Below are 72,089 nucleotides of genomic sequence, written 5' to 3' on the forward strand. Positions count from 1 at the left end.
GATATGAAGACAGAATCCATCCTTCTGCTGCATACAAGAAACACATCTAAGCTTCAAAGATAGATATTACCTCAGGGTAAAGGGCTGGGAAAAATCTTCCAATCAAATGGACCCAAGAAGCAAGCAGGTGTGGCTATCCTAATATCTAACAAGTTAGACTTCAAACCAAGATCAATTAAAGAGATGAAGAAGGTCATTTCATCTTCACCACAGGAGAAATCCATCAGCACAAAGTCTCAATTCGGAAAATCTGTGCCCCAAATACAAAGGCAACCGCATTCGTAAAAGAAACGCTACTAAAGCTCAAAGCTCACATAAAACCTCACACGCTCATAGGTGGAGACTTCAACTCTCTACTTTCACCACTAGACGGGACCACTAGTCAGAAACTTAACAAATAAACAAAAGAACTAACAGAAGTTATGTCTCAACTGGGTTTAACAGACATCTATAGAACATTCCATCCAAACACAAAAGAATATGCCTTCTTCTCTGCTCCATATGGAGCCTTCTCTAAAATGACCACATATAAGGCAACATAACAAACCTCCACAGATACCAAAAAAAAAATTGGAATAGTCCCCTGTATTTTATCAGACCTCCATGGTTTAAAGTTGGAAATCAACAGCAACACAAATAGCAGAAACCCTACAAACTCATGGAAATTGAACAATGTGGAATTGCAACATACCTGGGTCAAAGAAAAAATAAAAAAATTAAGGACCTCCTAAAATTCAACAACACAACATAACCAAACTTATGGGACACCTTGAAAGCAGTGCTACGAGGGACGTTCATTGCACAAAGTGCCAATATGAAGAAAATGGAGGATAATCACATTAGAGAATTAACAGCACTACTGAAAGCCTTAGAACAAAAAGAAGCAAACTCATCCTGGAGGAGTAGATGCCAGGAAATAATCAATTGAGGGCTGAAATCAATAAAGTAGAAACCAGGAAAAGAATAAAAAAAATCAATGCAACAAAGAGTTGGTTTTTTGAGAAAATCAACAAGATAGACAAATTTTTATCCAAATTAACGAACAAGCAGAGAGAGAACATGCAAATTAAAATCAGAAACAAAAAGGGGAACATAACAAGGGACACAGGGGAAATTCAGACAACTTTCAGGTCATACTTCGAAAACCTGTATTCCACAAAAATTGAAAATTCAAAGTAAATGGACAAATTTCTGGATAACTATCACAAAAATTAAATCAAGAACAGACAAACAACTTAAATAGACCTATAACCCCTAACGAAATAGAAGCCATCATCAAAAGCCTTCCAACCAAAAAAGCCCAGGGACAGATGGCTTCAGTGCAGAATTCTTCCAGAAATTCAAGGAAGAGCTAATACCAATACTCCTCAAATTGAATAGAAACAGAAGGTTCATTACCAAACTCTTTTTATGAGGCCACAATGACCTTAGTACCCAAGCCACACAAAGAAAGCAAACTACAGGCCAATATTCTTCATGAACATTGATGCAAAAATACTCAATAAAATACTGACAAATCAAATCCAAGAACACATCAGAGAAACCATCCACCATGACCAAGTAGGTTTCATCCCTGGGTTGCAGGGATGGTTCAACATATGAAAATTTATCAACGTGACCCACCATATAAATAAACTGAAAAAGAAAAAACACATAATCATCTCCCTAGATGCTGAAAGAGCCTTCAACAAAATTCAATACCCAGAAACACATAGAGACAGCTGACCTGAACAAGATGGAGCTAATAGGACCCCAGACTGATAACTGGGAATCCAGCATGACTCAGAGCCCCTGAACATGGGTCTCAGTTAGAAGGCCTGGGCAGTCTAAGGGATCTTGGACATTGGAACCAGGATGTATCATTGGTGCACAAAAGGACTTTGGGAGCACATCCCTTAGCCTAGAGGCAGGATAGAATGCTTAGTCCCTACTCCAAATGACTTGACAGATTTAAATGATCCCTCCTGGAAGGCATCACCCCACATTTAAAGTAGGGGTCATGGGAAGGTGGGAGATAGGGAAAGAGGGAGAGAAAGAGGGGGCGAGGGAGGGAGAGAGGGGGAATTGGGTTCGATATGTAAAGTAAAAATAAAAAAGAAAAGGAGAAAAAAGGAAAAAAACGTCGTCATCTTACTCAGGCCTGTACATTTTCTTTCATTCTTTACTGCAGGAAGCATGTTTCTATTTTCAATGTCTAGTGAGCCATTTTCTCAGAAGTATATCATCCCATAATTTCTTTAAACATTTTAATGCATTTAATTTGCAAGCAAAATATCATGCTAAACCAAAACGACTATGAAGTGTGTTTGGGAGTTGATGTATTTCCTGCTTGTCCAGGATTACTTTCTTTCTCCTTCACTTGTCTCTACTTTGAGTGACAGGGAGCTTTTCACCAAACACAGGATGAGCATCCACTTTATGTTTCCCAAAGTACATAGCGGCAGAAAAGGTTGTTAATGGTTCCTATCCATCCATTTTCTACCCTGATAGACAGTTTTGTTAGATTCCATGTGACCTAGTTTCAGATCAGCATACGAACATTTTTCCAGTGGGTTTCTGTGAGGCAAGACTGGAGACGGTCCCTCACCTGCCGAAGACCAGTGTACCTCAAGATAGTGCAGAATACTGCTGAGCCCATTCAGTCTGCATGATATCTTCTTTCTCATAATATTGATGATTCACTTGGAGGTTTATAGTTTCACTTTGTTGGTCATGCATGGGGCATGTGTGATTATTTCCAGAAACCCTTTATTTTTTCTTCAATATTTTCCCCTAAATTTCATTGTTAGCTGATGCTTCTCGGGTTTCTTATATAAAAAGGCCTGCCTATAGGACCATTTTGTAGCACATGTATCATAGAAATACAAGCTAACTTTATGCAAGCTGTTTATGACAAATCACACCTATTTTTGTAAAAATGCTTTGTTGTTTTGAATGTTATTGTTCTTGATAATGTGTGCCTATGTTTATCACCTTTTAGCTTTGCAAAGACAGGGTGTGCTTGGCTCAATATTTACCCAAGCTAATTTTTTTTTCCTTTAAATGTTGATTTGATATAAAAGTAAAACATATTTGGTTTTTTTCTTGAGATTAATTCTAGAAGGTGGGGAAACATGTTGTTCTTGAAGTATAAATAAAGACAGCTCAAGCTATTCAGGTCAGCTACTTGTATGAAACTGGTGGTCAAATGCCCCTTTCCTGTCTCAGGACCTGAACCCAGCACAGTCCTAAGTCCCTTTCATATTCCTATTGGAATTAGGAAGCTGGATCCAAATACAGTGAAGCATAGATGTATAGTATCTCCTTGTAGGAGGAGCTGGATACTGGTTACATTATATATGTAACACACACACACACACACACACACACACACACACACACACACAACTACCCACGGTTGTCCTAAGTGGGCCAAATTTGTCATATGAAATTTTGAAGTTGTCATGACTTGGTATCTTAACCTTGATGCCTATACCATACCAATTATAACTTAGAAAGAATATTACATAATGATTTAAAAGATAGGTTTAAAGTTTGGAAATAGGAGACTCAAATAGGAGACTCAAAATACACTTACCAGGTAAGTAATAATCCAAATGAGCTAGCTAATAAAGTTATTTTGATTAGACAAAGCAGAGGACAGGAGAAATAATAATGTGTCTGAAATTTATATTTTTACAAACTCAAAGAATTCTTGTAAGTTCTAGGCAGTTGACTTGGATTCACCTGGAAGAGCCAGGTCCTAAACAGCCTAACAGTCTTACCTTTAGCTGGTCCTGATACCATTCCCATCAATTACCAGGACCTAAGAAAAAAATCTCCCTAAACTTAACCTTGTCCTCTGATATGCCAACATCTTGCCAGGTCCAAAATGTGCCAGACAGTTCCATAGAGCCTAGACAGCAGATTACAACCAGCTATCCCAGGATATGGCCAAAATCCTAGCTATCTCAGAACCCCCAAAGATGGTCGATATCCCCAGGTCAGCAGGAAGTGGTTTTGAGAACTCGATACCCTCATTCTCCTACCTATGATGCCTAACTCCTCGCCATTTTTTTTAAATAAAGAAGTGTTATCATCCAAGCAAACCTGGCCCCACCCCTTGGCTACTTGCCAGAGTGTGCCACCCCTGCACACATGGCAGACAGTACCCCGGCTCTGTATTTGGGTGCAAAGTTCCCTTTAAGAGACAAGCTCTACCCACTCCTGCTCTCTCTTTCTGCCGTTTCTGAAGAGGCAGACAGATCTCTGTCTGTCTCTTCTCTCTTCTCTCGCCCTGTTCTTTCCCTTCCCCCACTCCCTTCTCTTCCCCCAATAAAACTTCCTTTCCAAATAAGTTTTATCTGCATTGAGTATTCATCCTTTAGCTGCCATAGAATCTGCCAAAACCCACCTCATGTCACAAATCATAACAGGTAGTAATAGCAGTGAGTGACATCAGCATCAATGGGTTTGGTAATAATACTCTTGGAATATCTACTTCTGGTTAGGTACTAGATAATTTTTTAATGCATTAACTAATTGAATTCTCAAAGTAACTTGAGTGCTAATATTGATATTTCCCCCTATGCTATAATGAAGTGGGCACAATAAGTGATAAATTTAAATATTTTTATAAGGGAGGATGGAGTATTGAACAAGAACTTACTCTGTGTTCAGCCTGGTCTAGAACTCACTACTGTGAAGTGCAACCTGGCCTTAACCTCGTGGGGATCTTTCTACACTATCCTTTCAAATACAGGGATTACAGGGATGAGCCACTTCACCTGGCTACAATTAAGTAACATACTCAAGATTATGCAGCTAGGGCCTGGTAAGATGTCTCAGTGGTAAAGAATACTTATTTATTTTATAGAGGACTGGAATTCAGTTCCAATCATCAATGCAGCTTCTCAAAACTCTTTATGTAATGTCAGTTACAGGGTATCAAAATACCCACCTCTGGCTTCTTCAAGCAGGGCACATACACGTTACCCTTATATACATATAGGCAAAACACTCATACACATTATGTAAAAATGAATAAGTCTTTTCTACAAAGTGGTTACATAACTGGATGAGAGCCTTGAAAGAAGAACCACTTCACTTCATTCTGTTTTTTTGTTTGTTTGTTTGCTTGCTTGCTTGCTTGTTTATTTTTTGTATTTGTTGATTTTTTTGTATGTATGTAATAAAAAGTTGGATATTGTATATAATTGCAATAGGTAATCTTGATTATCAAGTTATGGGATCAAGAATTTACTTGAGAATCAAGAACAGAATATGTTTCTGAGAGATTGCCTGGATAGGGTAAATCGAGGTGAGAAGATCCTTCCATTGTGACAGGCACCATACCACAGGCTGGGGTCCTGGGCAGAATAAAAAGAAGCAAGTAGGCTGAGTGATAAGGATCTCTGCTTCCTGAGTATGGATGTAGTGTAACTCTGGGTCTCCTGATGTCATGTCTTCATAACATGACAGAATGGACTCTTCATATTAAAGCTAAAATAAACCATTCCTTCTTAAAACACTTCTTGTAATGTATTTTTTTTTTTTTGTCTCCGAAACACAAAATTTAGCTAATGCAACAATGTAAGGTTGAACATTCTAATTATAAACTGTCTGGTTTTTTAACTACTAGAAACATCAGGTGCACAAAGGGAATATAGAGATGTTGAAAAGTGCACCTACTTGCCTAACGTGTGCATTTAAACACATGTAAAAAATTGGTGCAGACCATTAACTGGTACCAAAAAATAACAATCACACTCTCAAACTGAAATGTGACTGGTTAAGGAATAAATCAAACAAAAAAAGCATAAAAATAAATCCAAAAAAATACTCTGAAAAACAGTTGTAAATATTTCCTCAGAATAAAAACAAAATCATAAAGTCATTGAAAAATTCCCAGACTGGGCCATATGAAAACTATCAAAAAAAACTATCAAAAACCATAGTTTGCTGCAGAAGCACCAGTTAGAGGACGTTTGACCTCAAACATTCATATACAAAAGAAAAAGCTAGAAAGATGATGAGTTAAACATTCAGAAGACATTGGGAGAACTGATGTGTGAACTCAAAAATGTAGAGAATAGGAAATAATAAAAAGCAGAAATCAATAAAGTATTTAGTACAAAGAGAAAATGGAAAATTCAAACATGAAGAAAAAATTGTCTAAAATTGTGTACACCAAAGCAATAATTGCAGTTATCCCCACTGGGTGAGGGGAATGAAAATTGAGTCTGTAAGAATGGATATAAAGTGAGAAAAATATTGAATGATACGTATGTATGCCATTTAATATTTACACGATGGGTATTTATTTGTCTGAAGCAAACATACAAAGAGTAAAATATAAGGTACTGGCCAAAGATGAAAAGAGAGAAGAGTGGAGGAGTAATGGAGAAGAGGAAAGTTAAGCTCCTGTGATGGTGTAGGCATAGCTTGGGGAAAGCCTGGCTAACCTTCTGCTCTTCATTTCTCTTCCCACTCTAGTCCAGAGATCTGTCTTCATCTGTGCTGTCCTCCCGCAGTTAGTTATCTTCTATTTCCTCTGTGTCCTGCTGTCACTTGTGTAATCATAAACATTTAGAAGGAAACAATGATTGGATCCAGTGACAAGAGAGCAGTGAAGGGATCTACCCATCCTCTTGCTGTATTGAAGTCACATTCCATTAGCCATTTGAGCCTCTGAGTAGCATGATGTCATACAAGAGAAATGAAGTGGAAATAGCAGTGTCAGTCATCCAGCAGATAACCACTGACTGCCTGCTGTGTCTCTTGCATGGTCCTTGGTTTTATGGAAATGAAAAAAAAATAGAATAGGATTTATGAGATAGCTATTGCTTGCTATAAGCCTTTCAACCCAAGTTTGATTCTGAAACCCTTGTAAAGTGTAAAGAGAGAACCAATTACACAAATCTGTCCTCTTACCTTTACACACATGCTGAAATATGGGCATATACACATATGTACACAAAATTAATATTTTGGGGGTGTTTTGTTTTGTTTTGTTTTTCAAGACAGGGTTTCCCTATATTGCTTTGGAGCCTGTCCTGGAACTAGCTCTGTAGACCAGGCTGGCCTCAAACTCACAGAGATCCACCTGCTTCTGCCTCCTGAATGGTGGGATTAAAGGTGTGTGCAAACAAAGCCCAGCTAAAACCAATAAAAATTAAAATTTCTCCCTTAAGATTACATTTTTGTTGGGTTGTTTGCTTGTTTGTTTTTTAAAGGTAGTTGAGACAAGAACCAGCTACTCATGAGGTTGAAGTAGGAGGCTGGCTTGGGCCTAGCTATTTTGAAGCCAGCTTGTGTAATAGAGGGAAAGCACTATTTCAGAGAGAATAAGGGATAGAGAGATGTAGAGAGACAGGAGGAAGGGGTGTGGAAGGGGGAAGGAAGGAAACGGGAAGGAAGAGGAGGGGAAGAGCTTAAAAAAAAAAAGGATATAAAATAATTGTGAACTGTGTTATATTGTCATCAAAATATGAAAGTATAAAGGATAAAAGAAAAGCACTCCTTAGAAAATAATATTTATGTGAAGTTTTCAAGAGTAAAAAACTACTCACTGTCAATGAGTAAGGGTAAAGATGCTGAATTGACATCAATCAAAGCAGGTAGGACAGACTTTACTGTAGCTGTTTAATACAGTGAAGGCTGTTGTGGCTGCAGCATAGGGTATGGGACACAGGACACTGAGAATGTGAGAAAAAACAGCTGCTCCATCCTTGAGCTTTGGAACTAGAGCTCAATGTTAGGACTTCTTTCTTATTTAGCACAGAGAATGTATTCTTGTAACAGGGCACTTTCTTTGAGTTTTAAATTTAAACATCTTTTTTTTTTTTATAGGTATCATCTTGATTACTATCTGAGTTGTGAATTCCCCTTCCCAGGCAACAGTACTGCCATTGCTTCTCTGATATTTACTCCATCATGCTGGACACCTGTCTGGCTGTTTAATTTTTACATTCAAGGACCAGAAAGTGTGGTGTGCTGCTGTCTCTCTTCTTCACTTGGAAATACACAGGAATGCCATTATATCAAGCTCTGACTCTGTTCATACAAGGACCACTGGGAGGCTGTATGATGCTCTGCTTTATTGCTCCTGACATGTTATGTCCATTACACTTAAGAACGCATTGCTTGCTGCTACGTTTTGTCCTCATTGAACCATGTGAGGGAACCTACAGGACACACAAGATTACCTCCAATTTGAGACCTTTACAAAAGCCAGAATTGGTTGGAACAAGGAAAGAAAAATCCAGAGGTCCAAAGTTCATGGGATGGAACCTTCCAGTTAAGCTAACTAACCATTGAATATGTTAACTAATTGAATATGTAAAACATGGGTCCAGCTGGGTGACTATAGGAATAATCAACAGAGGCAGAGGGAGCGCCTCTGGACTCATCTATCCATCACCCCACGATGACACTTGAAATCAATGTCTCCCCTTATGAACCAGGAAGCTACAAGATTGACAAGTTGAGGACACATATTACCTCTCATTTCTATCATGAATACCATGGTTGAGCAAGAAAATTACATATTTGATTAAGTGTTGCTTTAACTTAGTTCCACCCACCTCCCCAGTTTAACAATAGCCCAGGCAGCTACTATTTTTTATTAGACAATACTGTAGTTGTAGTGATATAAACTAACCAAGGCAAATTAACTCAGGTCAGAAAAAAAAATTTGCCCAAGCCCTGTACCTTTCTAAGAGTTTTAAATCCCAGATCACTGATTCATCTCTTCTAACTCAATCACAATTGAGGAGTATTAGGCCAATTTGGAAGTCAGACTCCCAGCAATGGAGTAGCCTTGAACACAGCCATCAACTTGAATGCAAATGACACAATCCTCCAGGAAAGAAAGGCTTGCCACAAAAAAATGTTACCTTCTCCCTGTGGAGGAAAAACTGACATCCGAGTTTTAGATGTACTTAATTAGAACTGCCCATTCAGTAAGGCAGAAAATTAGCATCAGAGGACATTGACAGTGGGAAGAGGAACGGCTAAAACAGACCTGCCAGGAGCTGCACAAACTAAATGAGAGAATAAGGGAGGCCAACAGGTCTGCAGCTGTGGAGCACAGGTCCTTGACTTCACAGGGACAAGAATACAGACTTAACCTAAAGCTATCATCTATGTGGTTTAATCAGTCCTCCCTCATCATGCAAAAGCCCATTTACATTTGTCTCTATCATCTTAAATGAGCTTTTTTGCACTATTGTTTTTCATTGTGTGATTGTAATAAGATAAACCATGGGTTTGAGAAATGACTGGGTCAGTAATATATTTACTACCAAAGCAATGTAGTAGATCCACTTGAAATTCCAGCACTGGGGAGGTATAGATAGGCAGATTCATGGGGCTCACCGAACAAGAAGTTTAGCTCAAATGATGATCACAGTTTCAATGAAAGACTGTCTCAAAACCAAAGATAGGGTAAAGAGCAAAAAAGAAGATACCCAAAGTCAACCTCTGGATTTCATACACACACACACACACACACACACATACACACACACACACACTCACTTCAGAAAACATTGAATGTATCCAAATTATTTACATATTAGCCTTTGTGTGTATGTCTCTCTGTCTGCGTGAGTATATGTGTGTGTTGTGTACTGATGTACAAGTGCTTGCAACTTGTCTCTCTGTATATGCTGTGTGTATGTTTTATTACCATTGGTTAATAAGGAATCTGATTTGGCCAATAGCCAGGCAGAATAGATCTAGGTGGGAAATACAAGCAGACATACGGGGGGGGGGGGCAGGGGAAGAAGGCAGAGTCAGGGAGACACCAGCAACCTATAGGGAAACAAGATGTGAGGTAATAAGCCATGAGTTTCATGGTAAAATATAGAAAAAATAGACATGAGTTAAATTAAGTTGTAAGAGCTAGTTAATAATGGGCTAAGCTAATAGGTCAAAAAGTTCATAATTAATACTAAGCCTCAGGTGGTTATTCAGAACTGACAGGCAGGAGAGAAACCTCCAGTTACATGCATGGAGGTCAGAGACAGAGATCGAGTGTTCTCCTCAGTTGTGCTCTGCCTTATTTTTGAGAGTGAGCTTACATTAAACCCGAAACTCTTTGACAGAGCTAGAAGGACTGACCAACAAGCCCTAGGAATCCTGCTGTCTTTGCTTTCCCAGTGCTAAGATTATAGCTGATGCACTTCTATCAAGTTTTAACATTGAGTCTAGAATTCAAACTCAGATTCTCTTGCTTTTACAGCAGACAATTTAGGGGATAATTCATCACCCCAGACCCTGAGTCATAGTTTAATTTCCAGTTGCTGTGCTACAATACCCAGACAAGCCAAGTATTGGTGGAGCACACCTTTATTCCCAGCACTAGGGATGCAGAGACAGCCTGGTCTGTAGAACTGGTTCCAGGACACGCTCCAAAACAATAGTTAGTTGTAGTATCCATGGTGGATTTATTGAGAGAGTAATTATTTCTAACAGAAAATAAGTTGAACCTCAAACTTACTTCTGAGGGTAATGCCACAGGTCATGGAATCACAATCAATACTACTAACAGATTATACAGTTCCAGATCCCTGTGTTCCATCTGTGATCTAAAGATTTCCAAGACTGTAACTTGAAATGATAGAAGAAAATACAAACAAACAGAAAAAATATATTCTGATTCTGGTGGCCCAGAACCATTAATCAAAACTACTCTAGAGCTGAGACAGAAAAAATACAGTCAAAACCATGCCTCGCCTTGTAGAGCCACTCAACTGCAGGCTGTGACACTTAGAGCTAGTCTCAAAGAACAGAAGGGGGTTGGGAATATAGATTAGTGGTGACTTTCGATTACACACACACACACACACACACACACACACACACAATTTGTAAATGGCCACTGAAACAGGGGTTACAGGTAAACTGTGTCAGAGAATACATTCTGAAAAACATCTCCAGATTGGAGTGAAGTGATGAGAGGGCCTTTCCAAGTTCCCTGTGACTCTGAGGACCCCTTCTATGACAAGGAGCTTATAAGCATCACCTTGTAGCACCAAGCCTGCGAGGTCACTCTTAACACATAACTTTTATTTCTCTCCTGTGCTTTGTATCCTTTGTCCTTCCTGATTCCTATTATAAATAACCATCCCTGCGGGTGAGTCTACAGCCCCTAGAAGCCACCTGGTCCTTGCAGGCCTGGTAGGGCCCCTTTCCTGACCTGTCGCCCGCCCCCCCCCACACACACACACACATCGCCCCTGATCACACAAGCACATTATTCCAGCCTGGCAACCATTTCCTACACAGAAGCAGAATTTATATAAAAAGTCTTTGCTCAGCTTTCATGCAATCGAGGTTGCAGACCTATTTCGTAACATTAATTCTCTCCCTTAGCCACGGCCACATCAATTCAGCACTTTACAAACTATTTCAGGGATCCGATTTATCAGGGCTGACAGTGCTGCAAGCTGAAATAAACAGCGCTGCCTCAGCCTAGCACACTCCGTGGCTCCTATTTATCATTATTTAATTCAAGGGCCTAAAATTCTCTGACATTATTAATAGTAAGATGAATCACTGGAAAACTACAGAATCTGTGACCAACGAGGCTGAAATAATCCATTTTAGTGAAAGGTCTATGTGGAATTACAGTGTCTGATGGCCGAGCTGGCTGTCGTTAGTGGATACGCATGCATGGTTGGTGGAGGACGCAAGCCTGGGGCCTCTGCAGACTGGGACTTCACTGCCAATACTTCTGCAAGCAGTTAGACCAACAGCACCCTGGGAGGCAGATGTGAAAACAGGAGAGCATCAGCCACCAGATCATTTGCCTGCACCTGTCATTTCCTTTTAAATGTATTTTGCACTTTGTGAACTTAGGAGTTTGAACTTGGGTTGGAACTGGATCTAGAAACCTATTGCTTAATAAGAAAACGACTACTTAGCTTCTCCCTAGAGCCATATTACTAAGTACTCAAATATACTACAGTGCCTGAATTCTCCTGAAAGCCTCATGTCTTATTGTTGTTTATTTAGAGTAAATGATTTTTTTCTCTTCTAAATATAATTTTATTTTTTCCTGTTTTTTATTTGTTTGGTTTTCTTTTTGTTGTTGTTGTTGTTGTTTTTCTAGCACACTAAGAAGGAATTTTCTCCTCTCTTACTCTCAGGTTAAGAGGAAATAGAATATTACAAATGGGGTTACCTCTAACAGAAGCTAATGGTGTTGAACAAAGCCAGAGAGCAGACATAACACTCGAACTAGCCCTCAAATAATGTGTTTCTTTTTTAAGCCTATCAGGATAATCTTCATAAAAGCAAAACCTTTTTGAAGTGATTTTTAAATGTTACAATTTGCAAGTTGACCTGAGCTTATCAAGCAGGATTAAAATTAAGTCTTCCGATCTTAAATATTTGATGGGAAAGAAAGCACTTGACTTTTCCCAGAAAACCTCCCAAAAGGTGATTTCTTATAATTAGCTTTAACTAAATCTACAAATGTGAGCCCATATCCTCAAGTTATATTTTCTGGAGAGAAGAAACACTAATTGGTAGTCAGTATACCTCATATAATACATACCACTCTTTTATTTTTCCTTTAGCAAACCCAATATATGCAAGGGGTTGCTAAAGAATGAGAGCAGGCTAAATATTTGCTAACATCCCTGGTATTTCTTAGGGACTATTTACACCAGATATAGCACTGTGTTGTTTGAAGTGAATATTTAGAGTTTCTTTGAGGATGGCATTTGGTAATCTTCCAGACTAAATAACCTCAGCATTCTTTATTGTGTCTGCATGTTTGGTAATGGTCATATTGTATTTATTATAATTAATAAGTATTATGTATGTTTACGTATAATCTATGTAGCACAATGTGATGTTTTAATTTATGTAAGCAATATAGAACAATTAAACTAGTGAGTATGTCCATTGTTTTACCAACCTACTTTTGTGTGTGTGATGAGAGCATTAAAAATCTATTCTTTTAGTAATTTGAAGAATAGTCTATTATCACTATGGTCATTATGCCTTGCCCTGAAGGTGATCAGCTAAACTCATTCCTCCAGTCTAAGTGAATCTTTGTACATGTTCAGTATCACCTCCAATTCCTTGGGGTTCTTACCCCACTGCTTCCGTCATCTTCTTTCCACTCTGCTTGGATGAGATGGAGATTTTCAGCTTAGTCTATAAGTCAGTGATGCCATCTGTACCTGTCTGTGCCAGAAAGACAACCCATTGCAGAGTTCTATCTATGTTTGTCTCGTCTTCTTCAGTGTTCTTCTTGAGGACTACAGAGCAAAACTAAAAGAAGGAGCTTTGAATTGTTCAAAGTAAATTACAACCACATCATTTCTTCCCCTAGCAGCCACCTAATTCTATATTTTAACCAGAAGCTTTATTTGGAAAGACTGATAAAATTAATCAGTCCATGCATTTATAGGCATGCTACTAACCTCATGCCTTTACTAACCTCTATTTAGGAAGTAAGACTGAGTAGAGAATGAACATATTGACTTTAGGATCTGAAGTTACAAGGCAAATTGTTGAAAGTCATCGCTCTACCCTAATTGTATGTCTTAGTTTGGGTTTTTATTGCTGTGAAGAAACATCATGACCATGGCAACTCTTATAATAAAACATTTCATTGGGGTGGCTCATTTACAGTTTCAGAGGTTCAGTCCATTATCATCATGATGAGGAGCTTTGTGATATGCAGGCAGACATGGTGTGGAGCTGAGAGTGCAACATCTTGCAGGCAACAGGAAGTGGACTGACTGTCACACTGAGGGAAGCTTGAACAAAAGAGACTTCAAAGCCTGCCCCATGTGACAAGCTTCCTCCTATAAAACCACACCTCCTAATAATACCATGGTCTCTTTGGAGACCAATTTTCTTTCAAACCAACACACAGTGGGATCCGAAATCTAAAAATTGAAAACACAAGATTTTTGCTAGAATCTAAGAGACTTGATGTCACAGGGTAATCTGTTTCCTCCAAAGCTAGAGGGGAAAACTGGTGAATTTTACCAGTTACAGCCTATACAGAGCAGCAATCTACTCGGAGCAGAACCATGGGTCAAATATGTCAGAGAAACTGATGTCCTCAATCCAGGAACTTGGAAACAACTGTGACTAATATGCTAATGGCTCCACAGGGCAAGGTACATACCCTGAAAGAACAGCCAGGAATTGTAAGCAGAGAGTTGGAAATGATTAAAAGGAATCAAAAGAAAATTAAACTTTTAAAACTCCATCTGAGCAATGATGTTTAGATGGACTCACTAAAAGTGGATTACACTGAAAATCTGTAGCCCTCTTGACTTGCAACTGACCAGCAGTGCCTGAGGTTTCTTACTGATCTGCCTCTGGCCTATACACTCTCATTCTCTTAAGGAGGGTTGAGCTAACATTGTCCTCTACATTCAAATTCACTAGGAAGGGCTGAGTTAGCATAGACACTGTCCATATGACTCCTAGCTTGCTTTCTATTCCTGTGACCAACACCATGTGTGTGTGTGTGTGTGTGTGAGAGAGAGAGAGAGAGAGAGAGAGAGAGAGAGAGAGAGAGAGAGAGAGATTTGAAGACCAAAATGATTATTTTTACCTTATAGCTTACAGTCAATTGCTGTGAGAAGTCAAAGCAGGAACTCAAGGCAGGGACCTAGGTATAGGATTCAGAAGTTATGAATGAATGCTGTTTACTGAATTGCTTCATTGGGTTCTCTTAATTTGCTTTCCTGTAGGAACAAGGACCATCCGTCCACTGTTCACAATGGCCTCAGCCATCCCACACCAATCATTAATAAAGAAAATACCCCACAGAATTGCCCACAAAATCGATTTGATGAAGCCATCTACTCAAAAGAACTTTTCTCTTCCCAAATGACTCTAACTTATGTTGTTCTAACCAGCAATATGACTAAATATGTCACTGTATCAAGACAAGGGAAGAAACTCCTCAAGTATGACCATTGCTATGGCTTTAGCTGTTATTTAGTATCAAATAGTTCTTTTTATTTTTCTATCTTGTTACATAAGTCAACTCACACATCAGTATTAGAAGTGACCCACTTGATCCAGTAAAACAAAAGTACATATATAAATAACTACAAGAAATTTGAGCAGATGTGATGGCTCACATTTGAAGTCTGAGAATACAAGATCACCATGATATTGAGGCCATTTTGGGCTACAGGGTGTGACCTACTACAGCTAGGGTAACAGGGTGAAATGCTTTCTCAAAAGAACAAACATTACTATCCTAAGAGCTTCATAGAATTTCCTCTGTAAGTATCAAATACATATCAAGGACTAAGAACTTTAGTTACATGTACGGGAGTGTAACTCGATGTACCTAATGGACATGAAAGTCAGGAGAATGCGTTGGAGGATAGAAAGTATGAAAGGGCAGCTGTATAGAGGATAATGAGTATGGAGGAGCATTTGTGTAGAGGGTAGTGACTATAAAGGGGTAGTTGTATAAAGGATAGTGACTATCAGTAACAGTTGTGTAGAGGGGTGGTCATGTAAATGATAGTGACTTTTGAGGAGGGGTTGTGTAGGAAATAGTGACTATGGAGGGTTGGTTGTATAAGCAGTGGTAATCATGGGACACAGAAGAACCAGCATCTTGTCATCCTGTGTCATGTCAGGCTGCAAATGCTTTCATAAAAGTAAGGAGAGAACAGGTACTAAGAATTAACTGCATCTGTTGCCATGGAAAAGCAGAATTTACAGTGACATCATGTACAGGAAAATCACTGTTATATTTAAAACATGCTTTCTTTAGTGAGGACAGAAGGGTTGTTTCTAGACATGAAATGACAAAGTTTATGTTCCTCCATCATTCTCCCATTGTTATTGGCTTATTTACTACTATATCTATCAAGATTTTTCTTTTCCCCATCAAATCTTAAACCAATGTTAAATTGTGTCAAAATCAAAACAGTCATTTCATGTATTATTCATTCTTATATAGCTTTCTCCACAAAAAAGGGAAAAATAACTATTAGTGAGTTAAATGTTTTTGTGTGTGTCCTAAGTGACAATCTATGAATTTGTGTACTCATGTAATAATCAAATTTCTAGTAGTTAATACTGCTTCAGGATTGAATCTTAATTGATGATAGTAATTACTTAAGACTATTTTAAAAATTAGTATCATGATAATATACTATTTTGTAAAGTGAAAATATCTCAGTTAATATAATTCATGTATAATTTTTCTAATAGAGGCCATGTGACTCTCTTTAAGACTGTCATTTAGAATGATCATAAAAAGAGGAAAAAACTATAATTCTCTACTATGTCATTGGGGATCTAAAGTAGTTGAACAGCTCACAAGCATTTAAATTAAAATAGGACTTCATATGCATATGTGATGCATATGTGATATATATATATATATATATATATATATATCACATACATGTTTCAAGATAATATATAGCCAAATTTTTACCTTTTAATATGTAATATTAACTGTTAATTTTGAAATAAACATACATTTGATAAATTTATTTTTTAGTTAATATTTTTTCTTATTTTATATATTGATTCCAATTCCCTCTCTCTCCCATCCTCTCATTCCTGCCACAAACCCCCTCATCCCATCTTTCATCCACTCCCCAGGCAGGGTGAGGCCTTCGATGAGGGATCATGAAAAATTGTCAAGTCATTTGGAATATAAACTAGAAGGGAGTATACCTCCATGGAGAAAGGGCTTCCTAAGTCACTTCATGCACAGAGAATACATCTTGGATTCCTTGTCAGAGGTTCCATACACTACCCAGACCTACTAACTGAGACCCATATTCAGGGGGTCTGGGTAGATTTTATGCTGGTTTCCCAGCTATTAGTCTGGGGTCCATGAGCTCCCCCTTGTTCAGACCAGCTATTCCTGTGGGTTTCTCTGACATGGTCTTGACCCATTTGCTCATCACTTCTCCTTCTCTGTAACTGGATTCCAGGAGTTCAGCTCACTGTTTAGCTGTGAATGTCTGCTTCTGCTTCCATTAACTACTGAATTAAGGCTCTAGGATGTCATATAAGTTAATCATCAGCTTCATTACCAGGAAAAGGCATTTGAGGTAGCCTCTCCACTATTTCTTAGATTGTTAGTTGGGGTCATCCTTGTAGGTTGCTGGACATTGCCCTAGTGCCAGATTTTTCTTAAAGTCTGTAATGGCTCCCTGTATTGTGGTATCTCTTTCCTTATCTCCTCTATTCTTCCCCTGACTCAATCTTCCAGCTCCTTCATGTTCTACTCTCCCACACTCTTCTCTCCTTCTATTTCTCCTAATTCCCTCTCCCTTTTCCCGGGCTCCCAAATTGTTCAGAAGATCTGGTTCCTTTTTCCTACTGTTGGGGAAAATGTAAGTCTCTCTTAGGGTACTCCTTGTTTCCTAACTTCTCTGTTGGTGTGGATTGCAGGCTGATGATCCTTTGCTGTATGTCTAAAATCCATATATGGGTGAGTCTACCATGTTCATCTTTTTGTGACTGAGATATCTCATCAGGATGGTTTCTTTTAGTTCCATCCATTTGCCTGCAAATTTCAAGATTCCATTCTTCAGTAGGGGCATCTAAGTTGTTTTCAGGTTCTAGCTATTACAAATAATGCTGCTATGAACAAGTTGAACAGATGTCTTTGATGCATGAATGTGCATATTTTTGGATATATACCCAAGAGTGGAATGATTTTTGTATGTTGAACTGTCCCTGCATCCCTGGGATGAAGTCTACTTGGTCCTGGTGGATGAATTCTCTGATGTGTTCTTGGATTCGATTTGCCAGTATTTTATTGCATATTTTTGCATCAATTTTCATGGGGGACATTGGTCTGTAGTTCTCTTTTTTAGTTATGTCTTTGTGTGGTTTGGGTACCAAGGCAACTGTAGCCTCATAAAGAGTTTGGTAATGAACCTTCTGTTTCTATTGTGTGGAATAATTTGAGGAGTATTGGTTTTAGTTCTTCTTTGACTTCTAGTAGAGTTCTGCATGAAGCCATCTGACCCTGAGCGGGATTTTTTGTTTGTTTGTTTGTTTAGAGGCTTTTTATGACTGCCTCTATTTCATTGGGGGGTTATATGTCTACTAAGTTGCTTATCTGATCTTGGTTTAATTTTGGCAAGTGATAGTTATCCAGAAATTTGTCCATTTCCTTTGAATGTTCAAATTTTGTGGAGTACAGGTTTTCAAAGTATGACCTGAGAATTCTCTGGATTCCCTCACTGTCTGTTGTTATGTCCCCTTTTGATTTCTGATTTTGTTAATTTGTATGTTCTCTCTATGCTTTTTGGATGGTTTGGATAAAGGTTTGTCTCTCTGAATCCTCCTTGTCTCCTAGTCCCACATATTTTGCTTTCCTCTTGGCCAACAGTGCTTTATTCACTAACCAATACACGAAACATATTTAAAGAATGACATCTCCCATCATTTCCTCTTTTCTGTCTAAAACAAAAAGAAGGGTTTTAACCATAGTATAGAAAAATATATAACAAAACAGTTATCAAATAAGAATCACAGTTAACAATATTTAGTCCATAACATTCAGAAAGATTTAAAAAATATATTCCATCATCTATACTAATTTTGTGAATCTAAATTCCTATATGTAAATTATCTTCCTCCTAACTAAGGAAAACTGGAACCATAACTATCTGTCTTCAACTCCCTCAAAGACCACAGGAGGATAATATATAAACTCTAGAAATGAACGATATATCTTGCTACCTGGTCAGTCACCTAAAGTTCTTCTGTAATGTTCCATCTTCAGCCTATAGGCCATAGTATGTCTCAAGGATTCCTCAGCAAAGCAGGAAACTAAGCTGTCCACCAGTATTGGCAGTGTGTCCATCACTTTTCTCTGTGTCCTGCAGATTGTCTGACAGACTCTTCCATGAAGCAGGAACCCTGTAACAATGCCCATCTTGTATCAGCAGTCACTTTCCTGTGGGTCTTGCATGTCCAGTTTATACAGCATAAAGTCAGACAGTCCAGACAAGAGTACTTTCTTGCCCAAATGGCTAGTTTTGCCATATTGGAAGTGAACTCCATAAAGAGTTTCTTCGGTGTCCATCTTTCTTTCTGATGCAGATGGTATTGCCAGGAGCAGTTGTGCTTCACTGTTAAGAAAAACCCCACACCATTTTAAATGTCATATTCTGTAGGTCTTTCAAAAGTTTGAAGAATGTCTATTCATCTCAAATGCATCTCTGTGTGAATAGAAAACCTAACTAACTTAACTCTAAGTTTTTGCTATTATAGGTAACTATAATCTCAACAAAAATTATACATTACATTTTTAAATGAGCTATGTAAACACAATAGCAAAACAAGAAAAGAAATATACATATCACAAAATTGACCTTAAGTTTGTATCAATAAATGAAAATCCATTCCAAAACAAAGTATTCATATCTAGACCATAATCCCATTTTTTACCTTTTAAAAGAGATTGGTTGTGGTCAGTAACCATCTATAACCAACCCCATATAAATGAAAACAAACATTTATAAACAATATTTGGGAAATTGGGCATCGTTCTTTCCTAACTGCTTCCTGATAGAGAGGGGTGCTGTCTTAGGGATCCTTAGAAGATGCAGAAATCCTGGCTGTAGTGGTGTGCAAGGCTACCTTGTCCCATCTGTTTTGAATGTTGGATCACCTGGAACACTGCTTCAGGGTGTTTTGCTTGATCAAACCATGTTACTCTGGAGAATCCATAGCTTTTTATTTTCTGTGGACACAAAAATAGCAATCCATTTCCCCAGTAAGCTGTCCTTGAACTTAAATATTGAAGTCAAAACATTTTTAAAATATATAAATTGGATTAATCCAGCAGCATTTCTTTTAACAGTTGTTGCTATTTCCTCAGCAGTCAAACAATACAAACACAACACATTAGCATACAGTATGCAAACTCTCTTTGTGCTTTCCATTTTTACTTGGCTTCTTTATTATTTCTCTATTTCTTGTACTCCTATTTATTTATTATTTTATTAAGACAGGGTTTCTCTGTGTAACTTTTGCTTGTCCTGGAATTAACTTTGTACACCAGGTTCACTTTGAAATCACAGAGATCTGCTTGCCTCTGCCTCCTGAGTGCTAGAATTAAGGCTTGTGCCACCACATCCAGCTACTCTCTTTTTCTTAATTTTTTTTTAAACCACTTTATCCTGTTTTGTTCTCTCTCAAGCCTATGTATATTTTAAAACATGCTGTAAACCTTTAAAGGTTTTTCTTTATCTGAATCCGTCTTTACTGTAAATCTTTATCTTTTTCTGGCCATGAGTCTTTTATCTGCTAAACAACATTGATAAAGTTAAAGCCATAGCTGTTTTAGCCATGGTCTATCCAAAATGGCAGGGGTACAATTACTACCAGAACTGAGAGCTGTGCTCACTGCTTTGGTCTATGCAACCATACAGCAGCATGCTGCTGACTTGGAGATATGGTCATTGCAATTCCCAGCTCTCATACACACCATTAAGTTGTTAGCAGAGCACTTTAAAAGCTTTGCAGCTTTTTTGCCACTATGCTGAGTCAGGAAACCTCTCTTAAAGAAGCTGCGCAAATCTCTGCTTGTCTGTAGCAAAACAGAGCCTAACCGAGAAAAACTTTGTTACTAAGAAGCCTTGCTTGTCTGTGCTTTTTTTTTTTTATTTGTAAAACCCTTTTTTAAGGTTTTGTTAAGTTTTAAGTGGAAGTTATTAATATCCACATTGAAGGCGCCATTTTGTTATGATTAATTTTCCCTCCAGCTTGGTCCCACAGCTGCGCCAGTGCAAAATAATGCACAGAGACACTTTATTAGATATAAAGCTGTTGGACTTTTAATAGTGTTATTTATTGGCTAGCTCTGTCTTAAATATTAACTTATTTCCATTAGTCTAAGTATTTCCACATGGTCTTGGCTTATCTGAGAGAGGGTCTGGAGTTCTACTCTCTTGGTACTACATGTTGACTGTCCCCTTACCGCTCGCTCCTTGAACCCTCTTAGGCATATACCCAAAGGATTCACATCCATGCAACAAAGACATCTGTTCAACTATGTTCATAGCAGCACTATTTGTAATAGCAAGAACCAGCCTATAATTCACACCACAAGAGGAACTAGGATACAAGGTGTATTCTAAGAGATTCATATAAAGTCCCTCTCAGAACTGGTAAGGGACAAGTCCCCCAGAGCACAGGGGAAGTGGGGAAAATAAAATGCTTTGACTCCAAAATTTAAGTTGAAGGACAAGTTACTGGGGAAAAGGATTTCTATTTTTGTTTCCACAGATAATGAAAAGATGTGGATTCCTTCCAGACTAATGTGGTTTGATCAAGCCAGACCGCCTGAAACAGAGTACAAGGTGATCCTACATTCAAAACAGCTGGACAAAGCAGCCTTGCAGACTACAGCCAGGATTTCTGAGTCTTCTTGGAATCCCCCATGACAGATCCCCTGACCAGCAGGAAGTAGTTTGGAAAGAACCACGCCCAAATTCCCAAATATTATGTATAAATGTTGGTTTTCATTTAATTGGACTTTGTTATATAAAATAAAATAAAATAAAATAATAAAAAAGGAAAAAAAACATTCCTATACATTCAATTTTCTTTATTTTAAATGTTTTTTACTCTGCAAATGTTTCATACATATATATACTGTATTTTTGTCCTTTTCACCCCTCTCTATGCCCTCTCACTTTCCATGTCTATTTCACTGAAGCCCACCCTTAGTAGCCCCTCCTACTTTGACACCTTTTTCCCTCCTCATTGAATTTAATTAGGGTCACTTGCATGAAAGAGTTACTGGTGGCCACTCCAATGAAGAAAATCACACAGAAACACACACACACACACACACACACACACACACACACACACACACACACACACACAACACCTACTAACTGTCCAGAATGTCTTAGCATGGACTGTTTTAAAGCCCTTCCCTAACATGTGATGAATGGCTATGTTGTACCTTGAAGGCACTTGTTCTTGGTGCTGCTGTCTAACCTCTGCTTCTGGTGTTCTTTCAGCTCCTTCTTCTTTGATCTTCCCTGAGTCTCATAGGAGTGAGCAGATGTCTAGTTTAGGACTAAACACTCCACAGTTATTCTCCATATTTTGAGCAGTTGTGAGTTTCTGAACTAACTGCTTCCCACTGCCAAATAACTTCTTTGGTGACAGCTGAGCCCTGCATTAATCTATGAGTATAAATCTGAATATTTTAAAGGAATTTTGGCATCATTGCATAGTTATTGATAAAGTAAAAAATATTCAAAAATTAAAATAATTTATCTTTTGTGTGTGTGTATATAATTTTATTTTTGCCATGTAAAGGTATCCATACATGCTCCTGGATTTCTATTATACTTTATACATACCTCTTAGCCCCTCAGAGCCCAGATATCCCAACATCTACATGCTGGTCTTCTGCAGACTCATACCAGTCTTCAATTACTTCATTTAACAGTAGCAACATTCCCAAGGGAGGTCCTGGAAAAAGACAAGAGGAACAGCTCAAATCAACCAGTTTGTTTCTCATTAACTTCTCTAATAAAAAAAATCCCATGGAAAGGGAAGTTGCAACTATTAATTTGGGTGAGAATTAAACAGGGTCTGTTCATCTCATTCATCTGTGCTCTGCATGCTCCAGGCCAATGGGGGAAACTATAATTAGTTTTATTAATATTCTACAATTTATGCTTTCCTATCTCACATTCAGTGATAAGTAAACAATTCTCAGTTTTAAAATCACCTTCATATAATTTTTAAAGGTTTTGCTAGAAGCAAGAAAAGTGAAACAAAACAAAACAAAAAAAAAAATTGTGAAGATTTTAAGTCGTCGTTATTGCAGAGTTCAATAGTGACAAGCAAATGCATTAGCCACAGTTCATCACTGGAGAAAGAGTTCAGAGACAGATAGCATGGCCTCTTTTCTAAAATTTCACAAATTTGAACTCTGAAATTTATCCTCTTACCACATTTCGCAGAAATACTAGATTGAAATAAATTAATGGTAAAGCCCATCTTAAACCAATATGATACAAAATTTTTACTTATTTGATCATGTGATCACACACACTTTCCTTAGCACAAAGCTCCATGTGCCCTTGTTGCTGGTGACTCCAGGTATAATATACTCTAGGTCCTGTGGCTAGGGAACCACTAGATGGATATTGAACTTTTGTTCCTACGAAGGCCTGCTAGGGTCTCAAAAGCCCCTGTTCACAACCTTATTTGATACATGTTTCTGTATAGACATGATGTTAAGTATTTGGGGGGGGGTCCTCTGATTTGAATGCAATAGTCAGGAGCACTCTCACACCTGAGCAAAGCTTATCTAGCACAGGTGTTGCCTTCATAGGGCATGTCACAAATTTGTACCTAAGGATAGCACTTTAGCCTGTGTCTGAGGCAGCAAAATCACCACAAAGATAACAAATAAGCAAAACCTGGAACTGTAACAGCATAGAAGCCATTGCTCATAATGTGAAATGATAGAAAGAACCACTTAGTTTCTATCTAAAATCTTTTTTCTTACTGTTCTGTACATGACCACAAAAGAATTTTCAAGGCACCATGAGCACAGATGTTTTATTCACAAATGCATTTATCAAACAGGTAAACTGAAAATAAAAACGATTCATGCATTACACTTGATGCGACCTCAAATATTTTCCACATGGCTTCACATACACACAGAAACAGCTCTGAGTTCCCCGAATCTGATAATTTAGAATATCAATGTTTACTTGGATCTGAAAATGTTAGCTAGGGGATTTCAAGACTTTTTTTTTTACCTTCATGGTTTTGACAAATAATGTGAATACTGTGTCTCTTGTAATTTTGTTGGCCTTCTTGCCACTTGCCCAAATTAACATGAATATTCATACTTCATGTTAATAAAAGATGAGAGAAAAATGTAACATGGATAAAATCCATGTAACTCACCAATTCTTAAAAATAATGCAGGTGACAGAGATATCTGGAAGGGGCTCCAGAGCCATGCAGTATCATTGTTTCTCAATTGCTAAAGAACAGAGTTTTCTCTATTTAGACTTATTTTAAACATTTGGAAAAATAGTGAATCACCCCATGTATCTTCTAATATCCTCTGGACATATGAAATCCTTTCGTACATAAAGGCTCTACCTCAGCATTTACAGCTCAGACTCTGAAATCCCACAGGGCATAACAATAGATTGTATTAGAGCATCCTCAATTCTGCAAATAATCAAGTGAGAAATTAAGTATTGCCAGTCAGAAAACATAATTTATCTGGTTTAATAGTATTAGCTATGAAACTCATGGTTAGTATTAATAGTGGCATCACTTCCCCAGCCCTGATTCCAGGAAGTTTGAAACTGTTTATAGAACTCTTTATGTGTTCACACACAATAGAGGCTTGGAAGCTGAGGTCTTTCATGAGTCAGTATTAATTAATGTTCCTATAGCTACAGCTGTTATTTGGTATTCCAGATAAGCTTGGGGGAGAAATATCGTTAATGGGCAATTCATTTTCAAATTACGCTATTTTTTACCCATCAATTTGCTTGACAGCTGTATTCTGCTATTGTCAAGAATCTACCCCCATGAGGTGACAATCTCCACCACCCTATGCAAAAAAGATGTAAAGTGCAAGCTAATTGTAAAGCAGTTTCATCCTCAGTGATGTGAAGAATTGAGAACTGAACACCGCTCTGTTCCTGTTGAGGATACACTGTTACAGGAGATGCTCAGGCTCTTCAGAAATCAGTTCTGCTAATTCTTTCATTAACACTTTCCTGGGACTTAATCCCAGCCCTTGCAGGCTGCTTGACAGTGTTGGTAACAGTGAGAGAGAATGAGGGACTTTCAAAAAGATTTGGAATGGTGTATCAAGAATCAGTGTAAGAACAGTCCCTCAGACCTAAAAAATAAAGGGACATTGTCTTTGGATATCTTAAAACCAATTACACAATTGACAAAAAGTTCATCTCTATTATATTACCCCTTCCTGGAAGCTTTAAAGAATTTCATAATATAAAGTTTCTTCTGAAAAAAATAAATGTCTATTATATTTAGTAGTACATATCCACATGTGTATAAACTTAAAATTGGTAACATTCTTTATGACATTTTTATTTGTTCTTTGAGGACTGAGGACATAAATACACCATATCTTGATCACATTCATTCCCCAACTCTTCCCTCCAACTCCTCTCAAATTAATCCCTGGTCCCACAAAAGTTTGTGTCCTCCTTTTTAGAAAAAAAAGTAACCCGTTAATTTCAATTAGCACTGCTCATATTTGCATGGGTGTAGGGTCATCACCTACAACATACCATGCCCCTAAAAATAACTTTGCCTGCTTTCCCTATCCACCAACAATTAGGAATAGCTCCTGAGCTAGGAGCTGGGAGTTACTTTACCACTACCCATCCATATTGGAATGTTGACTGGCTTGATCTTGTGAGGGTCTTGAGTCCATGAGTGCAGGAATACTGTCACTTCTGGAAGACACTATTTCATTCATCAACACTAACCTCCAGTGTGTACAAACTTTCCACACTCTGATCTGGAAATTTCCTGGAGACGTTTGGAAACAGGCTATGGGACAAATGTCTAATTTATGACTGAGAAGTTGCACACACTTATTCTCTCCACTTTCATCATTTGTGAGTATCTATTAACAACCATCCACAGAGTAAATAGCCTTCTCTGATAATGTCTAGAAGCCACACTAATCTACTGGCAAAGGCAATACATGTTTAGAAGTGAGTTTGATACTAAGTCCATTTAGCAAAATAAAGCTAGCGAATTCCCTGCTAGGTCCTAGGAGTTGACCAGCCCTGGGTTCTTGGGCAGATTAACAATAAAATTGAAAGTTTCAATTGCTATTCTTTATTGCTGCACTGTCTTTTTCCATGTCATTTGCTCCAACCCCAATGCTTGAATTCAGCCACACATTCTGGATCAGGAGCCCCAGGGATCTGAATGTTCCATCATCCTGGGTTATCCTGAGCATAATAGAATATTGCAGCTTTCCATTTATAAACCCTGAGGTCTTGCATATTCATAGATATAGAGGCTGTTTTTTCAAGCAAATGGTGATTTCATAATGATTCTGAAGAAAAAATAAAATAAAATGAGTTAGTTCAACTCTGCCACTCTATAGAAACATGAAATTCTACTTTTTAAACTTAAAACAGTGGAACTGGGGTGATAGATGAGTGACCTTATTTCCTAAGCTCTGAGTTCAATCCCTAGCAACAAGTAAATTTGTTTACCAGTTCATAATAAACAATGTTGTGGAGGTAACATTTTTTCCTAACAAAAGTTTAGTTCTGACATAATCTATTTTACTAAATAAAAATACCAGTCTAAAATTGAAATAAATCACAGTAAAATTAATTGCTTTGATGAAACTGCAACACTGAAGTAGCAAATCTGAATTAGAGGTATGATTTAACTGCCTAAAGTTTGCCCTTAGCAATGTTTGCATTTTATTAAAATATAATTTATTCCCTACCACCCATCTAGCCACCTTATTATTGTATCAGAATATCATCCAAGCATTGACATCCAAGCTTTTATAAACAGCTGAGTATTTCTTTGTTTCTATTTTCTTGTAATATTTCTTTTCAACTTTATTTGTATTAACATGATATTAAATACGGAAAGTCGAATAAAAGATGTTCACTCTATGATATTTTCTATTCAGTACTATTTCATATAATGATTTTCTTATTTTAAATATATTTTATTATTTTTAATTGATGTGGATATGTCTGTGTGTATGCCAAGGTTGTGCAGGTAGGTACATGCAAAGTCCAGAAGAGCACAAAAGATCCCTCCCTGGACATCGAGTTACAGGCAGTTGTGAGTTGACCACCAAACCATCTCATCACCTTCATAGGAAATCTTTTATTTCATTTAGTTTACTTTTGAGATAAAGGATAAAGTAGACTTTGTTAATTCAGCATCTTCTGTTTATAAATTTTAGTTCCTCACCTCCCCCCAGATTCTCCCTACTTTCCACATACCCAAATCCACACTGATTCTTTCTCTCAATAGAATGCAAACCAAATCTAAAATTAATAATACAATTAGATAAAATCAAAACAGATAAACAACAAGAGTACAAAACAAACAAACAAACAAAGAAAAAGGTTCAAGAAACATATAAAAACTTAAAGACGCATACAGTGCCACAGAGAAATCCCATAAAAACACAAAACTAGAAACCATAATATATGTACAATGGACCTGGAATGTTTAGGGAAAACAAAAACAGAGCCCTGATGAAGCATTATAAGACAAAGAATTTCCAAAAATTCTATTGAATTCATTTTGGGTTGCCTTTCTACTGCTGGGCATGGGGCATGTTTTTAAGAGTGATATGTAGCCATTCAGTGATGGATCATGCCTTTAACTTCAGCACTCAGAAGGCAGAGGCAGTGGGATATCTATGAGTTCAAGGCCAGCTTGGTCTACAGAACAAGTTACAGGACAGGCTCCAAAGCTTCACAGAGAAATGCTGTCTCAAAAAACCATAAAAACAAAAACAAAAGTAGTTTGTATATTCAGTGAGACTCCATTAGAGAAAACTAATTGTTTGTTTGCAAGCAATTATCAATAAGAGACAGCTTTGACTTAGGGATGTGGGCTTGTGTCCAGTTCTTTCAGCTCTGAGACACCATCAGATGCAGACTAATACAAGCCCTGTGCTTACTACCTCAGTCTCTGTGAGTTCATATGTGCATCATTCCTGCTCTGTTTAGGGTCCTCCATCCCCTCTGGCTCCTACAGACTTTCAGGATTCACTGGTCCATGGGAGGTGTGTTTGATGAAGCAATCCCATTGAAGATTCAGTGTTAAATCTCAATCTGTGAACATTGGCTATCGTGGGTCTCTATGTTTGGTCCCATCTACTACAGAAGGAAGCTTCTCTCCTGGTTGCTGAGAAAGAAAATGGGAATGGGCAATTGTTGTAAAAGTCCTTTTATTGCTGTTTCTTTGGCAGAACTGTATTTGGTTTTCCTTTAGGAACCTAACCTATCTAGGTTCAGGTTCATGCCCACCCATGCAATGTCAGGTATTGATTCCATGTCTCAGAGTGGGCCTTAAAACAAGTCAGATATTTTTTGGTTACTCCCATAGCCTTTGTGGCAGTATAGCATGACATATGTTGCAGGCAAATCACCAATGTTGATCAAAGGATGTAGCTGGGCTGATGATTATCTTTGTCCTTTGGTTGTGTGCAAAGTACTTCTAATTCAATGAACACAAGTTGGTAGAGGTGAAGAATATAGGTAGATACCAGATAACAATTCCATGTTCAATAAGTTAGGTAGGTGTTTTCTTTAGCAGTCAGGTAGTATTATAAGTTTCTGGAGAAGAACCAATAACTTTGTCAATAGCATGTGTTGTTTGATGGGTCTCATTGAGCCTTTTGACCAACAACTCACTTAGATGTAATCCATTCACATGGAGTCTTTGTTTTGAGATGAGTGATGTCCATTTGGAGCTGCATATCCCCCAATATTCAGTGATTCCATTTAGGTCACCTTCATGTATTTATATATTTTAGACAGTGCCTACTGTACCAGGTTTCCATAGAACCATTCAATGGCCCTTAGTTTTAGAAGTCCTCTGGATTCCCTCCATAACCTATCTCTCCATTTGATCCTCCTTTCCCAGTTCCCCTCCCTTCCTTCCATAACTGCCTATTTTATTTTCCCTTCCTAAGCTGATACAATCTTAGTCCCAGCCCCTTACTCAGTATATAATCTTCATGGTTTCATGGATTGTAGCCTGCTTATCAAAGACTTAATAGCTAGCATCCACATATATACCACATTCGTCTTTTAAGATCTAAGTTATCACACTCAAGATTGAAAAGCTTAAACATCCATTGATCAATATGTCTGTTTTTTGTGCCAAGAGCAGGGTTTTTTGTTTGTTTTGTATTTTGGTACTTTAGTTCTGTAGAGCAATTTGAGGCCAGGGATGGTTTGGGATGACTGTAATTCTAGATGTTGATATCTTTGGTCTTATCTTTGTTGGGTGAGCTTTCCCTTCCTTGGTTTCTGTTACCCTCTCTAGATCTTAGAAGCATGCTGATGCTATTGATTCCCCGGTAGGAAGTGCTTCTGAGCCCCTTCCAGGTGTGCATTGGAATCTGGCAAGAAGAAATTGAGGATGAACTGTAAGGTCAGGGGCTGAAAGGGTCTGAAAGAGGGAGGAATGTCTGAGTTTGTCAAAAGGACCTGTGGAGTCCACACTTAATGGAGGAAGAGAGAGAAGACAAGTCCATGCATATGGGCTGCTACAGGGCTGGGGAAGGGAAGTTGGACTTGGAAATGGAGGATAGGAAGGAGACTGGAGAACCCCTACCTGAAGTCCTGGCTGGTGTGGACAATGGGTTTCCAGAGAGAGTGTCTCCAGTATTTGTAGTTGGAGCAATGGGGTGTGATGAGGAAGAAAGGCTGTAGGAGAGACTGTTTAGTCCCCTGTGAATGGGGCCAAAGAGGAAGGAGAGGCTGCAGCAGGAGGTCTAGTACAAAGTTGGGAATACAACTGGGGAATTTTCATATTTTGTTTTCATATATGGATAAAATGTTAAGAGCAACATAACTTCTGGGAGGATGCTAAGCATTAGACTACCAGAGAAGATGGTAAAATGGTATCTAAAATTGCCTTAATTTAGTTGTGATTTTATTTAAGTTGGTCAAAATTGAGTTTAAAAATGAGGGAGGTGGTTCTTAGGTTGTGCTATCATCACATGGGAGGGTTGGGTGAAGCTGTTTATATGTGATTTTTTTAGTGGACCTCAGGTATATATGATAGAAGCTTGAAGAAAAATTCAGCTGTGTTATGTAGCAGTTTCTTTTTAAATTGAAACATTCCATTCCTCAAGCTTAAGAACAGAAGTCAATAAGTCAAAAATCACTTTGGAAGTTCCTAAAGCTGACCAGATTCACTAGGTCCCTCTCTCCCCAAGAGTACATAAATAAGTACTGGGTGTCACTCTCAGAGAAACAAAGGATCAAGGAAGATTCTGAGACAAGAGCAGATACTTCCTAGAGCAGGCAAATTGTCCAAAGCAAGCAGAGGACAGCTAGTTGCCTGGAAAAGGCAAAGACCAACTCAGCTGCCTTAGAAGAAACTCAGGTTAACAGAACTACCAGTACAGGTACTCTCTAACCTGCTAAGCAGCCTGAGAGTTGTTAGTGTACTCTCAGCTTCCAATTGCAGTGAGGTATCACCCATGTTTTGGTTCACCCTTAGTGATACAGTTGTCATTAGGTCATTTCTGTTTCCTGTAAGTTACCTCTCATCCATGTCTAACCCCAATAAACCATTGGCTCACCATGTTGAACTTTGGTGTTATCTGTACTTCAGTCTGTCTTGGGAGCCTTTTATATAATGACTGGAAATGTATGTTGTCCCTCCCTGGAAAAAGTCTGTCACAAAAAAAGGATGTCAGTGAAATTGTTCAGGAAGTATCCATTTCACATCATCTTCTTCCTGTTAGACTTGTAGATTAAAGACATTAAACTATTCCAAATTTACAATTTTAGTGTACATATCACTGTGTCTGGAGCTGAACTGCATGAGTTTTAATTTTTTGTTCATAGAGGACTAGAAATTTGGTGTGGCTCTTTCATTTGTTTTAAACTTGAATGAAAGTGGAAACTTTCTGAAAGGGATTGAGGCTTTTCTTAAAGGGACTGAGTTGGCTCACATCCTTAATGTCTTCTTAGTATATGAAATCACAGAGAGAAAGAGTCATTTCTCTAGAGAGCAAGCCCTGTACAGAATCTGAACCTGCCAATGGGTTAATCTTGATGATCAGAATCAAGAACTGTGTGATGGGAAGTGAAGTCATATTGTTTGTAAGTCACCAATGCTACAGTATTTAATTATAAAAGCCCAAAACTTTTCATTTCATGTTGAACTTTCAGAATTAAGTCCTTTTCAGATGCCAAATGATTAGACAATTTGTGTCTCTAACACAGAACTCTCACATAAACTGTAGACTTATATCACCTCCCCTCAGCTTGACATTTCTACTGAAGTGGTAGGAATCTCAAGTTTAGTTGAGCAGATGGACTTCTGATTCACCTCTTCATCAACAACTAACTCCTCCCTCCTTCTCAACCCAATAAAATGCTAATTCCATCTGTTCAGATGCCCAGATTGAAGAAAGGGAGTATCCACAAAGCCTTTCTCTTTCCCACTCCCCCACTATCCAATTTATCAGTATATACATTCAGACTCTGACAACTTCTCATCACACTCTTCAAACAGAACCCCAGTTGGATGCCCTACCCCACTCTTGTCCTCTTGGAAGTTCATTTTCTACAAAAAAAAAAAGATGCAGTGATTTTTTTAATGAAAATTATAGCTGGTTGCTTTCCTGCTTTATTGTACCATTTGTACTCGAACAAAACCCCAAACTTTCCTGTGTTCCTATACCACCATTATGTCCTTCTCAATGTCTGTGACCAGGACTCTCATTTTTGCATTGGCATAGTCTGTAAGTGCCATATATTTGTTCTCCTTCTGTGGGTTTTCTGGTATCCATTGTATTTGGAAAGCCCTAATCTCTGATCTGAGCATCACTTATCCAATTTCATTTGTATCTCCATTATGTGTCACTTTCTTATACAGAACATTATCAAACAGCCAATACACAACCCTAAAGTCATTTTCCAGCACACAAACTTTAAATATCCCATTGCTTGTTTACTTGTGTAATTACTTATCTTCTGTCTCTTACCCCATTACCATTGAATTTGTTGAAGAGAAGGATGAAGATTGATTTGTTTGCCAATGAGTGTTCTGGGATCCAGAATAATGCTGAAAGTATAGTAGACCTCCAGTAAATGTCAAGTAAAGGACATACCCTTCTTATTGGGGATTAGATGTATAAACACAATCATCTAAATTCTCACAATTTCTGAAATCTGATTTCTTATAATTTCATTATTTTTATAAACACTAATACTATAGATTTTCAAATACAAGTGACTCCTATTTTGATGAACACCAATCTTCAGCAATGCTAAACTATCTATTAAGGACCCAAAACTTTTCTTTGTCTGCTCTATGTTATTCACTCTCTGCTGCACTTCACAGATCATCAAAATATACACTTTATGCATTCAAGTTCAGTTCAGCACAACTTGACTCTGACCAGAATTTTTCAGGGTGACAAGTGGCCTTAGTAGTGTTCAGAATGTGGACCGTGCACTTTAATTGTAAGAAAGAATAAAAACATATATGAGTTTGTATCACTTCCTCATTTCCCTCTCCCCATCCAACTTCTCCTATGTCCTACCCTAACTCCCTCTTGAATTCATGACCCCTCCTTATGTAATTATTGTTATATCATAGGTACATGTGTGTTTAATAAATGTTGCTCTTAAAGATATGTGTGTTTAGGACTTGGATGGGGCTAATATCTAAAGAAAACTGATTTTCTTTCTCTGGATAGCTATTGGTTGCCTATAATTCTTCATCTAGCACTGACACCTTATAAAATTTTTCTCCATCTATGTTGGCATGTCAACTGGTCTCATGCAGGCAATCATGCTGCTAAGAGTTCATTAACATATAACACAAAATTGACTAGATCATGATGCTCTTATTTTTTAAGTTACCTCCAGCATGGACCTTGCTCAGGAAAAATTGTAATATTTAAAAGCCACATCATCAATGTCTTCTATGACAAAGTTCACAAAAATCCGAAGGAGTGTGGCTAAGTACAAAACCCTGGATCCTATCCAGTCTATATAATCCAAGTGTTATTGAATATGACACAGGTCTGCTGAAATCAGCTTATATTTAGCAATAACATGTTGAACACACACACACACACACACACACACACACACACACACACTGTCATCATCATCAAGAATAAGAATAAAGGCAAGATAAAAATACACCTGAAATCCTTACCCTGGCCCAATACTTGAATATAAAACCTGGCCTCAGTAAATAAGTTACTGATAGCCTTTCCAGTAAATTAGAAGCTCTTTTCTTCCCTTTAATGGGAAGTGAAATAGGAAGTGAAAGTGTGTAAATGTAGAAGTATGTACATAAATTCTTAAAGTATTGCTTTACAGGTCTAAATAATGAATTGGTAGAATATAATGCTTGCTGTAAAAGCATGAGGACTTCAGTTCAAATTCCCAGAACCTCATGAAAAAACAAAAAGGCCATGGGTATCCATTCATGCCTAGATTCCCAGTACTATTCTAGTAGAGGATTACTAGGGTTTTCTGGCTGTCAGGCCAGCTGAAATTTCATGGAGAAACCATATCTTAAAAGTAGAAAAGGTAGATATTGATAGAGCAAGATACCTAATGCCTTCCCTTTGCCTTCATGTGTACACACTTCACATGCATCCACATAGACACCACACTTGAACACATTAACATACATGCCCAAAAAGCCTTTCTTCCCAGTGTACATAAGCCAATCACAATGTTAAACGTATATATATGTATGTATGTATGTATGTATGTATGTATGTATGTATGTATAACACCTGTTAGAGGTAAGAGAAGAGCTCTCTCATAGCTTGGCTGCTTTGGTTCCCTAATCTTCAGGTTGAACCCAAATATCAGTCTCTTGGTCCTTTTATTTTTGTGTGTGTGTTACAGGAGAGACCAGGAAAATATTTCTGACAACTACACATCAATAAGAGAAAGAACTTAAAACTGGAGATCAGGAAAATAAATAATCTAATCAAAAAACTAGGCACAGATCAAAATAGATTATTCTCAAAAAAGGAAACACAAATAATTAAAAAAAAATTAAGAAATGTTCAACATCCTTAGCCATCATGAAAATACAAATTAAAACTACTTAGAGATTTCATTTTACTCCATTTAGAAATGCCAAGATCAATAAAATAGATGGCAGCTCCTTCTGGTGATGGAGTAAGGGGATCACTCATCCATTGCTAGTGGGAATACAAACTTGTGCAACCATTTTGGAAATCAATCTGACATTTCCTCAGGAATCTTAGAGTAGATTTACCTCCAGATGTAGCTGTAAAACTTCTGAGTACATACCCAATGGACTTCCCATCCTGCTACATAGCCACTTGCTCAAGCATGTCCATAGCCATTCTATTTACAATAGCCAGACATTGGCACAATGTAGATGTCCAACAATGGATAAATGTATAACAACAACAGGATACATTTTCATAATGGAATATTACTCAGCCGTTAAAAAAATAAATTATGAAACTTGCTGTTAAATGGATGAAATTAGAAAAAGCAAACAAACAAACAAAACAGCCCAAATGAGGTAACTCAAACCCCAAAAGACATTTATGGTACATATTTACTTATATGTGGATGCAAATTAGACATTTTTTGTCACCAAATGAATCCTCCATTTTCAAAAATTACATATAATTGAGCTATTGGCCAAGAGGGGTTACTTGGAAACCCTAAGCAAACTAGGATATTACCAAGACTATTTGTTGGTCTGCACAAACGGAATATAAGGCCTTATCACTGAAGACAACACCTATACAACTCATTAAAGATGGAGTAATCTATCTAGTGCCTTACTAAAACCTTTTACCATGAAGACTAGTACACATGGTACTAAAAGGTACTCTGCATGCTACTTGGGAAGAAAAGTAGATACCAACCCAGCTTTAACCCTCTTATCTACAACGGAAAACCTCCTGCATGATATCATGGTATAATGGTGGTCCAAAAGTTGTGGAAGCATCCAACCACTATCTGGTTGGTTATCAGGTCTACTTCATGACATGGAGCCCATTCCCAACACTGCTCAGTTAGCTAAGAATCTACTAGATACCAGAGACATGGGGAAAAACCAAATGTTACTGTTCTGCTACAGGAATATAGCAATAAAATGTCTCCTATCAACTCCTAACTCATAGATCAGTGTCAGAGCTTTCTCCCACAATAGATCGAAACAAATACAAAGACTCATAACTGGGCAATATGTGGATAGTGATAGACGTTGGAACATCCAGTCCTCATGAGATGTCTCCATCAAATCCCTTCCTTCAGGGCTCAGAGAACTCTCTGGAAAAGGAGATGGAAAAATCATAAAAGCCAATAGGGATGGAAAATACCAAGGAAACAAGGCTTTCTAGATACAACAGGAGTGATGCACATATGATCTCAGCCGAGACTGTGGCAGCATGCAAAGGGTCTTCAGGATCTCTGCACTAGATGGTGCCCCTGCCTTGTGAGGGGAAGTGGGCACAAGCCACTATTCCTAACCTAGAAGTTATCTCCAACTCATCATCACTTGTAAGTAAAAAATTAGTTCTCTCCACAAAGTCTTTCTCACTGGATATACAAATGACACTTAATTGCAGGTATCATGTCTAGCAGTAAATGGCCAACACAAAACAAACTCAATGGTAACTCTGGAAGTTTTCTTTTCATTCCTTTTTGGATTTTTGGTTTGTTTGTTTGTTTGTTTGTTTGTTTGTGAGGGGGTTAGTTTTGGGTTGTTTTTTGTTTTGTTTTATTTATTTATTTTTGTCTCATAATGCTTTGTCTGTGCTGCTTTTTTTTCTCTTTGATTTCCTTTGGTTTTTGTTTGTTTTTTTTTCCATTCCCTACAGTTTTGTTGTTGTTGTTGTTTATACATTATGCTTTATGATTTTGTGTCTTTATGGGATTGCTCTGCAACTCTGCATTTGTGTTTCTGATACTTTTTCTTTTACTCTTTTTTTCTCTTTGTTTTGTTCTATTCAGGTTTGCTTGATTTTATTTTATTTCATATTTTTCCCTTATTCTTTTTTAGTTGTCTGTATTCCAAGGGGAGAGAGAAGGGTTGTGGATTTTGGTGGGTGGAAAGGTGAGGAAGAAGCTGGGATGAACTGGGGAGGTGGAATCAGAATCAGAATATATTGTATGAATAATCTATTTTCTTTCTTTTAGATTTGTTCATTTTATTGATAATAGGTTTATCCTTACATCCTTATTATGATTTCACTTTGCTCTACTCTTTTAAATAATCCCCTACCTTCCCTCCTACCCAGATGCACTCCCTTTCTGTCTCTCCTGGAGAGCAGGGAAGTCTTCTAAGCAATTATAGTAAAATAAGATTGAAATAAAAGCTAGCACATCAAAGTTGAATAAGACAACCAACCAGAAGGAGAAGAACCCAAGAAACTGCCCAGGAATCTGAATCCCACTCAATAGCAGACTCAAGAACTCCATAAAACACTAAACTACAAGCAAGGATATATCCTTGCTTGTACAGGGCCCATTCAGGCCCTGCCTATGCTGCCTCAGTGAGTTCATACAAGCTTTGATCGTATTGATTTGGAAAGCCTTCTTTTCTTGGTGTCCTTTATCTCTTCAGGCTCTTATATTTTTTTTTCTGCCTCTTCTGCAGGGTTCCTTAAGCTCTGGGGAAATGATTTGATGGAGACATCCCATTTGGACATGAGTTTTCCAAGTCTTTCACTCTCTGTACAATACCTGACTGTGGGTCTCTATTTGTTCCCATCTGCTGCAGGAAGAAGTTTCTCTGATGTTGATATTTGAACAAAGCACTGATCTATGAGACTAGCAGAACGTTGTTAGAAGTAAATTTTGTTTTTGTGAATTTTGGTATTGATTGCCTTAAAACAGTAGCATTTGGTTTCCCTCTGGTTCCCTGAACTATATTGTCCTGGTTCTTGGTCACCCAAGCAGTGACAGTTATGAGCAACATCTCTCAGAAGTAAGTGAAACGTCAAATCATATATTGTTGCTACTCCCCAAGCTATGTGCCACCATTGCCTTGGCATATCTGCTGGCAATACAGCATTATGGATCAAAGGGTTTGTGGCTGGGTTGGTGTTTTCTCTTTTGGTAGCCTACAGAGTACCTTCATGTACCAAAGACGCTAGAACATAGTAGTGAAGGATCTTTGCAGGAACAAGCTCAAATTCTCCATGTTGTCTTCAGCAATGGGGACTTGCTATCAATTTGCTGAGAGAAACCTATAGTCTTGGCAGCAGCTTAGGTTATTTGGGGATTTCCACAGGACCCCTAAGTCCAACAACTCAATTAGATGTAACCCAGTCCTGTGAATGGAAGATTGATTTGGTACCAGGAGATGGCAAGTTGTTACTGTCTCCTCTATTATTTACAATTTTATTTAGTGTCTTCATATATGTATATATTTTGGGAAGTTTCTACTGTATTAGGTTATTATATGAGCCCCCTAATGCCCCTTAATTTTAGTTGTCTCTCTCTGTATTTCCTCCATTGTTACCCTCTTTGGTCCCCTTTCCACTTGAATTATATGAAATACGTTGTATGAAAAAAAAAACTATTCTCAAAAAAAAAAACAACTTTATTTTCCTTAAATTCCTTCCTCTGTATTGGCGTTTATTTCCTCAATAACTCAATTCCTAGTGAGAGCCACTGGATCAAACAGAATGTCACATAGACGAATCTATGTTAATTGACTCTTCAGCATGAGGCCATGGAAAATTTAAGCAGTTAGAAAGAAACCTGAACTTTTAGAAATGGAATATACTTAAGAAAATCCCACCAAATCTTACCCATTATCATATATCTTTTGACACAATCTAGACAGCCAGGAGTTTTAGTAGTCTTTATGTCCCCCATCCCTTTCCTGTCTGACTGTCTATCAGCACAAAGATGCTGGGATCTGGTTTTCTCAGCCAGAACTTGTCATAGAAACCACACTCCACTTGATTTACTCCCTTTATTATAACCTCTCTGCATCATTTGCTCTACATGACAGTGGACTGTTTATTTGGTAAATTACAATGAGAAAAGAATGCCTTGGCTGGTAATTAGCATAACATAGACTATCAGATATATTATGGCCTAGAAGGGAATGGAAGGGTATCCTCTCATATACTCAGTCCCTAGAGTTCTGTGTGTGTTGGATCAAAACCACAGAGGGGAAGAGTTCAAGGACTTCAATCCAATCATACCCTCCTCTCTTCTGGGAGAGTTTTCCACCAATCCCATTCTGCTCAAGCACACAGGTACACAGACAGACACATGTACATAAACCTACCAGTGTTGACAAGCAGAAGCGTCCTCCTTCCTTCTTTCCCACTGCCACACATCCTTGCAGGTCTGATTTGAAAAGCTCTGGTCTAGGACACTCATCTCAAGGAAGAGCTGGATGTCTGAGTTTACTGATATCTCTTTTTGTATTCATCAACCCTGCCCACTCAATTTCTTTTGTTTGAGCAATTGTTCAGTCCAGTTGAATTGCAATCTCCCGAAAGTAGACACTCTGCTTGCATTTGTTTTGTGTTTCCATGACCCTTACCTTTCAATACAGGACTAGGAACAAGGATTTTCTCTCCACACAGACCAATGACTAATCTTGTGCACTTTTTTTTCCAAAGATGCAGTGATTCTGGGAAAGAAATGTTTCTCTCTCCCTTTCCCATTAAATTTTTTCAATAAAAATAATTTTGAGCCATTTTTGTTTCAACTTCCATAAGTTATCTTCTAGTATGTAGTTATGTGTCTGTGAGTGTGTGTGTGCATGTGGTACATGTACATGTGTGTGCTGTAGTCTAATAAGGGTGTGTGTCTATGTGTGGAAGTCAGGTGTTACCATCTAAATACATTCACCTTGTTTTTGTTTGTTTGCTTGTTTTGTTTTTGAAATAGTTCTCTCATTTAAGCCAGAATCCTCAGTTAAGTTAAAGCTAACCAACTCTGGGAATATTCAGGTCTCTAATCCCTAGTACTAGATTGACAGGTGTGTGCCACTGTACCTGGTTTTGCTGTTAGTGCTTAGAGTCTGATCAGGACCTCACACTGACCCAAAGGCAATTTATTAACTGAGCCACCTTCACATCCTCTGAGTTGTCTTATTGGTGAGTCCAAAAAAGGCTTGACTAAGTCAAATCTTCCCTTTCTCCTCAGCTTTGTAAAGTAGCTGCATCAGTGGTAACTTTATCTCTCTGTTCCATGATCCTCAGAGCAGACCCTACCAAGCAGCTGGTCAATGCTGTAAGTTCATGGTGAATCTGTAGGCTGGTATTTTTATTTGAAAGTAAAATATGAAGATATCCATTTACCTACCAAGTCATATTCTTTTCTAGCTTCATTCATAGAAAAATAGTATTTTGTGTTTTATCTACCTAACTTTTTGTCATCTAGTTGGTTTTTCAATTTGAATAAAGAAAAGAGGGATTATTATTTACCAAACCCCATCAATAGTCTCAGCCAGTCCCATGCCCATCTCTTCTTGACAACATTTTGTTCCATTAATTTCTCATAACTACATAAGCAGCCTTGAGAGCAACATATCTGGCTAATGTCTTGATGTAGAGCCTCCCTTCATACAGGCAGGGACATAGCAGCAATTGTCTATAGCTTTCTGTGACACCAGGAAGGAATACTCTTACAATGTCCTTGGACTGTTCTTAAAATATTCATGTCCAGAAGTTTCTGCCTAGACTTAAAGGTAGGATTCCATCCATATCACAAAGCCCCAGGGGGGAATCTTGATTTACCTATTCCTAAGCTCTCATCTATTCCCAAACATATACATGTGGATTCTAATTAATCCTCTACCTATTCTGCAAATTAATACCAAGCTTCCAGAGGGAAAAAGTGAAAGAATCCATTGACACAGACAACTAGTAGCCTGAAGGCCATATTTCTTGAGTGACCATTTAGACATCAGAAGAAAATGGGGATGCATAAAGACAAAGAAAACTATCTATAAATGAAAACCCTCAGAATTATAGAGTTGAGTAGAATTTCATCCTTGCTTATCTATCCATTTGTTGGCATGTATAGGTACACCTGTGAGGGTTTATGTATGTATGAAGCCAGAGATCAATGTCAGGTGTCTTCTACAACTTCTCCTCCATATTATTTTTGAGATAGTTTAATGAGAGAAATGTTCAATTTTAAAATGAAATGTGAAAATGCTCACTTATCCACCAGGTTAAGCTCTTCCACAACTTTATCCATGGAGTATTAGTATTGTTTTCTATCTGCCTGACTCCTTTGCCTCTGAGTTGGATTTTAAATTTGAGTAGAGAGAAGAGGGGAATTATTCACCAAACCCCAGCTGGTTGAAGTTGGAACTCACTAGTTCCACAAATTGGCTTGCTTGCAAGCCCTAGGAATGCTCCCGTTTGTGCCTTCAAGATTGCAAGCCCTAGGAATGCTCCCATTTGTGCCTTCAAGATTTGTGGATTAAAGGCATATACAACCACATCTTGATCTTTTACATATGTGCTGAAGACCCAAACTTGTGTGTTTGTGAAGCAACACAAGGGTTTTTACCATTCAAGCTATCTCTCCAATGCTCCCATCTTTACTTTTCCTTGAATAGATGTGTAATGTTGCATTCAACAGAAAAGATACAAGAAATGTCTCTACGAATAAAGTGACTGTTTTAAAGAAATGCTATACAATTGCTTCAAAACAATGATCACATTTAAGACTGGAAATTGACTCCTGTTATATGAATTTGTAACTTGAACATGTAAAATGAACATGAACTCCTCACTACGTAAGAATCCCCCTTGCACATCCTCCCTAAACAAAGCATACACTGGAAATATCAATCATGTGAACCAGGATGAACATGTTGAAGAATAAGCTTTTAAACTTGTTCCTAAATGCACAATCTTTGCTGATAAATAATCCACATTTTTGTATGTCCTTAAAATGATTTACATAAACCACCTTTTAAAAAAATATTGTAAATACACATTTACATGATAAAGCATGATTCAACGTTAATGTCAACTCATACATTTCCATGAAGAATTTCTTCTTCCTTTAAAATAAAAAAGCACTAGTTAAACAAAGGAAATTTACATAATTTCTATGTCTTGTTTGTGCATTTTAACTTAATCAAGCATATTTATTCTGAAATATAATCAGCTGATAACGTAAAAAAACATAATCATTTTTTGAGCAAAAAATCATTTCATATCTTCAGCAATGTCCTCAGTTTGGTAACATTGAACATTTCTTCTACGAAGAAAGCACTTGTGCTTTTGTTAAAGGTCAGACTTAAAAGTTGTATATAATGTATATAATCTTTTATATATTTTTTAAAAGATTCTTACTTTTATTTATATGTGTTCTTGTGTGTGTGTGTGTGTGTGTGTGTGTGTGTGTGTGTGTGTGTGTGCGTGTGTGTGTGATGGTAACTAAGGAACTCACAACAGGATATTGGATTCCGTAGCCCTGAAGTGACAGACAGTTGTGAGCCCCCTGACATGAGGGCTGGGAAGTGAATTTTGGTCCTTTGCAAGAGCACTGCAGATTCTTAATATTTAACCATCTCTTTAACTCCTATAACTACTCTTTATATTTATAGCATTATTATCAATATCACTATGAATCAAGTGATAACTTATAGCAACTATTACTAAGAGGGCTGGTGAAATAAAACTAGTGCCCAAATGACTGTCACCAGGCCTTTTGTGGTTAGCATAAAAAAAAAAATCTGTGAAAGTAGCAGAAGTTGCATGAAGGCAGCATGAGGGAATGATTACAAGTGGTTGGTAATAGGGCTTACTTGAAAGAGTGCTTGCCTGGCATGCCCAGAGTCCTGCTTTTGAGCTGCACAGATTGGATGTGGTATCTCATGCTGGGGGCTCCAGCACCCAGTAGGTAGAAGCTAAAAGACAGAAGTGCCAGGTCATTCTTGACTACATAGAAAGTTTGAGGCCAGCTTGGGATGCATGAAACCCTGTCTCAAAAATTCATCCATCCATTCATTATAATATAAAAACACTACAAAAAGTTCAAGAGGGACAATTAGCAACTTGCAAATAAACAAAATCAGTTTTATGAGTGCTCATCCTCAGTGTCTTTAAGCAGGGAAGAGGGAACACAGAGAGGGCGAGAGAGAGAGGCTATAGCGTGCTGATTAACAAATTCTGGCTTCTTTCTCTTCCATGGCATTTATTGAGACAGCTAACAAATCATCTACTGAAGGGAAAGGCTGACCCATGAACCTCGGCAAGGAGAGACAGCTACTTTCTCCCAGTTCCCTGAGTATTGAGCAGAAAGGGAGGAAACTGAACAGCAGTGATTCATCTGTGTCATGCACATAAACATATAATTTACTGCTAATCTGAAAAGGCATTTTAGACTGAAAACATAGAGCAGAAAATTTGCACCCAGGGATTGTTCCAGATAAACTGATATGTGCTCATTATGATCGCACAACAGGATGAGGGCAGGGGAGGCGAAGTTCACTGTTGAATTGTTGCAGGTCGGTGCCATAGTTTCTAATATGTAAGTGCCTAGGGAATAGCTGGAATTACTCTGCTATGGATATTTGATTCTGCGTATCAGAATGAACTTTATGTAAGATAAACAAGCAATAAGATTCATCTAAAGTTCATACCTGGGAGAAGGAATGAACTTCTCATTTTCTGATGGGGGATGCTTAGCTTTGTCTATGTTAGGGTCTCTGTGCTCACTCTCCATTATGAGTTGCTACTGTCTTATCTTGTGGGCTATCACTGGCTCATTTCTTCAGACAGAATAAAAGAAATGTGGCAAAGAGCAAAAGACATTAATATTGTATATGAGCTGAGTAATTAGCAGGTTCTCATTTGGCCTCGGTGTTTCAGACAAAATTTTGGGTCTTAGAAGATACATGTATTCCTTACCTTATGTGATCCAGTATAATTACAGCAGAGCATTACAGAACTCCACATGAGTGCTATAGAGCACAATGTGTGAAATACAGAAGAGAGTATTGCAAATGAGACAGGAAAGATCCCACAGGAGGTGGATTCTGAGATGAGGGCCAGATAACATGAAGAGCCCCATGGAAGCAGAGGGCTACCAACTGACTCTGATCATGCTGTGATCTCTCTGCTCCAGCAACTGGATGGTAGCATGAATTCTTTGGCTCATTAAAAGAAGGTGGAGATGTGGAGTACCATGTTCAATGGAATGCTGGAAGGCATTGAATGAAACTAACAGTCAGTGTCAAAAAGGATCCTAGGAAGGCAGAGACGTTTCAAAGGGATTGCAGTGCATCAATGGGACACCAGCAAAGAAGGAATACCTCCTAACTCAATCCCTAGTGTTCCTCACAGTACACAGCAAAAGATTTAGGATGACACAACTTATGAAATACAGTAACTACCTAACATCAACTACCTAAATTATGAAGCAGAAACCATAATCCCATTTGTTTCAAAATAATAAGAAACTTGCAAGTCTTGTTAATACAAAAAAATGTAAACAAGCATCAGTAAAATATTAACAATCCATGAAAGACAGCTTTCAGACATGTAAGATTTCACATCCCCTACTACTATCTCAAAATTTTTCTTTCCTCATACTCCTCTTCTCTTTAAAAGATTAGTTGAGAAACCATCCCTAGCTTCAAGGAAGATAGGTATTTGTGTCATGAGTGACATTTTCTTCATTGTCTAATATGAGCTATTTATTCCATTCTTGTTCCTTAATTTTTAATTCAATATTCCACCACCAGTTAGGGTACTATTTTACAAGAATAATAGCACCTGTTTATTGATCACATCCACTGGTGCAGACAAACTGCATACATTACCATCAATCTTCAAAATGGTCTCATTATCAGCATTTTACAGAAAAGCCCACCAAGATTAAGTGGTTGTCAATGGTTATGGAAATGGTATTGTTATAAAGCTCATTTTAAACCAGGACTGCCCCATTTCTAGAATAGCTGCATTCTACAAAATGCAGGCATCCAAAGACATATTTAAATAGAAAGTGTCATAACTTCAATGTTTCAGTTTTGCTAATCAACCATAGAGCAAAGAGCTGAGAGGATGAACCACATTGGGGAAAGCTTGTTATTGCCTATTACAATGAGAATTTTTTAAAGATGTCATTTAAATTTACAGGGTACCTGTATTCACAAGTAAAAATATATCAAGATGAGCAGGTAATCAACAAAAGATGGCATTATATTTGTGTACTAATTTTTTTAAATAAATTATCAAAAATGTTAAATTTTAAATACATAGACAAGTTTTACTCCAACACTCAAAATCTTTTAATTTACCAAATAAATGTCATTCCTTCCCAGTTATCTAGATACTTAAGGTCACTGAGATGGATTTGTATTATGTCCTGATCTTTAATAAATTCTGGCTCGTCCTCACAATATGATACTGCTTTGTATTTAATTACTCCACACTCCCCACTTTAATGACATACACAATGACAAAAAATAGATTATATTCCAAATTGTGTAATCATAATGACTCAAACTGTGAGCATTCTGATCAACTTATTGTTTTGCCAAATCTATTGTTAGACATAAAAGTTCTAAATAAAAAGCCCCAAGCAAAATAATGCAACCCAATTTTTGAAAGGGTCTATAAGGTATTTTTAAGTGGCATCTATTCATTTTTAAAGTATAGGGCCAGTAAAAAATACTTGCCACATAAGCCTGATAATCTGATTCCCATGATCTTGTGGGGGAAATTTAAAAAAACCTAATGAAGTGGCATAAACTCTCATCTCCATACCGTTAAGGCAAGAGTGGAGGTGGAGACAAGAGAATAAAATCTTCTGAAGCTTGAATATGGGAGTATTCAGTGCTGAGGCAGAGAAAAGCAGGGGTATCATGCCTTAAACAATGTGAAAGGAGAGAACCAACACACAAAGCCTGCCTCTGATCTGCATACATGTGTCATGGCACAAATATATGTACAAGGGGCGGGGGGGATGGAAGAGAGGGAGATATTTAAAGTAAATAAATTAATTTAAAAGTAAAATTCATCAGAAGACATCAAGAGGAAAGTAGAAACTCTAGTTAGTATCATCTCTCCAATGTTTTGCCAAAGGCCAAAAACATTGCATTCTTTTGCTGGTTGCTTCTTTGGCCAACTTTTTGGTAATATATTTTAACCTTCAATAGATCGTCATACATAATGTGTTGTTATATATTTTTTTCCTGTATAGTGCTCCAGGCTCCCCTCTCTGAAGTGAGGAAGGGCCCACTCGGCAATCCTGCTCTGGGACCAGATGTCTACCGTGCTTATTACATCCAGGCAGACTGGGACTCAACTTTAGTCTCATTCCCAAGGACTCGGATCCTAAATTGCAGAATATGACCTTCGTGGGCTTCCCAGAGTGAACAAGAATATTTCATCATCTTTACTGAATGTGTCCCTACACAGGTGTCCAGCCTAGAGATTCCTGTATCTGTTCTGGTGCTTGCTGCTAGTGCCTTCAGCTTCGGTATAAAGGGTGATGATATTCAAGAGGGCCCCACGAAGCTTAGCATTACATCCATCAGATGGTGATCATCACAGGCATCTCTATGACATTTATTTCAGAAACCTCACTCTAGTGTCTGACAGAGAGTAAGTCTGTGTGTTTGCTTAGTGAAACATATGGGTAATTAACCTCTTTAGGGGTATAATCCTTCTATCCCGAAAAGCACAGTTGGCTCTTCTTCCTGCTCCAACTCCCAGTATGCCATCCCCAGTGAGGCAAACTTTTGCACATTAACACGTCTGCATTCATGGAAGAATCAGCTTAATGTAATCACGGGTATCAAATCTATTAGACTAGGGTTGTAGAGTACTTACCAAGCACATTTAAGCCCAAATGGAATCCACAACATCCCTAAAATTCATTTTTAAAAAATAAATCTCTGACAAAATAGAATTAAATACATGGTGAAAAAAATTCACTGAGAAACATTTAAGGAGCTATTTAAATTTTTGTATTTTAATATAATCACAAAGTTGATACAAATTATAGTTCTCATTCCATTTCCCTACCTGTTTCTAATAGTATGAAAGGAAAGATAAATGCATGATGAAAAAATTTATAATCTTTTGAAAGATTTAAATTGTGAAAAAATTCAAAGAAAATTGATTTCAGGGGAAAATGTAATTTTGGGGATGATATTTCATATATGGAAATGTCTATTAGTAAAGCAGAAGTGCTTTAGGGTGAAGTGCACATGGGCTTAAGGAAATTTTTAAATTATTCATCAGTACTATGAGTTATACTGAGACAATAAGAAATAAGTAATGTTCAAGTAAAAGTCCCCTACAACAATTATTACTTTAAAAACTGTAGCAGATAATAATAATATTAAGAACAGATTCTGGACTGGTGGTAGAGCACAAAGTATGTTGCTTTTGCATGGGAACAAAGTTCTTTTCCCAGTACTCACATCAGTGGCTTGGTGCAGCCTGATTTTATCATCAAGGGATCTAGCCCCCTCTCTTGGCCTCTGTGTACACCTTCACTCATGGGTGCACATCCACAACAGGCACACAGACACAAAACTGTAAAATAACAAAATATATTAGAATTCTAAGTTCAGTGGGATACTGATAAGGTGTGTGTTCATATCTTTTTACTCAACTCATAAAAAAGGAAGCTATCTCATTTTTAAACATCTCCCTAAAAGATGATTCTAATGTATTTTGCAGTATCTCACACTAGCATGCATTAAATTCCTCTTTTCTTTAAGCCTAAGAAACAAATAGGCCCAAATTCAAAAAATATATGTAATAGCTGCATCTACATGCTTTTTTTCAGACTATATTGCCATGAAAGCATTATCCAGGAAGGAGTATTAATACCTTGGGATATCTTGAGCCTGTATTTCAAGAATGATTTGCAGATGCCATCAAAATTATTAGATCCACTAATATCTTGCCATGGTTTGAAATTAATATGTATATGTAATCAACATGAACTGATTGAAGATTTAGGTTAAGGAATATAAACAATTAAAAGGAATGCAATTACACAGTTTGATTAGATTACTCATACTCTACATATTCAAAAACAATTTTACCAAACATTTGGGACCAACCTAAACAACATTCAGTCTCTCTCTCTCTCTCTCTCTCTCTCTCTCTCTCTCTCTCTCTCTCTCTCTCTCTCTCTCTCTCTCTGTGTGTGTGTGTGTGTTTCTGTGTCTCAGTCTCTACAGCCCCAACACTGCGCTCTCTCTCTCTCTCTCTCTCTCTCTCTCTCTCCAAAGTTCTCTGAATCAAAATGAACTCTTTCACAGCGTGAATGAATGGCACTAAGTGGAGCCCAGCTGACTGGTAAACTCAAAACATACTAGAAGCTTGAATCACCAGAAGAGGAGAATGGAAAAGTGTCTACCTATGCCTGGACAACCCAGAACAAACTTAGATAGGCTTTCCTCATTTAAACACAGTCACTACCAAGCTAGGAGAGGCTCATGCTGAAATAATCTTGCTTGAGAAAAGGAACAGGATAATATAACACAAAACTGTCAAAAAGTTAATCTTGGGGGCTGGGTCTGGTTTCAGGGAATTTGCATTTTTCTTATTGCTCTGAACAGGGGTGACAAATAATGAACACTAAAAGACATTGGTCATAAGAGGAGATCATATTGCAGTGAAAGCCTCCAGGCTTCCCTGGGACAGATCAATGCTTTCATACTGTAGGTCAAAAAGCACACTGGAGATGATGTTATGTCACCATAATCTTCAGCATGCAAGTTCTCTTTCCATCCATTGTTTGATAAAACTTTTCCCTAGGGAGATGCTACACATGTCCAATCATCACAGAAGGAGTTCATAACAGATCAAACTATAGCTATCACTGAAGTCCACCTTGGTAAACCAATGAGTTTTGTTGGAATCACTTACAGGGTAAGAGGTGAGGAGTTACTTACAGGGACAGAAATTACTCAAAGAGCTGCATCACAAAAGGGCACCCCAGCATGGGTAATGGCTCACAAAACTGGGAAACTGGAACACAGTGCTCAGTCTTCAGGCAGCTCAACAGAATGGAGAGTACCCTTTCTAGCTCATTTCTTTGGATTGAGCCTCTTTCCAGCAGCTCAACTGGTTTCTGTCTGATTTCATCTTGCAGTCTTATGGACATCTTTACCATAGGAGGGAAGGAACTAATGAATTTGGTCAGTTTCAAGGATTTCCTAGAACTATTTGGAATTGTATACATTCATGCTTTAAAATTTTTGTGTTTTATAATGAATTAATCTTAATTTTAAAAATATATCTAATATTTTTACAATTCTCTAATATGTCCATTACCTGAAATCAGCATATAATAGTTTGAAATTAAAAGATAGAAATTATTAATTTATGATAATTCTGACTGGTATGTTTACACCATTTTAAATTAAAGATGCTGCTTTCTTTTAAATGGAGAAAAAAGCTACTGCATTATAGCAAGCAAAACCTCAACATTTATTATTTATTTACTTTTATATATTTATATTTTTTTATTTTACATATCGATCCCAGTTCCCTCTCTCAGCCCCTCGCATGCATCCCGGCCACCCTCCCCTTCCATACTCCCCACACACTTCAAATGTAGGGTGATGCCATCCAAGAGGGGTCATCTAAATCTGTCAAGTTATTTGAAGTAGAGACAAGGACCTCTCTCCTGTCTCTAGGTTAAGGGAGTATCCCTCCACAAAGGATATACCCACAAGGTCTTTTTTGTGCACAGGACAATATCCTGGTTCCATTGTCTGAGGTTCCCTAGACTGCCCAGGCTCTCTAGCGGAGACCTACATTCAGGGACTCTGAGTCAGTCCCATGCTGGATTACCAGCCATCAGTCTAGGGGCCCATTAGCTCCTCCTTGTTCAGGTCAGCTGTCTCTATGTGTTTCTGCAGGCTGGTCTTGTTCTCTCTTCTGGATTCTAGTTTTACTCAGTGTTTACTTGTTGGTGTTTGTTTCTGTTTCCAACAGGTACTAGATGAGAACTCCATGATGGTAGATAAGTTAGTTGTTGATCTCACTGTCCAGGAAGGACATTTATGATAGCCTTTCCATGGTTGCTCAAATTGTTAGTTGGCAGCAGTCTTGCAGGTCTCTAGACCTTTCTTTAGGTTCAGTTTTCTCTTCAAACCAATAATGACTCCCTCTTTTATGTTCTCTCTCTCTCCCTCCCTCTCTCTCTCTCTCTCTCCTGTCTTCTATTCCTACCCTGACTCAATCTTTCTTGTCGCACGTACTTTCCTCTCCTCCCCTTCTCTTTCTCCTAGTTCCCTCTCCCCTCACTGACCCCCAACTTCCCATGTACTCTGGAGAGCTTGTCCTTTCCCCCTTCTGTGAGAGACCTTATATGAATCTCTTGGAATTCTCCTTGTATCCTAGTTCCTCTGGTGGTGTAAATTATAGGCTGGTGACCCTTTGTTCTACATTTAAAATAAATATATGAGCAAGTACATACCATGTTCCTCTTTTTGTGACTGGGTTACCTCATTCAAGATGGTCTCTTCAAGTTCTATCCACTTGCCTGAAATTTTCAAGATTCCATTGTTTTTTTTTCTGAAGAGTAGTATTCCATTGTGTAGATGTGCCACATCTTCTTTATCCATTCTTCAATTGAGGGGAATCTAGATTGCTTACAAGTTCTTGCTATTACAAATAATGCTGCTATGAACATAGTTGAACAGATGCCTTTGTTGTATGGATGTGGATCATTTGGGTATATGCCTAAGAGGGGATTGCCGGGTCCTGTGGTAAACTAATTCCTATTTTCCTGAGGAACCACCATACTGATCTCCAAAATGGCGTACGAGTTTGCATTCCGACCAGCAGTGGAGGAATGTTCCCCTTTCTCCACATCCTCTTCAGCATAAGTTGTCAATGGTGTTTCTAATTTTAGGCATTCTGGCAGGTGTAAGATGTTATCTCAACGTTTTGATTCACATTTCCCTGATAGCTAAAGGTGTTGAGCACTTTCTTAAGTGTCTTTCAGCCTTTTTTGATATCCTCTATTGAAAATTCTTTCTTCAGTTCTATACCACATTTTTTTTCATAGGGTTATTTGGTGTTTTGTTGACTAGTTTCTTGAGTTCTTTGTATATTTTGGAGATCAGCCCTTTGTCCAATGTAGGATTAGTAAAAATCTTTTCCTAGTCTGTGGGCTGCCATTTGGACACAGAGGAAATCCAAACAATTTTCAGGTCCTACTTTGAAAACCTGTACTCCACAAAATTTGAAAATTCAAAGGAAATGAACAAATTTCTGGACAACTGTCACTTTCCAAAATTAAATCAAGAACAGTCAAACAACTTAAATAGACCTATAACCCCCAATGAAATAGAAGCAGTCATCAAAAGCATTCCAACCAAAAAAGGTCCAGGGCCAGATGGATTCAGTGCAGGATTCTACCAGAAATTCAAGAAAGAGCTAATACCAATACTCCTCAAATTGTTTTACACAATAGAAACTGAAAGTTCATTGCCAAACTCTTTCTACAAGACCACAATAACCTTGGTACCCAAGCATCACAAAGACACAACAAAGAAAGAAAACTACAGACCAATATCCCTGATGAGTGAGCATCGATGCAGAAATACTCAATAAAATACTGGCAAACCAAATCCAAGTATACATCATAGAAATCATCCACCATGACCAAGTAGGCTTCATCCCTGGATTGCAGGGATGGTTTAACATATGAAAATTTATTGAGTATTTTTGCATAATGTTCATCAGGGATATTGGTTTGTAGTTTTCTTTCTTAGTTGTATCTTTGTGTGGCTTGGATACCAAGGTGACTGTGGCCTCACAAAAAGAGTTTGGTAATGAACCTTCTGTTTCAATTGTATGGAACAATTTGAGGAGTATTAGTATTAGCTCTTCCTTGAATTTCTGGTAGAATTCTGCACTGTAGCCATCTGGCCCTTGGCTTTTTTTTGTTAGAAGGCTTTCGATGACTGCTTCTATTTGATTGGGGGTTATAGGTCTATTTCAGTTGTTTGTCTGTTTTTGATTTAATTTTGTTAAGTGATAGTTATCCAGAAATTTGTCCATTTCCTTTGAGTTTTCAAATTTTGTGGAGTACAAGTTTTCAATGTATGACCTGAAAATTGTTTGTATTTCTTCTGTGTCCATTGTTATGTCCCCCTTTTCATTTTTGATTTTGTTAATTTGCATGTTCTCTCTTTGCTTTTTCACTAGTTTGGGTAAGGGTTTGTCTGTGTATTTCACACAATGTACTTTAATTATACTCACACCAACTTTTCCCAGATCCACCCTCTCTATCTCCTTATTCCCAACTTTGTGTCTTCTTTTATTTTGTTCTAAATTAGTAACCCATTAACTACCCCGGTATACTTTCAGGTGTAGTACTGCACATTGGAGAATGACTGACCTACCAGGGTCCATGCCTTTAAAAGAAAACTCTACCTCCTCAAGAAGCCATCAACTAAAAGTTTGCTTTTATGAAAATCCAGGATTTCTGGAGGAATCATGGTAGCCTTTTCGTTCATAGAAAGCCTTGTGCTCACATCAGAGAAATGTAATATGGCACCAAGTGTCTAAGAGAGACCCCAGAAAACTATTCATTAACACTAACCATCCTTAAAGTTTCAGAAACTTTGAAAACCCATATTCAAGTGCATTGTGTGCTCTCTCTTGCTTTTCTTTCTTTGCCTTTTAAGATTCTCACATTCTCTGATACAGTGAAGCATGTGGCAATAAATTGTTTGTGATCTAATAAAGTTTGCCTGGAGATCAGAATGCAAAGTAACCACAGCCTATACCTTAATCCCAGGACTCAGGAGATACGGGTAAATGGATCTCTGTGAGTTTGACACCACCCTGGGCTACATGAGAGTGAATCACTCTGAAAGAGAAACATGTCTTTAATTCCAGCACTAGAGAATACATAAGGATTTCAGTGCAGTCTCTGGAGCAGTCACAGATTTGGTGGGGAGAAGTGCAATCTTCAGACGCAATCAGAGGTTCAGTGGATCATTCCTTCAGTTTGAGCATTAGTAGAGGTGAGAACTCTTAAGGGGTTGGTCAACTTGCTTTTCTGATCTTCAGCTTGAACCCTAATATCTATCTCTGGGTTATTATTCATGCTACAGAAGTACATAATGGGATGATTTCCTATTATCTTGATATTTGAAGCTTACAAATAATGGGCAGGACATCACATGGCCCCTGCATTAGGACATACTTGTAGGACTTCGAACTCTTCTAAGATTTTGATACTTGGCCATAATGTGTCTGTCTCCTTTCCTCTTGTCACTTTCATAATATCTCTATAGAGGCATGGCCCTCACCCAGAAAATATCAGGCAATTGTGAAGATGTACACTTTGCTGTGAGTCCTTGATGACATTTCTGTCATTGTTTCCTCTTCTACAGGCATAGAGATAGCTCTGCATCTATGCTGCATGAAGTCAGTGTTCAGCAATTTTATGGGTCTAATTTTATGGGTCAGAATGCATGAGTTTTTAATAAACAGGAGAACATATTAGATAGGTACAAATAAAATCATAAAGCAATTATTCGGGAATCACTTATAAAAATTACACAGTACATCTCTATGTCTGTAAGTTACAGGAAATTTGTGAGCAGGCCCCTGGTATCTGCTTTCTCATTCACAGATGTTGTATCCTAAGAATATGTTCAGGAATGAAGGAGATATTCAATAAGGACACTAACCCCTTTTATGAAGGTTCTACCTTTATATTCTAAAAGGTTCAACCAATCTCTCTCTCTCTCTCTCTCTCTCTCTCTCTCTCTCTCTCTCTCTCACACACACACACACACACACACACACACACTAAAATACCATCACATTGGGAGTACTTTTGTAAATTTAGGGAAAAAAGTATCTCTTGAATGTATGTACATATGTATATGCATGTTCCTACATGTTAGTATGGACATGTGTATTCCATGGTGTGCACCTAGAGGTCAGATGACAGTTTTGACTGTCAGTCCTCACCTTCTACCTTATTTGAAACAGGTTCACTTGTATGCATCAGTATCCACAAGGCCAGATAGCCCTTGAGTTCCAGGATATTATACTGCTTCCCCATGAGGTGGAAGAACTAAATATGTAGGCTACTTAGTTCTGCTTTTATGTGGGTTCTGGGAGTCTAGAATAAGTGCTTTACCAACTTGGCCATTTCTCCCATCAAGGAGTTAGGTTTTAGGTTTTGACTTTGAGAAAAATACAAACATTCAGACTGCAGCATTTTCCCTGGGTCTTTGGACAGTATTGTAAAAGTCAGATAACTTTCAGGTTAGAAATGTTAATTTGATAATTTGCTCAGCTTCCAAAAGGAAAGGATATCTTTACTTGTTCATGGATTGTGCCTTCTGTTCCTATGGACTGAAAAGCTCTTATACTTAAGAGACAATCAACAAATTATGGCTGTGTTAAATTAAATTAAAATTTACCACTTCCCAGCTGTGTCATCAGGTCCTTTCAGCCATATTGGCGGCTTTGCCATTATTTTTTATATCTCCTTATAAATTACAGCATCTCCTATGTGTTAGGCAAAAATGTTCCTCTATTCCTCAGCTCAACCATGAAATCAAAAGCTTCTTTCCTGCCTTTACTGAATCTCAATCATTCTACAAAATCAATTGCATGTGTCTGTTTTGCAAAAGACTTGACTGAGCAAGCAATTATAGTAGAATTATTTCTTAATGAAGAACAAACCCTTCTCTTGCTTTTTAGTATTTTAGACTAAGAATGTGGGAATTCTCTCAATAGCGACATTCATAAATGTTTTATTCATCAGTTTCTCTGTTCTTTTAAAATTTATTCTTGTTCATTCCAAGTAATAGAGTTAACTGTTTAATTCTTTCATTTTGAGAGCATGTATTTGTGCTTTTGTCGGAGAAGCACTAAATTTAACAGACTTTTAAACTGGTGTGTGTGCACATAGATGTACATATTTGCATTTTTGTACGAGACAAATTGGGAGGACTGCATAGCCCATTAAGCAGGCAGTTCAAGTGATAATGTGGGCCTCAAAACAGCCCTCATAGCAGAGGAGCAGTAGTAATTTGTTTCTGACACACTTTAAAAACTGCAGTTTGGGCAAAGTTCATTCATTAAGTTCCTTGTCCATCTGCTGAGAGAGAGAGAAAGAGAGAGAGAGAGAGAGAGAGAGAGAGAGAGAGAGATTGTTCATGATCTGATGGTGATTATAATGGTTATTTTTAAGAACAAACAAAATAAAGTCCTTATAACCTGCTGCATTGTGGCTTTTTAAATATCCACCGTGGGGGAGATATAGATAACTTGGTATTGTACTGTCATGGTACACACAAAGTCCTATGTTCAATATCTAACACTATATATACAAGGTTTGGTGACAAATGCTGTATCATCAGCACTGAAAAAATGGAGACATTGATCGAGAGTACTTATACAAATTCTAAGCCAGCCTGGGCTACATAAGACCCTGTCTTAATAAGCAATTAATAAATAACATTTTTGAAGATTGTAGCCTTTAAGTTAATATGATTCTTTTCATGTCACATTCTGGAAATAACAAAAAGACAAAAAAATGAAATTTTGTTAGTTATTTTCAACATAAAAGACAGAAAGAAGTGCAAGCAAACACACACACACACACACACACACAATCACATACTCAAACACATCACACACACAAATGAGTGAGAGTAAAACTGGACAAAGCTTAGTAAGGATGAGGGATTATACTCATGCCAGTATATTAATTTGATCTATCATTGTAGGTAAGGCCAATATCCTTCGTGGGTGAACTAAAATAAGTATGCATGGGATCTTTATACTATTCATCCATGAGTCGATGATCAACTCAAAACACTAAGCAAATTTAAAAATTGAGAAATGTATTTTTATATGGATTCACAGGTCTCAGATAGAAGCAAATGATAATCCTAAATGAAGGCAGTGGATTTCTGTCCCGATGGTAAAGAATTGCATGCACAGATGAAGTATGCTCTCCACCCCATGTCACTTTCACTTGGCTACATGACAACTTGTGTTGATGGTTTGCTCATGGTTTGCACAAATGGCTGTATTATGTCTCATTAAGGACCATAAACACCAAACAACCTAATCACAAAAGTACTGTTTCAGTGTTCATATGGCTATTTAATCAGAATTACCCAGCCAAAGATGAATAATTTCATGTTAATTACCCTGTTTACTGCTGCGGAGAGGAGAAACACATCTCTCATGTAACTTTAAATAAGCCTTATCTGAAATTTTGCCTTTAAGATAGACATGATAGAGATAGATGACAGATACATAGAGAGAGACAGAGACAGAAAGAAAAGATAGATGGAGGTAGAGATAACAGAGAAAGGAAAGAATAGGGTATAGTGAGATGACATAATATGGGGAAACTAAGAGTTGGAGTCAAGCTGGACTGGGATTAAATTATGCAAATTTCTGACCTCTGGAAATTGAAGTCTTGAAGAGATTTCCTCATTTGTAAAATAAAAATATTCAGTAGTCCTGTTTTCCAAATTTGGAAGGAAGACACTGAACACACATATTGCAGCTTTGTTTTCAGTTTTCTTCTCAACATAATCACTATACAATAAATAGGACAGATTCTGTAATTTCCCATTACACGCATGTAGTACCCACCTGTCATATTCAGCTATGCTTTTTTCCACTGTAACTACCCTGTCCTTATTCAAATCCCCAGTCATCGCTACTCTATTTTCAATTCTTGCTTTTAGTTTCTATGTGGAGAACATGTGGCATTTATTTTGGTTTTCTGTGCATTGTTTATTTCACTTAACAGAATGTCCTCCATTCCCATCCATTTCACTGCATATGACAAGGTTTCCTTTTTCTTTATAGCTAAAAAGCACTGCATTTTGTACGTGTATACTTATCAAAAATAAATGCCAATGGCCAATAAGTATGTGGAAAATGTTTGATGTCCTTAGTCATCAGGAGAATACAAATCAGAATGCTAAAATACCATCTCATCACAGTTAGAAGGGCTATAGGATGATGACAACAAATGTAAAAATTTGAAGAAATAGTAACTATGTATCACATATCTATGTAACACGTATCTATGTGAATATGATCCATGTACACTGAGAATCCCTTCAGTTTATGTGAATTTTACTTCCAGCACCATACATATATAAAAGATAAAATGTGGATCTGCAGAGACAACTAGGATGTTAAGGAACATTTGATGCTCTTCCAAGGGGCCAAAGTTCAGTTCCCATCCACTACATACCACATTGGGCAGCTCACAACTGCCTGTAACTCCAGGTCCAGATACTCTGATACTATCTTCTGGCCTCTGCAGGCATCTACACTCAAGGGCACAAACTCACACAAAGATACAGAAACATATAATCAAAACTAATTTTTTAAAGGATAAAATATTTTCAGTTTCTGTTTTCATTTTCTTGACATTCCCCCTTCTACTAAAAGCACTTATCATACATTGTCAGCCATACATTACTTTTGATTTGTTTGAGAATGTGCACATTTTGTTATTTTACACTAGTATGAACCAATGAAAAATAATTCACATATTCCTCTCTATTTCTATTTCATATAATGTTTATTTATTGAAATAAGAACATTGTTTTGGTGTGTCTTTCCATGAAGATTTTTCTAAAATTTGTTACCTCAGTTAGGGTTTCTATTTCTGTAATCAAACACCACATCCAAAAAGCAAGTTGGGGAGGAAATGGTTTATTTGGCTTACATGTCTACATTGTGGTCCATCACTGAAGAAAGCCACGACAGGAATTCAAACAATGAAGGAACCTGGAAGCAGGAACTGATACACAGGCCATGGAGGGATGCTGTTTACTGTCTTGATCCTCATGGCTTGCTTAGTCTGCATTCTTATAGAACCTAGGACCACCAGCCCAGGGATGGCACCACCTACAAAGGGCTAGGCCTTTTGAATCAGTATTTTAAAAAAATGTCCCATAAGCTTTCCCAGAGCCAAATTTTGTGGAAGAATTTTCTGAATTGAAGCTCCCTCCTCTCAGATGGCTTTTAGCTTGTTTCAAGTTGTCACAAAAATAGCAAGCATGCTTCCAATCACACTCTAGCCATTCTATGATTCGAAAACTCTGATAAACAGAGATGGAAAAAAAAATGTTGACTGTGTTGCTACTGAAAATGACTTAGATCCAATTCAAAATGAACATGGGGGAAATCATCAATAACATTTACCAATTAGTTATGGTAACGTCTTTATCCAGTACTCCCTTAAAGAGACAGGAGATGCAGGACCCTGATCTACCTCTTGAGAACAAATTTAGTGCAGGGAAGAATGCAACTATCTGGAGTTAGGGGAATCCAAATGATGCAGGCAATCAGGGTCTTAGGTGGACATACAAATCATCCCAGGAACTCAGAGTTCCTCCTGCTTATTTACAAGATGACAGAGTAAAGGACTAGGCTCATTGCTTCTTAAAGCAGTCACTGTACCACAGGCATCATTAGAGACTATATAAGAAACAGAACTCAAGACCCACATATTTTCCTCCACTTTCAGATTTATATCCAAATCAGGACAAGTAACAAATGGCCTGAGGGATTCTCTGCAAAAGGTTCCCAGGTTCCTGGTTAGTCTCTTCTATCATCTAACAGTCTAACATCACCTGGAAGACCAATGGACTATATTGTTGACACAACATGTATTCATTAAGAGACCCTTACTTTAGAAAGGCTAGAGTTTAACTGCTCTGAGATGCTGCCTTTCAAAGTTAGAGGAAATTAGCAAGCATCAGCAGATTATTATGTGCCCAGCAGAGGGGTCTTGATACATTTTGACTGATCCCTCCCCCTGAACCAAGTTCCTAGCCTTGCTTCTTTGTACCTGAGCAAACATTTTCTAATGTTTACTGACTTCTCACTTTCTTTTCTCAGATTCTGTGTGACTCTTGTTGCTTCTTTTAGTATACCTGTTCTCACATAAAGAGTTTTAACCTTTTCATTTTTGTTACATTTATTACTGTCATTATTGTGTATGATATGTGTGCATGAGTGTGGGAATGTATTGCCTTAGCCTGCAAGTAGAAGTGAGGGGACAACTTTCAGGCATGGGTTCTCTCTACACTGTGAGTTCCAAATATCAAGGCTAAGTCATCAGACTTGTGAGGGAAGCACGTTCACCTGTTCAACCATTTCATCAGCCAAGTGCTAACCTTTGGTAGATGTTGGCCATCACTCATGTAAGAAATGAAGACACACAAGGTTCCATGACTAATGGCCAAGCTCTTTGGCACTTTCAACTTCTTTAGTTATTGAGTGTCTGAGGCTTCTCCATTTGAAAGATGTTTTCCCAGTTGCTTCTAGCTTAACTGTCATTTTAACAGCACAAAAGTCCTGGCTGGCTAGATGCTGGGTAACTGATGTTCATTTCATCAGTTGCATAACAAACCGTTCTGAAACCAATGGCTTGGAAAATCACTTATTAGATCAGCATCAGTGGATATAGTGCAGTCAGCAAAGTGCTTGTCTTTCAGGTATGAAGCTCCAAGTTCAGTTCTCGGAATCTGTACAAAAGAGCCGGACTTGATACACATGCTCATAATCCTAGTGCTTTCTAGTGAGGTAGAGATGGGAATATCCCTGGTCCTTGCTAGCCAACCATCCTAGCCTACCAGATGAGCTCCAGGACAGTGAGAAGCCCTGTGCCAAAAAACATGGCAGATGAAACTTGAGGAACAGTACCTAGAAAAAAAAAAACAATTTGTGGGAGAAGGATCTATTTTAGCAGCTTCAAATAACTACATGTGGGTTTAAGAGAACTAATGGCATCACACCCAGAGTCAAGTACAGAGACAAATGAACACATGCGTTCTTTTTCGACTGCATGCTGCTACGCAGATCACTTGCTCCACTTACACAGTTAAGGATGTCCTGGCAAAGGAATGGTGTAGCCTATACTGGGATGTGTGTTCCCAAACCAGTTAAGTTTAAGATAATCTGAATAGACATAACCACAGCCAAACCTTTGTACTCCATCCTTCATTGACACTGTTTTCCCAAGTGACTTTAGAGAATATCAACTTGACAGTTCATGTTAACCATCACCAAAGCAAGCATTTGCAAAGATTATGTTAGTTAGCTGGAGATAAAGGTCAGTTGGTACACTGACCAGCATTCATGAAAACCTGGGTTCATAAGACAGACATGCTGACACATGCTAAGAAGTGGAGGCAGGGGGATAAAAGTTAAAGTTCATCCTCAAACAATATGAATTTGGGGTAAGCCAGGCATATAGGAGACCTTACATCAAAAAAATATTACTTATCATCATCATCTTAAATAGTAATATGAAACTAAATTATTATACTGGCTTCAAGTTTTTTGATCTCTTATTGACCAAAGTATATCACATGATCAAAGCTACCATTAACATGGCAGGCAGTTGTGATGTTCCACAAGGACATGCATACAAGATGATAAGACTCATCAATGAAGATTACCATGATAATCTCCTGTTTTGAAGATAGTGATACAATATCAATATCTAATACTAATTAAATGTTAGCCACCTTGGTAAGTTCTTTATTGTTTGTCTTCTTTAAATACCAAAACTATCCTATCAAGGAGTTAATCCTAGAGGGAAGGGAAGCAAACTCAGAGAGGTCCAGTACAGGATTTAGAAACATGTAACAGGAATGCCAGAACACAAAATAAGCTCTGTCTAACAAAGACCCTGTTTTTAACACCATGTGAAGTGTTTCCTGTATCTAATACACTCAAAATATTCTTGGGTCTTGGTTTGTTTTCTTTAAAATTAAAGATTTAGTTTCCATCATACAGGATCAAGAAAACAGATTTTCTGTATTGTATTTCTTTGTGAAATACCTGTATAACCACTAATTATTTTTGTAACCAGCTCCTAACATTCAAAAGATATTCATCACAAACAAATTTTAGGGTAGTGAACCAAATACCAAATCTGTGGTCGCAGGGGCTGAATTTGATCACCGGTTCTATTGTTAAAGAGATGTATGAATTTTAGCATATGAATCATTTATTCTCCATTCAAGCCTCAACATCCTCATTTGTAAAAGAATAATGCCCTTCTCACAGATTATCATGAGATCACATTCAGAGTTTGAAAAAACACACTTTGTTAGCTATAAAGCATTAGAAAAACAGCCTGATGAGTTAGCAAAGGGGAATCTGTATTGGTGCCTAACTGTTCCTCTTTTGTTAAAATCCCTTTGTGTGGCTACTGCAATTACCTAATAGCATGATAGATTAGTGTTGCTAGAATGAGTTTTCTACCTTCTAGCTAGAAAAATCATAATAAATATTTAATGTACAACATCTTATTCTCCTTTGTTCTCTCTGAGTTTTTATAAAATTTCTTCCTCGTAGTTCCTGAACATTTTCCATTTTCTTTCTTCCATCAGACCTGGAGTAGAACAGCATCCTTTTTGTATTCCTTTTCTCAAACATCACTCTCAATTAGACCCATCAATATTTTGACTCACTTTCACTTCTGCAAAATTTTGGTCTATTTCCCAGGCAAGTTCCTACTTCTTTTCCACCTCATCACCTCCTATTTATCCATTAAAATATTGTAAATAACTTCACAGACTGCCTTAGGTATGGCCCCACATATCACTGTCAAAGTATTTCTGTTGATAGTGTATTTCTCTGAGCCACTGCCAAAGCCACAGGAGCCCTTTCAGAGCAACTTGATTCTTTGTGACAGCATCTAGCCTCTCAACACAGAAACCACAGTACTTTAGGAGGCCTGATAAGCATCCACTTGTTTGATAAATCTTTATGGAATGCTCACCACCTACAGGTCACTGTGCCAGAGGAGCAATCCACAATCCTGGCCTTCAAGAGACTTTTAAAATGTGACAGGAAAGAAAAGATGCTGTCACAGAAACCTCTAACAGGAAGAAGAGGGTAAGCTCCTTGGGGAGACACTGGTCTTGTGGTTAATGTAATAAACACCTGTGCATTCCAGCTGAGCTCATTGAGAGCTAGCTGCAAGTTTGTTCCCTTGATTGTCTACAAAATGTAGGCCAGTTATTTTTTTCAGCGTGAATTAAAAGCAAGAACCAACCCATTATTTGAGGTTCTATCAAATCTCTTCTTATTTTGTTTTGGCTATTTCCTCCTTACCAGAAAATTAGGTCATTTATGCAGAATTCTGTCCAGATATAAAATCATCTGCCATCATTACTGTTATAGTCTATTTAAATGAGCATGGATGTTAGTGCACTATCATATTTTATTTGATTTTTATTACTTTGGAGGTCCCTGAGTATAGTTGTTTCCTTGGCTTGAAATTTTCCCTCCTAGGGGGAGAAGAGAAACTCAGGGGGTTTGTGAAAACCACCATAAACATAAAAGGCACCCAGACTCCCAGAATGTACAAGATTCATAAAGTCCCTTCCTAGAGATTATCTAAGCACTGCTCAGAGGTAAAAAGCTATTCATTGGATCTGTCTACAAGGTTTGCAAGGAACTCAAGTGATGTGGTTTCATGGGTCTTTCTGTTAGTACAGTTGACAGAATTACACTTTCAATAACCCCTATAAGCCTGTTCAATAACCAAGTAGGACTTGGAAAGAATAGTCTGTTTGATCTGCCTTTGCTCTGTGGTGAATAGGCATTTCTGTGCCACCTCCACATAAAAGTAGCATAACAAATGACATTATTTGATACCTTTTTCACCATTGACTGATAACTATGTGTATTTTTTAATCTCAATTTATGGACCACTTCCAATGAAAAGCCTTCCTTATTTCACAGAAGATGCTGAAAACTTCTCTGCCTTTATCATAATCTTTTTGTTGTTGTTGTTCTTGACATGTCCATCTTGTCCCATCTAGTCCCCTTCAGTATCTTTTAGTCCAGCCCTACTTAATCCACATACCTCTCCTTGCCCTGTGTTCATATATATATATGGATTTGGTCACATCTCAGTTGCTGGAGCTGGACTCGAAGAACAAGCTTCAGAATAGGGAAGTAGAAAACGGAGTATGGTGGACAGTTTAGTTTTCCATACTTTGCTTAGGAACACAACTGTTTTTGTTGGAATGTCCTGTGGTACATATGTCTCCAATGAATCCCTCAGAATTACCTTATTCATGACCAGCTAACTGGAAACCACAGGAAAATGCTGATCACATGTTGTTAAGTCCTTAGCTATGTTTTGAGGTTTTTGCTTCCCCTAACCTGTGTGCCTATTCATAAATAAGTTTCTTTATTAAACTCTCTACAGCTGTAAATGCGATTTCTGTTTCTTTTAGGACCCCTAAATTGATGTAACTAGTGGGAATCCTGCCCTATGGCATATAGATTTGTTTTATTTATTGAATGAATTGCAGAATTGTTGTTATACAATAATCCTGAAAATATAATATGGAGGCATTTCTTTAAAACACACACACACACATTTTAAAAATCAAATAATTGGGCTGGCAACGTAGTTCAATTGGCAGACTAACCAAGTAATAAGAAAGCCCTGGGTTCATCCCCAGAACCACATAAACCAGGAGTAATTGTAGAGGTTTATAACACTGATACTAGTTATATATTGAGCTTGAGCCAGGTTTCAACACATAAAGTCCTGTCTCAACAATACAACTTAATTAAGTAACTTTGGAATTTCATATGTATAACTTCAGAATGATTAATAAATAAACAAAGCCTGAAATTTTCTAAGTAAATAAATGAGTTTATAAATTTAGGTTGCCTCATTTTTAGAGTCAAAATTCAACGCAAAACTATTGTACAATGACTCATGTATATGACCTCAAATTTACTTTTTAAAAATAAGTCAGCTCTAGAAGTCATTTTAAAATAAATTTGGCCTATTTTGTGACCTGGTTGTAGTTCCTCAATGAATACATCAAAAGCTGTGCCAAGGTATATAGTTTGTTCTTAGGAAAAGAGAATATGAATCTATACATGATAAATCATGGCATGGAGAAAGGGCCAAATTATATAAAACAATATTACATTGTAATTGAGGGTACAGAAATGGCTCAGCCAATAATTAATACCATTTGTTACTCTTATAGAGGGCCCTTGTTCAATTCGTAGCCTCTTCCCAGGGTTGTATGAGAAGTAATTGAGGGATTTGAGACCCTCAAATCTACCAAACTGCTTGCAAATCATTCTGGTGTGTCTGAGGACTCAGCTTTTATGAGATGTATCTGCTTTTGAGACATCTATGTTCCTATAAGGAATTCCTAACTGACACATCTATAAAGAACTTTAGTAGAATAACTGGTTCACTAAGTCATACCTGGTTGGAATCTTTTCTTTTGTTTATAATCAATAACCTATATAGCATGAACAATGTTCGTTAACATCTCACCCAAGGAAAAGACACACAAAACAAGTACACCATTGTGATTCAGTGAGTTGGAACAACTGACCATATCTAAAACTGTTGATACCCACCAGTAGCCAGGGAAGTTAAAATCATATATCTAGAGAGGCAAGCTACTAACATAAGAAATGTTTTCATAAAACAGAGGAATAAGGAAAACGCTATTCAATACAGCAAGACTGGAGCTGTCATGAGAAAAGTACATGATTAATTGTTGAATAACTCATAAACAATGATCCCACTAACAATTCAGGACCTAATGAAGCCTTCCTTATCCATAGTAATGTTTACTAATATTGTGATCAATCAGACAGATTTCATTTCCCAGTAATAGCTGCATTATACCAAACATAAAACCATAGGACATGAGTCCACTGGGAAACAAAAATGGTGAATCTTAAATTTGGCATTTCAATTCCCATTTTTAGACTGGCTAACCCTGACATTTAAAAAAAAAATCTATATGAAAAAAATATATACTACCAGTTTCAGAATGAATTGGGATTCATTATTGTTATTGTTCAACTTGGCAAGTAGAATAAAGTAAAAGAAGGAAAGGAAAGCAACATCACTTTCTACTTTAATCATTCTTTACTAGAATGCTTTTAAAGTTTCATCCCTGTAGAGATAAGTGAAGCAATAGGAGTCACTGTCACTACAGAGATGAGGGTTGTTAGCTATTACAGACCACACTGATGTCTTTGATTATTATGTTGTCGTTAACTTCAGTGACTGCATCTCTATAGGTCAAATACATACTCATTGTGCTGCCAATCCTATTTCAGAAGACCATCTAGATGAACCTTCTCCATCTTCCCTCTAAATTAGCCTGTGGAGAGTATGCTTCTTTCCCTCTGCCAACCTTCCTCCTGGTTGAGACAAACTTCCTTTTCATGTCTGTATGACTCACTCTCTTTAAAAGAAAACAAAGACTGTCATAAGGGTGATCACGACACTTTATCTACTTCTCAAGTTGTAGTTGCTCTGAAATCACTTTAAAGATACTGTCTTGCTTTCATTAGCATATCAAGTTAATCAATGGCTAAATACTTAGAATAAAAAGGTGCCAAGATATGTATTACCATATATGAATATCTATATATTGTAGATGTATCATATGTATTATGCATTAATATGTATTATATACTATATGACATGGTATATATTATTATAGATTATACATAGTAATATATATTACTATGTATTATATATATACATATATATAATTTAACAATATAAAAAGGGTTTTTGTAAGAAAAATAGCTATAAAGGAAAGCACTAAGTAAAATATACTAAATGTTAAATGGCATATATGGCAAAAAGTTTTGGAAAAAAAGATACAATGATTCTTTGGGGCCCTACCAAGAGTAAATAAAACATGATACTAGAACATGCTAAGATATCTGTGTGTGAGTGTATGTTGGACCCTGAGAATTAAAACCAGACCTTTCTAGTATCTACACTCCCAGATATACTTCCCAATCAACAGTGCCTTCAGAGGTTCTGAGGCAACCAGGACTGGGAAACACAAAACAGAAGCTTATGTACTAAATTCGGGCTCTTCAGTATGTGGGCATTGATTTTATTGTTCTTGTTTGTATTTCATTAATAAATAAATATGTAAACTGATATAGGACAGTATAGTGCCTGTACATGTTTCTACCCACCATAGAAAATCAGTCTGAATACATGCATCATTCAAACATTCCCAGAAGAAGATGAATATAAGGTTTACATATAGGCAAAGTTGCATTCCACCTACTAACATGCTTTTTCTCTTAACAACTTTTGCTTTGATGAGTGACACCTGTCTCCTTGGAAAACCAATATTTGTTCCTAAAACCATATCTAAGATGGGTAAGAGAAAGTAGTAAATAAGGTAGGCATGATCCTTGCCCACATATAATCAAAATTGTAGCAGAAGCTAAAATTAACATAAAACAATAGCTGGAGGTGGGGAGGCAAAGTAGTTGAACTGGTAGAATGTTTGCCTTGCATTCATGAAGCCCTGAGTTCAATGCCCAGCACCACATAAACTGAGTATGCTGATACGTACCTTTGATCCCAGCATTTTGAAAGTAAAGATAATAAAACCAGAAGTTCAAGACCATTCTCTGCTATATATTAAGTTTACAGTCAGCCTGGGCTGTGTGAGACCCCATTTCAAAAAGAGAAAAATAAAAGATAATAATATAAGCAAAGCATTTGGTGTAGTTAACGCAAACTGAATTAAAGGGGGAAAAAAGCAAAAGTGCCAAATAATGAAAGAGAATGAGGTTTCAAGGGGAACAAGGAGTTGCCATGTCCCTTGGACAAGTAGGGTATTCCTTACTGAGAACATGAGACTTGACCAAACTTGTGAAAGGAATGGTGTTAACAACATCACACACCAGGTTTGTTCCTGGCAGAATGGGCCTAATATGAAAACCCAAAAGTAATGGGAGATATGTGTGCAGGGGAGGTGTGTGCAGGGCAAGTCACAAGTAATTTTAAGACTCTGTAAGAACTTGGACTTCTGCTCTGAGTGAAACAGACAGCCACTACTGGGTTTTCAGTCAAGAGGTGATCTTGTGTCTTCAAAGTGCACTCTATTTATGCCTCTGTATACCAAGATTTCAAGAGAGAAAGTTAAGATCCAATTTTCTAAGAGACCATATAATTAATTCATTTTCTTGGCAATAGAAATACATTACTGAAGCTTTTCAGTTTCATGAGCTCTCATTTATTAAGTGTCATCCTTAGTGTCTGTACTACTGATGTTCTATTTAGGAAGTTGTCTCCTGTGTCAATGAGTTCAAGGATGTCTCCTACTTCTCTTCTATCAGGTTCAGTGTTACTGGATTTATGTTGAAGTCTTTGATCACTTGGGCTTGAGTTTTACACAGATGATAGATATGAATTTATTTGTATTCATCTTCATGCCAACATCCAGTTGAAGATGCTTTCTTTTTCCATTGTATAATGTGTGTCCCTAATGCTTTGGATGGCTCTTGGGAACAAATTCCTCATACAGGATTGGCTTTTCCAGCCTTAATATAAGGGGAGGTACTTAGTTTTACCATGACTTGAGATGCCACACTTTGTTGATACCCAAGGGAAGCCTGTCCCTTTCTGAACAGAAACAAAGGAGAAGTGGATTGGGAGGGGGGGCATAGAATAGGTGGGTGAAGAAATGAGAGGAGACTAGGGCCCAGAATCTCTGGTGGGGATGTAAAATTGATTGATTGATTAATAATAAAATATATTACTATGGGTCATGTTTAAGATAGTTGAAAATATTATTATCAACTCAGATAAAGATAACCATGCTAGATAGTTTTCCTTTATAGCAAAGTAATGATGGGACCAATAGATAAATGAAGACAGAAAGAGAATGGTGATAGTAATTGATCATAGAATTCTAGATTAAGGTAGAAGTAGAGGATGATGAGGAATATCAAGATGTTACTAAACTGGGAAAGCCATGAGTTTAATGAATTGGAGATAGTATAAAAATGAAGAATTGCTGCCCAGAGATGTTTTATGGAGTTGCTGGAGAGTCAGGGGATGTGTGTCAAAAAGGCTGATGCAATGTGATAGAACTCCCATGGAGCAGGGAAGAGGAAAATGAAGGGACTCCACAGATGGAGGAACAAACATGTTTAGAAAATCTCTGTTATGGATCTACAAGAATTAAGTTAGAGTCCTCTTGGAAAGAAATGTACCGAGTGACTTCTAATTATAAAACTCTAGGGGGAAATCTACTAATGTTTTCCTTAAAAGGTCATGATCAAAATGCCTCTACATATTTATGTTCATAGACATTGATTTGTGTTGCTCTCAATCTTGGTCAGGGATGGTTATTATTGCAGTGAATGAACACACACGTAATGATTTAAAGTGCTGAGAACAAACAACTAAGAGTGCTCAAACATGGATGAGAACCATATTCTTCTCTACCCTCCAAGGCTCAGGGATCATATTGGAAAGGAGGATATAAAGAGTATAAGAAGAGGACAGGAAGGAGTGCTACAGAACACTGTCTTCTGGACTTGGTATAATTGTTACAGACATGAATTCAAAACAGCTGTCATTACTTGCACAAGAAATGTATAAGAATAAACCAGGTAAAAATTACAGCATGGATATGGAGGAAGAAATACAAAGCCCCCTCTTCTCCAAGCTAAGAAGCTACTAGCAGTTGATTGTTGCTGGGAAAATGAGGGTCACTGTTCTTTAGAAAGGTGACCACTTGTAGGTTCTCTATGCCCCAATGGATTTTATGTCCATATGGGCTTCACTTATCAGACTCGCTGGGTTAAAAACTATTAATAAGATAAAACCAGAAAGACAACATGAAATTGAAAGCACATTGTCTTGAAGAATTCTGGGGAAAATGACAGGTGGACATGATCAAGACACCTGACATACAAACAAAAAGTGTTTTAAAGCACTGTGGGGAAAATATAATCTGATTATATGATTATACTGGAAATTTACGAATGAGCAAAGATCTTGAAGTATCAAAACAGGACAACAATGGGTTTTCTTAGTTATGGGAGAAAAATGACCATTTCCAAGGAAGACTCAGGTAAAAGACTGTCCTTAGTAAAGAATAATGTATCTGCCAGAGCAAGATGCAGGCACAGCAGAGATCCTTAGTGACTGACTGATTTGACTGCTGAAGTATTTATACCTACTCCAGTGTCTAACCTACCTTTTTTCTCCCAGACAGAGTGAATTGATTTTTTTCAACAGTGGATTTTCCTGAAGCAAAACTAACAATCCAACCGTCATTGTCATTTAAACAAGTTGTGGTGATTTATTAGTTTTAATCAGAAGGATGCCTGTGACAAAACAAATACCATATAAATCAGTCATAGCAGACTCCCAAGGTACACAGTTCCTGAAAACCCCTTTTGATTAGTTCTTCTTAGCAAGTACCTTGGGGACCAAGTCCTCTGAGAGTTTACAGGGAAGAAAATCAGAGATGTCTCTCTTGGTGATAAGGAGACACACATAAACTATCACTGAGGAAGCCAAGCTAGAGAGATACTTGGGTTGGTTTGAAAGTTTTCTGTGAAAAAGTGTCATTTGAAGGTCTCTCAGCAAAAAAAAAAAATTTATTGGCAACTGGACATTCTAAAATTAATTTGTCTTGATCACCAGGCTATATTTATATCCCATAATGCCATGCATGTTGATACAAAGGAAAGCAACCAAAGAGTTTTGGGAGGCTAGAGACATAGCCTTGCAAATAAATACCTGAGTTATCTTCAAAACATGCATCAAAAAATGTCAAGCATGATGGCCCATGCATGTAACCCAGTCCTGGGGAGTCTGAGACAGTCAGACCACTGAAGGTCACTGGCTAGCCAACCTAGACTACTTAGTAAGTCCCAAACCACTGAGGCACCCTGTCATAAATCACACACACACAGAGAAAAAGGTAAACAGCATCTGAAACATGGAAACTGAGATTGTCCTCTCACCTCTACATATACAGCCGCATGAACACACACACATATATTAATATTGTATACACACACACAATTGGCATTCACTTGAAGACTAGTGTCTGTCTTTATCAATCCTCTATGAAATAATTTTCCACAACCTCTGCACAGAAGGACAATCATGGAAAGATCTAAAGCTGTATTTTGAAATTGTTTTCTGGCTACCTCCGAGACAGAGAACAAGAGAGAAAGAGAGAGAGAGATCATACACTCATCATTCCTGGCAACAAAGTTGTGCTTAGGTTAGGAATTCAGGCCTTATTATTTCAATGGAATTCCCTATGAAAAAGAAACCATGGCTCATTTAACAAATGTCTAATTCCAGAGCTAAAGAAGGGAAATTTTAAAATTAATTTTTATTTAAATTAAAAGTAAAAGTTCCCTTTCCCTCCAAGCTCTCATTCCTTCCACCAACCCCTCATCCCACCACTCCCCAGGGACGATGAGGCCTCCCATGGGGGATCATCAAAGTCTGTCATATCATTTGGGACAGGACTAAGGGACCCTCCCCCTGTATCTAGGCTGAGAGTATCCCTCCATAGGGAATGGGGTCCAAAAGCTCATTTGTGCACTAGTGATAAATACTGGTTCCACTGCCAGGGGCCCCATGGACTGCCCAAATCTGCCAACTGCCACCCATATTCAGGGGGCCTGGTTCTTATGCTGATTTTCAGTTCTCAGACTGGAGTCCATGAGTTCCCACTTGCTCAGATCAGCTGTTTTGGTGGCTTTCCCCAGCATGGTCTTGACCCCTTTGTTCATCACTCCTCCTTCTCTATAACTGGATTCTAAAAGTTTGGCTCAGTGCTTAGTTGTGGGTGTCTGCTTCTGCTTCTATCAGCTACTGGATGAAGGCTCTAGGATGGCTTTAAGGTAGTCATCAATCTCATTATAGGGAAAGGGCCTTTAAGGTGGCCTATCCACTATTGCTCAGATTCTTAGTTGGGGTCATTCTTGTGGATTCCTGGAGATTTCTCTTTCTCTTCTCTCCTTCTCTGTTCTTCCTCTGACCCCCACCTTCCTGATCCCTCATGTTCTCCTCTTCCCTTCTTTCTCCCCTCCTCTTTCTTCTACATCCCTCTGCCCCACCATGCTCCCATATTTACTAAGGAGATGTGTAAGGAGTAAGGTTTTTCCTCCCGCTGCCAGACTTGTCCCACTGCCACACCAGCCCCAATTAACACACTGAGACTCTGTATTTGATATAATTCTGTTAGCCAGTTACTTGTTTCTTATAGGCTAGCTCTGTGTTAAATATTAACCCATTTCTATGTATTTCCACGTGGTCTTACCAGCGAGATGCGCCTGGCAGTTCTGTTCTCTCCAGACTCTCCATCGTGACCCTCCTTACTACTTCCTCTTTCCTCCTTGTCTCCTAGTCCCTCCTATCTCCTTTTCTATTGGCCAACAGTGCTTTATTCATTAACCAGTATGAGAAACATATATACATAATGACGTCTCCCATCAGAGATCTTGTCCCTTTCCCAAGAAAGAAAATTTTAAAAGTAACTTCAAATTGTATCTGTCAGAATGTTAGAAGTGCTCAAAATATGAATTGACTTAGCAAAAGGAAGTGAAGCCAACTTTGACACTCTCCAAAACAACAGCTCAAAAGATGATAATAGGACGCATAAACTTGCTGAGTTACATTGGAAACAATATTACATAAATAAATGAACCGTTGAAATATTTACATCATTTTATTTCATCACTGCTGAACTAGTTGCAGGAGAACTTAACAATGGAGATAGAAACATCACTGTATCTGCAGGACAAGAACCCAGGAGTGGAATAGGTGGGTACTTATGACTTTGGAGTCTCCCAAGTTTGTGACCTTGAGGTATTCCAGAGTTGCTGCCTTCAAAGGCTCAAGTGGATTAAAGAGCCTTACTTCCAAGATCTGGCACCCCTGTGGCTGTTGAAGTGAGACTATAGCGTGCAGTGCATGAACCTCCTCTTAAGGCTGCCTGAACAACAACAACATAGCATTAAGCTTTTATAGTGTGAATGATCCAATAGAGCATAAGGCAGTGACTTCAGTAATTTTTTTATGATGTAACCATAGAAATCATATGATGACATGAATATACATTATCCTACACAATTCATGCTTGTTACATGAACGAGGAACCACATAAAGACATTAGTACTGACATGAAGATGACATTGGAGACCATCTTATATGGTGGCAACCATGGTCTCAAACACATGCACATGGAATGAATCACAAAGGAGAACTTCTTCATAGAAATAGAATGAGAACAGTAAAGGAGCTACTAAGCTACACATCAGTTATGTAAACAAAGTAATCACAATAAATTCAAGAAGTAAAAGAAGAGAATCAAGTTCCTCAAGTTGTTCTCTGACCTCACACAAGCACTACAGCTTGCACACACCCACATACATCAAAATAAATAATTGTTTTTCTTTTTAATATTGAGGTTGTGAATGTTCAGAACAAACGAAGAAATATCTCACATCAGAAGATATCAAAAAGAACTGGTAAATTAAGGCAAGAAGAGACTGAAGTAGATGCTTCTGCTACAGAAGATGAACACTCAAATGAAAATGAAAAATTGTTTAGCAAAATCCCCATCCAAATCCACAGAACTGAGGTGTCAAAAGTGGTGTCACCATGGAGGAGTGTCAACACAAAGACAGAAACTGCCTCAGAAAACAGGACAGTGATAAGAAGGTCCAACAAGAGAAGAGAAAAACATCTGAAACTCCAGGTACTAAGACAGAGAGAGAAAATAAAATGCTAAACTATGTTCCCAGCTTTGAAAATAACCTGTGTTCCAAGCTTGTGTGCAGCGTGGCCACCCTGCACTGGCCTCTGACTTGCATTGCTAAAGAGCTGAGTGTTTTCCCTTTCAGGCCCCTTCATTATGAAACCTTTAAGTCAAATACTTTGTCACTTGCTCATGAAGTCATCTACAACACTCCCCTGATAGCCATCCTTACAGGTAAGACGAGGCAGCAAAGTTTTCATTTGATAACTAAATCTTTTGCGTCCTATTAAATTCCCCATTTGCATTTTTTTTAGCAATTCTTCTTTGTAATTCAATGTATTGATCAGCAAAGTGGTTTCTGTCTGTTGAAAGAAATGGAACTCCACGTCTGGCCTCTGTTTGTTTCTGTCTCTTAATGCTTTGTACTTTTGAATTATTCATATACCCAGAGGCTCTGTGTGGTGGCCACATTTTTGTAAATCTCCCAAATAAATAAATAATGGCCTATTTAGAAAAGCTACTTTGGTTTACCTAGGACTTTGAGTGCTGGAGTCTGATAAGACCCGTGTAGAAATGCAAGTCAGAGGACAGCAGTTGCCGTATCTCCCACCTGGGTTCAGATATTAAAAACAAAAAAGATAACCAGCCTACCACTGTGTTAGCCTGGTGTGTATTTCATAGAAGAGAAATTCTGTTTTGATATCCAGCTTTGTTTCTCTGAGGTTCCCTACTCCCTCCCCAACCAGATGTAGCACATAGGTAGCTAAGTAGCAAATGCCTTTAGGAAGGTGCTTCTGAGAAAA

The sequence above is a fragment of the Phodopus roborovskii genome, unplaced genomic scaffold, assembly GCF_943737965.1.
Source record: "Phodopus roborovskii unplaced genomic scaffold, PHOROB, whole genome shotgun sequence".
NCBI lineage: Eukaryota > Metazoa > Chordata > Mammalia > Rodentia > Cricetidae > Phodopus > Phodopus roborovskii.